Source organism: Silene latifolia, chromosome 8 (assembly GCF_048544455.1).
Source record: "Silene latifolia isolate original U9 population chromosome 8, ASM4854445v1, whole genome shotgun sequence".
Lineage (NCBI taxonomy): Eukaryota > Viridiplantae > Streptophyta > Magnoliopsida > Caryophyllales > Caryophyllaceae > Silene > Silene latifolia.
Window position 1 is genome coordinate 21365169 of NC_133533.1, and position 72089 is coordinate 21437257.

Here is a 72089-nt window from a genome sequence, read left to right on the forward strand (position 1 = left end):
ATTCAAAAGGTTGAAATCCCCAAAGAACTCATTGTAGATAGGATTCTACACTCCTTATCCAAAGTCAATGCATATGTTCAATTCCGGGTGAATTTTAACATGCAAGACAAGGACGTGTCTCTTGAAGAATTGCACAAGTTACTTGTGCAAGCCGAAAGAGACATGGGGTTAAATGTCAACCCACCTAAGGATGTGCTTAACATTAGCACCAAAAGCAAGGGGAAGTTCAAGAAGAATGGGAAGAAGGGTAAGAAGCAAGCTCCCACTTTCACCAAAGCTAAGACTTATGAAGCTAGCACCTCCAAGATCAAGAAGGGTCCTCTTGATAAATGCCATTATTGTAATGGTGTTGGACATTGGAAAATAAATTGTTCCAAATATCTTGGTGACATTAAGGCTGGAAAGATCACTCCAGTAGGTAAATGACTATCCTTTCTTTTATGTTTCTAATTCAACTATTGTATTGTGATACAAAGTTGTGATAATGCATCCCCTTTTAATTGTAAATAGGGCCTCCACCAAGCAAGGACAAGGGAAAAGAAAAGCAAGCTTGAGAAATCATCAAGAAGCTAGGAATAGCTTCCATGAAGCTTGTCTTTTTATTGTCTTATTTAATTTATGTTTCGGATTTTAGAACCTTTTGATTTCCGTGTTCGACATGGAAATGTATTTTGGATATTGGTTGTATTTTGGATAATGGCGGCATGGTTTGCAACCCAAGTCACCCGTTTTATCGTATTTTATCCTTGTTCTAAAATTCGTCTTTACATGCTTGCTCTTAGAAATATATGATCATTCACTTAAAGTGATCTAATAGACAAATATAATGATGCGATTCATTATATGTCCACAAGCTTAAGGCTTGTATATGATCAATAATAAAGTGATATTGAGTTGATGAACTCTCTTAAAGGAATGTCAATCACCAAGTACACTTATCAAATTTAAAACAATTAGTCAACCTATGAGATAGTCCTCCTTATACTTCAAAATCATTATTTGTGTCTCATAAGCTATCTTTGAATCTCTAGTGTATTCATTCTAAAGATAGAGTGGGAGAAAAATGAAGACACAAAGAACACCAAGATAAATTTGTGTACTTGTGTAAATGAGATCTACAAGTAAGAATGATTTGAATAAAGGTATATCTATAGTATACACGAATAGATGAGATCTATGGTCTCGAATAGATCTACATGACAATAGAGACCAAGTGGAGTAATCAAGTGAAGTTCTCAAGATAACTACACGAGGAGACCAAAAGAAAGTTTTGGAAGAAGAATGACTAATGTAAAGTCTTAATTGACTAGTTTATGATATATTTGACCAATAGTTTAAATATTGATATTTACTTAAGAACCTAAATGAATCAAAGTTACATCCTAGAATATAAATGAGATTTATGACTAGAAGTTGCAAGGATTGATATACCGATATCCACAATAGCTAAGTTAAGTATTACCCACGCAAATGTCATTACTTAACCTCATTATGAAAATGAAATGGTTAAACCTCCTTCCGAAAAGGGTATTCTGAAGGACGTGTATTAGATATTATTCATATTTAAATAATGACATTGCTTTGCATCATTATAAAATGAATGAGTTAGAGATTAAAATCTCTTTCCATAAGGTTAAGATGAGACCTCTTCAAAATAGGTATTTTGAAAGGATATGATGTGAACATATATGGTTTTATCTTAATAACTTGGCAAAGCAAAATATATTTCAATTCTTGAAAATGTTTCGATTGAGTAGTCAATTTCGAAACGTGTGAAATTAAGTGGGAGTTTAGAAATTATCATGTGAAGACATGGAATTTAGTGGGAGCAATCATCTTATAAAATTTATAACTCACTAACTCATTGAGAATGACGAGCTAATACTTTCTTTCACAAAGAAGTATTTGAGTTTTCAATTCTGGATGAAAATGGACTATGATGAATCCAATTACATCATGAGATGTTGGATAAGTATTGAGATATACACATCGAATCAACGAGAAACATAGGTTATTCATGTCAATGAAAATTGAATTGCCATTAGCAGTCATGGTCGTTCATTGAACCTAAGAATGGTTGATCTCATGATTATTAGTCACTAATGTTTCCGCCATTAGAATAATCATGCACATGTCCAATAATGAATCATATGCATAAGAGCATGATGGATCATTGGCAAGCCATAGAAGAATCGTCATGTATTCTCGAGGAGAACTGATGAGCGATTTCAGTGTTGGACAAGAGACTCTGTTATGTGTCAAGAGGTTGCACATAATAAAGTTCGAACACATGTAAGGATTTATGATAATCCTAAGCCTTTCAAGCTAAAAGGAGAAATAAAAAGGATTTGGAAATGTACTTGGTTGAAGTAAGAAGTTACTCAAAACTAATATTTCCAAATATGCTAGGACTTGTGAGGAGTGCTGGGCTAATCATCTTGACAATTGTTGCAAGACTCTGCAAAACATTTACCTAGTGCATTATAAGTGGGTGGAGTACTTGATCAGTGCAAGTTATGTCATTCACCGCAAATTCATTGGTTATGTGATAATCGACAGGGAAGTTCTTTCAAGATAAAGAACCCAAACCAAGGTTGGGAACCTATATGTGTACTTGGTAAGGTTCATGCTATAATAGATAACATAAACGTAAAGGAAACTGCGATTATAAGAAGTTTGAACACATGGACACATGGTATGTTAAACTTATATTGCAATCAACAAGTGTTTACACACTTACGATATGCATCACAAGGTTGTAATATGGTATTGACTACCCGAATGTGATGTCGAAATTTGTCGTTTGAGTTATTATTAACTCACCTTATACTTTGTTACATCCAACGGGTTGTAAGACAATTGAACCCCGTTTAAGTGGACACGGATTAGCATTGTATTCGCCCATAGTTACTTACATGAGGTGACGTCTCGAAGTGACTAGAATGTGATGCGATTGATGGCAAGTTCAAGTGCAATGGAGTCATATGAGAATGACTAGTCGATCACATAGGCAGACCGTTAGGAACATTTTATTGGGCCTTATGACCGCTTATAGAGTTCTGGCAAATTTATATAGCCTGGTCGTGGCGAGAGCTACTATAGTATTCTAATGAGTCGATTCTTTTGACTAAAGACTATTCACCTAAGATGGCACAGTTTCAGATTAACTTTGATTTGTGTTACTACGACCTTCGTAAATAGGGTCAAATGGGCATATTTTGGGTTATGATGGCTGTGGCTAGTCAAAGGGAATGAGTGCGATAGGAATTGTCCACCCCTAGTCAGGGTTATAACAATATCTCAGGGCCACTCGAGGAGTAATGAACTGGAAATGCGTGGCCACGCTCGGAAGATATCTATGATAGATAAAATCCGGTCAATCAGTTATTCTCCAGATCGAGGAAACCACTCTCGATATGATCACTTGCAAGTACGACCTGAAAGACACCTTGCATTGAGTGGAAGATAGTAATAGGACAAGAGAATTGGTGACGCACACTTGTCGAGGACAAGTGGGAGATTGTTGGAATATGTGTCCTCCGACAATAATGCGATCACAATCGTCGATCATGATGATCACATGTTTAAATCTCATTTTAAGAATACAATTGGGAAGTAATATTTTCGTCAATGGTCCACACATATCGGTAATGATTGGCTGACTAGAGTTTGACATTACTGTCGTGAGACGGTGGTGACCAGTTGATCCCCTTAGGTCATACCTAAAGGGTAACACTCTTAATTGATCATTTAATTGATCGTATGACGATACGGGTCAATTAAATTACTTAAACTTGACGGACGATTTTGGAAGTAATATTTACGTGTCTCATTGTAATTTGATTAAATGAGATACGGTCTAAGTTATCGAATTGTTTTAATTACTTAGATGAAATTATTGTGTAAAGAAACAATTGCATTTGAATGAATAAATTATTATAAATACAAGATGTTGTGATTTATAATTGGTAAAATATTTTGGTACAAGTAATTATGAATTACTAAGTCGATTTTTGTATATGACGTATTTTTATAAATGCATTGATTTTTAATATGTTAAAAATACATAACAATTTTATGTGACATGTGACATATGTCAAATTGACAAATTGACAAAGATAAAATGGAGTCCATTTTATCTCTATTGACCAAAATTAAGGGGAGTATTAGGAATATGTTGTGTTGATTATGTTAGTGGTAAACATAATCATTTCCTCCTAAACCTAGTCATGCAACCCTACTTGCTCTTGTGAAGACCACCTTGTGCATGCATTGGTCCCTTTCTTTCCCCCTTACCCGGTTTTTCAAAGAGCAAGGCCAAGGGTCTTTTGCTCTATAATTTATCTTATACACTACATCAAAATATTAGTGTATTATCATTCATTCATTATCTAAAATAAGAGTTTTAGAGAGATAAAAAAAAATCTTCCATCTTTTCCCTTCCTCTTAACCGAAATTATTGAGAGATCAAATAATTTTTGGGTCAATTTTTATACAAAAATTAATATTGTTCTAGTAATAATAATATTAATTTTTTTAAGTTGTTACTTTGGGTATAAAACCTTGGGAGGGATTCTCTACTTGAATCCTTGTTCATCCACTAAAGGAAGCTCAAGAACAAGTGAGTAGGAGAACTCACTTGTGCCCATATAATCTGAAATCCTCAATGTATGATGATGATTTCTTCTTTAAATCTTTTATTGTTTGCATGCATAAGATCATCTTTTAATTTTATGACTAAATTAAATTATCACACATATGAATATGTTGAGTAAAGAGATATAGATTTCTAACAACTTGTCGAGGACAAGTGGGAGATTGTTGGAATATGTGTCCTCCGACAATAATGCGATCACAACTGTCGATCATGATGGTCACATGTTTAAATCTCATTTTAAGAATACATGTGGGATGTAATATTTTACAGTCAACTGGTCCACACATATCGGTAATGACTGGCTGACTAGAGTTTGACATTACTGTCGTGCGACGGTGGTGATCAGTTGATCCCCTTAGGTCATGCCTATAGGGAAATACTCTTCATTGATTATTTAATTAATCGTATGCCGATACGAGTTAATTAAATTACTTAAAATTGACGGATGATTTGTGAGTAAGATTAACGTGTCTTATTATAATTCGATTAAATTGGATACGGTCTAAGTAATCGAATTGTTTTATTACTTGGATAAAATTATTGTTTACGGAACAATTGAAATTGAAATTGAATGAATAATTTATTATAAATACAAGACGTTGTAATTTATAATTTGATAAACCGTTTTGGTACAAGTAATTACGAATTACTAGTCGATTTTGTAAATGACATATTTTATGAGTATGTTGATTTTTAATATGTTAAAAATACATTACAATTTCATAAGTCAAGTAACATGTCACATATGTTACAATTGACAAATGACAATAAAATGGACCTTCCATTTTATGTCATATGTGCCGAAAATTGTAGGGAGTATAAGGTTTAAATTGTGTTAATTATTTTTAAGTGGAAAACAAAATGATTACCTACCTAATTGTAGCCATGCAAGTCTATTTTCTTGGGAAGAAAATGAGCACCATGCATTGGCTCACCTCACCCTCCCCACCGGTTTTCTAAAGAGAAATTTAGAGGGTTTTTCCTCTAATTTTTCATTCATTTCTTCACATTATATTTCTAGTGTAAGAAATACTAATTCTCTCTACAAGTGTTAACACTTAGAGAAATAAAAATCTCTCAAATTCCTTCCTCTCTTGGCCGAAAATTACAAGAGAACAAAATTAATATTTTGTGTCATTTTTAAGTAAAACTTATATTTTTACTAGTTCATAATTATATAAGTTATTAAGAGATTTCTTTGGGTATATGCTTTTGGGAGAGGTTCTAATTTGAATCTTGTTCATCCAATATAAGGAAAGCTCAAGAACTAACAAGTAGGAGATCTTGTTGGTGCCCTATTATCCGAAATCCCATTGTAAGATTGATGATTTCTTCTCTTATCTTGTTTTAGTTTGCATGCATAAGATATTGCTTTTATTTTATGACTAAATAAGTTATTTCATATATGAATATGTAAATTAATGAGATTAATGAATCTAACAAGATTGACCTTCGACAGGCGGCTGCTTGTAAGAAAAAAGTGATTGCTATGATTGTGTCAGGATTGTTGTACCATGTATGGCATTGTAGAAATAGGTGTCGAGTTGATGGATATGTTGTCAGGCCTACAGTGGTCTTAGAAAATGTTAAATGTGATGTGAAAATGCGTCTAGGCCAATGTGATATTAGAAGTAAGAATGCTCTAGTCTTGAAGTGGGTAGAGTATCTTAGGGCTTAGATGAGTCAAAATTAGTTGATGGGAGCTTGGCGCCAATAGTTTGTTTGTATGGGACACTATTGATTTTAATGAAACTTACATTTTCCCAAAAAAAAAACTTATTAAAAATCATTATATTAACAAAATAAATCACATACAAAAATTAACTAGTAATTCTTGAATACATGTACTTAAAATGGGTCATAGAATTATAAATTACAACAACTTGTATTTACAATAAACCATTCATTCTTATTTCAATTGTTTCATAAACAATAAATAAACCTAAGTAATATAACATTAATTACTTAGTACGAATCTTATTTAATCGAGTTACAATAAGATACGTATTCTTACTCACAAAATCATTTGTTCAATTTTAAGGAATTAATTAACTTGTATCAACATACAATTAATTAATTAATAAATTAAGAGTGTTACCTTAGAGGTATGACCTTAAGGGATCAACTTATCACCACCGTCATACGACAGTTGACAGGCTAGTCGTGTACCTACCAAAAATAACCAACTGGCACTAACAAATATAGCTAGGGAAGTCGGGTCGATCTCCACAGGGAGATGGGAAAATGTCAGCTTAATTAAGTCTGTCAAGGTAACAGTTCTGAGGGGTTTCAAATGTTTGTTCTAATCTAATGAGATTAAGAAAGAGAGAAAAAAAATAAGAGAATAAGGATTAAGAAAATAGAGAGAAAATAGCTAAGACAGTCGGTTCACTATGATTATTCAGTCAAGCAATCTAGGTCTCAGGTCAATGCAAGTATGGTCTATGGGGTAGTGAATATCTCCTTCCGGTCTCAATTCGCCCTAAAGCACAAATAGCTTAGCTTCCACCCTCACTACGTGCCCTAATGTTCGCTACAAGTCTCACCCTTTCCAATCTTCCGATCTAGGTCAAGGTTTACCGCGATTAAATGACTAATTGCGTCGACTCAATTAGACAGAAAAAATTAAATGTAGCGATTAACAACATAAACTACACAAGCATTAAACCTAATAATTCGATTTACAATTCCTTCATAATCATGGATTCCCTAGTCTTAGCAAGATAATTTAGCTATGCATTATTATTGTGATAGCAACAATCATACACAAGCAAGAAGAATTAAACATCATAGCAATGCAACGAAGAGATTGAATAAGAGCAATTGTAAATAAAGAAAGAGAAGAAATAAAGAGCAATAAAGGTATTAAGATTAAGAAATAAAAGAGAGTAATGATACCGATTACAAGATTCGATCCAAGCAATAGTTCCAAAAGTAAGAGTAAGAGTATAAGAGATTAGAGAGGAGAAGAGAGTAACGTAGTCTGAGGAATCATCCAGTAGGAGTCCTAACACGTAGTACTTAACCTAATATAAATCCTAATTACAAAGCCCAACACGGAATAAGGCAAAAACACGATTACAGGATGAAACCTCTCGATCGAGTGGAATTAAACCACTCGATCGAGGATATAATCAGCAATTTCTCTCGATCGAACAGAAAAACTGTTCGATCGAGGACTTCTTATATCAGCCATCTCTATCGAGTATGAAAACAACTCGATCGAGTGAATCTTCAGAGGATAAAGCATTCGATCGACTGAAAAATGGTCGATCGAGCTATATTAGCACGTAAGACACCTTGACACCTTCCGAAACCATCTCACGCGTCTTCAAAGGGTTAGATTCCAAGCTCCAATTCCTTATTCTCCACAAATGCATGCAAATGAGACAAATTTAGGCTCGATTTATCTTCTTTCTGGTCCATACCTGAAATTTACACAAGACAAACCAAAGTAGACTAATCGGGGGTATTTGTAGCTTGATGCTACATAAATAATAGAGAAATGCGTGTAAAAATGAGGTAAAAACCTTATATAAAATACACGTATCAAATCTCCCCAAACCAAACCTTTGCTTGTCCCCAAGCAAACTATGAATGCAACTAAGAACAAACAGTGGAACGGGACCAACTCATCAGCTACAAATCATCCACCCAAACCAGTTTAATGCAACAACTAACAAGGTGGCAAGTGATAAGTGCAAACGAATTAAATCAATGTCTCAAACTTACTGAACCATCGACCTTACAAGACTCATAGATATCGGACTCTCACGGGTCGCTCATCACTCAAATTAAGCACAGGGTGAGTATATAAGTGAAAGATAGAAAGAAGTAAGGACACTCACCTAACTCGACCTATAAGAACATGCATGTAGTATAACATGAATAGAATCTCTACGACCGTACATATGCATTCCCACCAACTAATGACCAAGACACATGCTGAGGACTTACGTTTGGGTAAGTGAGGTAATGGGTAAGAAGGGGCTAAAATGAATTTGGAAATTGGAGTTAATAGCCAGGCTAGCAACAATGGATCCAAATTTTAAAACTACATCCCAACTTCATACTCAATGTATATCAATACTAAACAGTGCAAATTGGATGCACTCAACTCACAATACACTATAAACTCGTCAACTCCCCATAAGATACAAATAAGACATGGGAGTAAAATCACAACGAATTAAACTTCAGCTCATGATTTTTTCATAATTTTCTCTTTTTTTGTTTTTTTTTCTTTTTCAATTCTTTTTCTAATTTTTTTCTTTCATTTCCTTTCTTTTCACCGCATTTTCTTTTCATTCTCTTCCACTGACTTCTGAAATCAGTTATGTAACCAAACTGCAATAAAACTTCCCAACAGCTACTCATTACTAGCTTGGCTAGGGTAGGCAAAATTATAGATTGTAGCTAATAGGACAAAAAGGCAATTTGGCGATGTGGGGCTCATGGGTAGAATGAAATAAAGGGAACTGTCTCTCCTAACATGTGTCACCATCCACAGACCAAATGCATACAGGTATTAAGAAGACTATATTCATGCTTATGCAAATTGATGTTACATGCCTTATAGAGAGTATTACTCACATCCTACATGAAACCGGTCATGAATGTCACCAGTTTATAAAGCTCTAACCTCAGAATGAAATGTAGTTTGCCAATAAATGAGTCAAGTCTATTCGTTCAGATAAGAGAGAAACAAAAACTCGTAGATTATGCACATTACCATGCCAACGAAATGTCAAGAATATGCAGGGCAAGGATACAGACTCAATGTAGCGTCAAGGTTCAAACGTTCCGACTCAAAATAAACGTGAAATTTTTTTAATTTTTATGTGATTTTTGAATGAAAAACAACGATGCATGCGAAAATGAATAAACGTGCAAACGGAAATGCAATAAAACATGCAGACACAGATATGGATGCATACCTCCACAAACCAAACCGTATAATGCCCTCATTGTACCAAAAATAGGGAAATAAATGCACACTAAGGAGAAAAGGATAGCGGGAGTCGGAAAACTTACAAGACAGCGTAAGGAGGGACCTCCCCAAACCGACCATGAACATCGGAGGTCATAGGTAGCCACACAGCAGCTCAACAGACGAAAAGCAGCGGCTGGACAATGATTCTGCTCGATCGAACGGAGTAGAATAGATCGATCGAGAAGATTTGGTGTCAAAAGTACTCGATCGAGAGAATGGGATTTGCAACATTTCGATCGAGCACAGCAGATGCTCGATCGAGTGAAATTCTTAGCAAAAGTGCTCGATCGAGGAGAAAACCCACTCGATCGAGCTACCTCACCTGTAAAACGCATATAAAAAGTATAGGAAATACGAGAGACGCATAGTTCGGCGTTCAAAATTCAACACAAAGCTAAAAGAAAGGAAATAAGTTTAACTAAAGTACAACAAAACAGTCCGGGTTGCCTCCCGGAAAGCGCAGGTTTAAGAGGTCCCGCACGACCTTTCTGGCTTCAATTAACTGGCGCATCAAGCTCGTCGAAGTACAAAACTTCAACACGATTGTCTGCATCATTTGCTTCGTGGTAATGCTTCACGTATTGTCCATTCACTTTGAACCTATTTCCCTCGGAACCTTCTAGCTCAACAGACCCAAATTTAGTGACAGTTGTCACTGTATAAGGGCCACTCCACCTGGACTTCAGCTTGCCAGGAAATAATCGCAGTCGGGCATTAAACAGCAACACCTTCTGTCCGGCATGAAATTCCCAAGGTAAGATCCTTTTGTCATGCCATCTCTTCGTCATCTCCTTGTAGATGCGTGAGCTATCATGGGCGTTGAGCCTAAACTCCTCTAGTTCATCTAGCTGCAAAAGACGATTCTGACCACACAACTTAGGATCAAAGTTAAGTTCACGAATTGCCCACCAAGCTTTACATTCCAACTCAACAGGTAAATGACATGATTTCCCATAAACTAACCGATAAGGTGATGCACCAATTGGTGTCTTAAAGGAAGTTCTTTAAGCCCATTATGTGTCTTCTAGTTTAAGACTCCAGTCCTTCCGTGATTTAGAAACTACTTTAGATAAGATCTCTTTAATCTTGCGATTAGAGACCTTGACTTGACCACTAGTTTGGGGATGATACCCCAAACCACGCCGGTGTTGAACACCAACCTTAGACAGAATGGAAGTTAGTTTCTTTTCTTTAAAGTTGCATTCCCCCATCACTAATGACGACCCTAGGGACACCAAATCGGGGAAATATAATCTTTTTAAACATCTTAATCACGGTATTGGCATCACAATGGGGTGAAGTAATTGCCTCCACCCACTTAGACACATAGTCAACAGCTACTAAAATATACCTGTTACCTTTACTAGATGGGAACGGTCCTTGGAAATCGATGCCCCAGACATCGAAAACCTCAACCTCTAAGATACCATTTTGTGGCATCTCATGTCTCTTAGAAATATTCCCTAATCGTTGGCAAGCGTTACAAGCTGAAACAAAAGCCTTAGCATTAGCAAACAAAGTAGGCCAGTAAAAACCAGACTGAAGTACCTTAGCCACAGTGCGCGATGGACCGTGGTGACCACCATAAGAGGATGAGTGACAGCCTTCCAAGATCACTTTGGTCTCCCACTGTGGAATACACTGTCTGTAGAGACCGTCTGAATATTCCTTAAACAAATAAGGATCATCCCAAAAGTACTGCTTAGCGTTATACAGAAAACGCTTCCTCTGCTGATGAGAAAGGTCGGGCGGCGGCGTGCTGCGACAACGTAATTAGCTAGATCTGCATACCAAGGATCTTGGTTAACAATAGAAGACAAAACAGCAAACAAAGAATCATCAGGAAAAGAATCATCAATAGGTAAAGAATCTTCTCCCTCTTTTGTGTGAGTCTTGATAGATGATCGCCTACAACATTCTCAGCACCCTTCTTATCTTTTATCTGCAAATCAAACTCCTGAAGAAGGAGTATCCATCACAATAGCCGTGGTTTAGCTTCTTTCTTAGCAAGAAGGTGTCTCAGCGCTGCATGGTCAGTAAAGACAGTAACTTCTGACCCTATCAAATAAGAACGAAATTTTTCTAAAGCATAAACCATAGCTAGCCACTCTTTCTCAGTAGTGGTGTACTTCACTTGAGCATCATTCAGAGTTCGGCTCGCATAGTAGATTGCATTTAAATCTTTGTCTTTCCTTTGGCCCAACACTGCTCCTAGTGCGTAGTCACTAGCATCACACATAATCTCGAATGGTAAATCCCAGTCGGGAGGTTGTATGATCGGTGCAGATATCAAAGCCTGCTTCAACCTGTTAAAAGCAGAAAGACACTCATCAGTAAATACAAAAGGGGCGTCTTTAAGTAGCAGTTGTGTGAGTGGTTTAGCAATTTTTGAAAAATCCTTGATAAACCGGCGATAAAAGCCAGCATGACCAAGGAAGCTCCTCACTCCTTTAACATTAACAGAAGGAGGTAATTGCTGAATCACTTCCACTTTGCTTTGTCAACTTCTATACCCCTGTCAGAAACTAAGTGCCCTAAGACAACTCTCTCGTTGACCATGAAATGGCACTTCTCCCAGTTAAGCACAAGATTAACCTCAATGCAGCGCTGCAACACTTTATCAAGGTTAGACAGACAATTCGAAAAATCACTTCTATAGACACTGAAGTCGTCCATAAAAACTTCCATAATAGACTCAATGTACTCTGAAATATCCCCATCGTGCACCTTTGAAAGGTAGCGGGGGCATTACACAAGCCAAAAGGCATCCTGCGATAAGCAAACACGCCCTGAGGACAAGTAAAAGTAGTCTTAGCTTGATCATCATGATGAATAGGGATCTGAAAGAACCCTGAGTACCCATCCAGATAGCAGAAAAACTTATGAAAAGCTAACCTTTCTACCATCTGATCAATGAAAGGAAGGAGAAAGTGATCTTTCTTGGTGGCGGCATTGTTTGTCTCGTAGTCTATACACATCCGCGACCGATTACTACTCTAGTAGGTATTAACTCATTTTTGTCATTCTTGACCACAGTAGTCCCTCCTTTCTTAGGAACTACCTGAACTGGACTCACCCATTTAGAATGACCAACGGAATAGATAATACCTGCGTCAAGCAGCTTCATTACCTCAACCATCACAACATCTTGCATCTTTTGGTTCAGTCGGCGCTGACCCTGTCTACAAGGCTTGTGATCTTCCTCCAGCTCAATCATATGCATACAAATATCGGGACTAATCCCCTTCATATCATCCAAAGAATAACCCATAGCTTTCCTGTTTTTCTTAAGCACAGCTAACAAAGCAGTCAGCTGATCATCCTCAAGTTTAGCACTAACAATGACTGGATATTGCTCGGTACCATCTAATAAAGCATATTTTAGATGATAAGGAAGAGGCTTACGCTCAGGTACCTTTACCTCTATGGCACAAAGAGTTCCGATCATCTGTTCCACTTTCTCTCCCTCAGCGTCGATGAGTTCACGCTCATCTAAAGCAGCTTCAAGCAAATCCAACACAGCGTCATTGTTATCTGGGTTATCTGCACACTCATCCAAAAGCATTAGAGCTTCTAGTGGGTCATTTATAAAAGAACCCGACCAGAAGTCATAGACAGACTCGTCAATAATATCAACAGAATAACAAGTATCCTCTATCATTGGCCGAGCCAAAGTACTAGGCAAACTGAAAGTAATTGCGTCATCCCCCACTGCAAGAGTCAAACGCCCTTGTTTGACATCAATAATGGCCCCAGCTGTACATAAGAACGGTCTTCCTAGTATAATTGGGGTTCGGGTATCCTCAGCTATGTCTAAAACAATAAAGTCCACTGGTATAAAGAACTTGCCTACTTTTACAGGCACGTCCTCTAAGATACACAAGGGTCGTCTTACATATCTATCAGCTATCTGTAAGGTAATGTTAGTCATTTTAAGGTGACCCATATTTAATTTCTTGCAGACAGACAGAGGCATGACACTAATACTGGCTCCTAAATCACAAAGAACCTTATTTATTACTTCATTGCCTATAATACATGTAATAGAGAAACTACCCGGGTCTTTCATTTTAGGTGTAGCCTTATTTAAAAGTAAATTACTACTCTTCCATAAAAGCAACAGTCTCAAATTCAATTAGCTCTCTCTTACTCGTCACAATATCTTTCATAAATTTAGCGTAAGTAGGTAACTGGGTAATAAGTTCGGTAGAAGGGACAGTTACCTGGAGGTTCTTGACAACGTCCACAAACTTACCGTACTGTCGCTCAACCTTTGCGTCCTTCAGACGTCCTGGATAGGGTACTCTGGTAGCAATGAGTGGACCCGCGACTTTCTCTTTACCTTTATCAGAACGTGACGTCTTCACAGCAGGGGAAGATGACACGGTAGCGGAATTAGATGTTAAAATTGAAGCTCCGCTGGTTCTGGCACTCGATCGAGCAGTTTCTTCACTCGATCGAGTGGTTTTATCTTGAGAATTACTCGATCGAGGTATTTGAACCTCTCGGTCGAGTTCTTGAATTTCAGGTTCTCTTGATCGAGTCCCAGAATCACTCGATCGAGTAACTTTTTCTGCCAAAGTATTCAATCGAGAAGAATAAGCTGCTCGATCGAAATCTGTTATTTGGGCATCTCTCGATCGAGTAGAATTTATACTCGATCGAGTAAATGGAGGGGATATTTCACTCGATCGAGTAGCAGGACAGTATTCAGCAGGGATCTCGTTCGTAAGCTCTTTCAACTCGTCATCCGGGGCATCATCAGATGTCACTACCCCGTCTTCCGGCATTTTAGGCCCTTCATAAGCAAGGCCACTTCGGAGATTGATGGCATTGACTGGGTCGCACGAGGATGGATGATTAAATTGGTGTTGTGCGAGTGTTAATTGCGCAACTTGCTCTCTTAACTCCACAATAGCGGTATTATCCTTGTTGCATTTCTCCCCAAGCTATTGCGTTAAGTTCAAGACCAAGGATTTCAGTTCGGCTAACTCCCCATTTGTAGAGGAATCCGGTTGTGGCATCGGTGTAGAAGGAGTAGAAGCACTCATTGAGGTCAAGTCTTCATATAACTTAGAAAAAGGAACGCCTTGCTTGAATTTTTGATAAGCAAGGACACACTCTACACTTTCCATACAACCAATAGGGTCATGCCCCTTCATACCGCATCTACCACATATCATTTCATGCTTAGTAATGGCACACACTTGTGCGTGCTCACCCATAGTTTCCATAATCTCCGGACTGCCTAGACTTCCTCTAGGACTCTCCACCTCAGCTACTACCAATTAATTTACATGTCTACCTCCTCGGGGATTTCCATACTCAGCAACATGGATAGCCATATCCTCAATAAGATACCACCCTTTACTATCATCAACGTTCTTCTGAAATCTCCCTTTGGCTGCATTATCAACAACAGCCCTCTGGTCCGGATACAACCCATTGTAAAATTGGGTACATAAAAACCAGCGCTTGAAACCGTGATGAGGCACAGAACGGACAAGCTTCTTGAACCTAGTCCAAGCCCCGTTCAAGTCTTCAGTAGGTAGTTGCTCAAATGCAGTAATTTGAGCTCTCAACGCGTTAGTGCGCTGCGGTGAAAAATATCTCTTGTAAAAGGCCAAGGCAAGGGAATTCCAATCGGTTACACCGGCAGCTTCCCTGTCTAAATCCCTCAACCATTCCCGGGCATCATCAGGCAAAGAAAAGGGAAAAAGGACTCCTTTTACTCTGTCTTGTGTCACCCAGCAACAAGAGGATTGGTAGAACAGTATTCTGTAAATAACTCTATGTGCTTACACGGATCTTCTCCAGGTACCGCCTGAAGAGATTTCTCTCGACCAGCTGTATGTAAGATGGGTGGATTCCAAAGGTTCCCGAGTCAGTAATGGGTAATAGGAAACCTTTTGGAAGGGAATCCATCGTCGGCTCTGAATGACTGGCTATATTCGGCATCCTAACAGATATAATTTACAATGAAGCAGGTATGACAACATTCTCTTCTAGAACAGAAATCCTGCAAAACTAATCAAGAACTTGCAAAAAATGAGATAAGTCTCAAGGAATAAATTCCTTGAGACGAGAGACAAACTTAAATAAAGCAACAAAATTGCGCCACCTCCTCGGCAACGGCGCCAAAATTTGGCAGGCTAGTCGTGTACCTACCAAAAATAACCAACTTGCACTAACTAATATAGCTAGGAAAGTCGGGTCGATCTCCACAGAAAGATGGCAAAACGTCAGCTTAATTAAGTCCGTCAAGGTAACAGTTCTGGGGGGTTTTAAATGTTTGTTCTAATCTAATGAGATTAAGAAAGAGAGAAAAAAAAATAAGAGAATAAGGATTAAGCAAATAGAGAGAAAATAGCTAAGACAGTCGGTTCACCATGATTATTCAGACAAGCAATCTAGGTCTCAGGTCAATGCAAGTATGGTCTATGGGGCAGTGTATATCTCCTTCCGGTCTCAGTTCGCCCTAAAGCACAAATAGCTTAGCTTCCGCCCTCACTACGTGCCCTAATGTTCGCTACAAGTCTCACCATTTCCAATCTTCCGATCTAGGTCAAGGTTTACCGCGATTAAATGACTAATTGCGTCGACTCAATTAGACAGAAATAATTAAATGTAGCGATTAACAACATAAACTACACAAGCATTAAACCTAATAATTCGATTTACAATTCCTTCATAATCATGGATTCCCTAGTCTTAGCAAGAGAATTTAGCTATGCATTATTATTGTGATAGCAACAATCATACACAAGCAAGAAGAATTAAACATCATAGCAATGCAACGAAGAGATTGAATAAGAGCAATTGTAAATAAAGAAAGAGAAGAAATAAAGAGAAATAAAGGTATTAAGATTAAGAAATAAAAGAGAGTAATGATACTGATTGCAAGATTCGATCCAAGCAATATTTCCAAAAGTAAGAGTAAGAGTAGAAGAGAGTAGAGAGGAGAAGAGAGTAACGTAGTCTGAGGAATCATCCAGTAGGAGTCCTAACACGCAGTACTTAACCTAATATAAATCCTAATTACAAAGCCCAACACGTAATAAGGCAAAAACACGATTACAGGATGAAACCTCTCGATCGAGTGAAATTAAACCACTCGATCGAGGACATAATCAGCAATTTCTCTCGATCGAACAGAAAAATTGTTCGATCGAGGACTTCTTATATCAGCCATCTCGATCGAGTATGAAAACAACTCGATGAGTGAATCTTCAGAGGATAAAGCATTCGATCGACTGAAAAATGGTCGATCGAGCTATATTAGCACGTAAGACACCTTGACACCTTCTGAAACCATCTCACGCGTCTTCAAAGGGATAGATTCCAAGCTCCAATTCCTTATTCTCCACAAATGCATGCAAATGAGACAAGTTTACGCTCGATTTATCTTCTTTCCGGTCCATACCTGCAATTTACACAAAACAAACCAAAGTAGACTAATCGGGGGTATTTGTAGCTTGATGCTACATAAAAAATACAGAAATGCGTGTAAAAATGAGGTAAAAACCTTATATAAAATACACGCATCAACAGTAATGTCAAACACTAGTCAGCCAATCATTACTGATTAATGTGGATCAGTTGACAATAAAAATTACTTTCCCTCGTGCATTCTTAATATGAGATTTAAACATGTGATCGCATTATTGTCGAGGACACATACTCCGACATGATATTGTTAAAAGGTCATGGTCGTGCTTGTAGTAGTTCGATGTTACAGAATGGGAGAATAATTCGATAGTGTTGACAGTTGGATGATGATGTTTATGAGTTCGATAATGTTGACAGTTGGATGATGATGTTTATGAGTGTGAGTAAACTTCGAATACGAAGTTCCTTTTAAGGGTGGTAGAATGTAACATTCCGTTTGATGTTTATGTGTGTCTTAATGTTGGATTTTCTAGTGGATTATATGTAGTTTATACGATATCGTGAGCCGATGTAGAAGTAGGCATAATTAGTGGAGTTAGCGTGAGATGTACCTGTTTTGTGCGTTGTGGTTGGGGTTTTCTTGTGATTTTTGTTGCGTTGTTGTGTCGTAGATAAGTTAATATGTTTGTTTTTATGTATGGATTGAACTTCGAGGACTAAGTTCCTTTTAAGGAGCGAAGGCTGTAATACTACGGTTTTCCATATCTGTGGGTACTCTATCGAGTGGGACTTACTTTGTCGAGTAAGTATCTTTTTATGCAAAACAGTGGCTGACCTGATGGTTACTCGATCGAGTACGTGTGTTACTCGATCGAGTAAGTGTGTCTTACTGGTTGTTTTAGCCGGATTTTGGTAATAACGCGAGATTAATATAAAAGGCTTCCGTCATTATTCTTAAACACTTTTACCTTCTAAAACCTTTCAAAAAAAGAAAAGGAGTTACGTAGTTCGCATTCGTCGCATTGTCAGCAAATCCCAAGGCTAGGATCGTCAGATCGTCTTGTTCTTTATATCGTTGTGATCGTCGTGTCAAGGGTAAGCTTCTTGTACAATTTCTTATAACTTTTCGTTGAGTTTGGTTAAAACCCTAATTGGGTAGTTTTGGGGGTTTTGGGTGTATTGTGTGGATTTGGTAGTAATTGTATGTATATGTGTTATAGGAGGAGGATTCGTAGAGGAACGTTTTTATTAGCTGATGTGACGGTCGTGTGATTGTTATTCCAGGTAAATTTCCCTAATCGGTATTGATTACATGGTTTTGTTGGTGATTAGTTGTTGTTGTTGTTGTTGTATATCGTATTGATATTGATTTTTCAGTTGGTGGTTGTTGATGGTATAATGTGAATATTGTATAATTGTCTGTGGTTTGCGCGGTGCTTCCTCGGCTGAGTGGAGTCACCTGTGTTGGAATATGTGTCCTCCGACAATAATGCGATCACAACTGTCGATCATGATGATCACATGTTTAAGTCTCATTTTAAGAATACAATTGGGCAGTAATATTTTACTGTCAACTGGTCCACACATATCGGTAATGATTGGCTGACTAGAGTTTGACATTACTGTCGTGCGGCGGTGGTGATCAGTTGATCCCCTTAGGTCATACCTAAAGGGTAACACTCTTAATTGATTATTTAATTGATCGTATGACGATACGAGTTAATTAAATTACTTAAAATTGACGGACGATTTTGGAAGTAATATTTACGTATCTCATTATAATTTGAATAAATAAGATACGGTCTAAGTGATCGAATTGTTTTATTGCTTAGATGAAATTATTGTTTACGAAAACAATTGAACTGAATGAATAATAATTATAAATACAAGATGTTGTGATTTATAATTGGTAAATTATTTTGGTACAAGTAATTATGAATTACTAAGTCGATTTTGTATATGACGTATTTTTATTAATGCGTTAATTTTTAATATGTTAAAAATACATAAAAATTCTACATGACATGTAACATGTGACAAATTGACAAATTGATAAAGATAAAATGGAGTCCATTTTATCTCATATGGACCGAATAAGTGGGAGTATTAGGATAAATATTATGTTGATTAATTAAGTGGAAAACATAATCATTCTTCCTAAACCTAGCCATGCAAACCTACTTGCTCTTGTGAATAACACCTTGCTCATGCATTGGCCCTCATCACCCCTCCCTCTACCCGGTTTTGTCCAAGAGAAAACCATGGGTTTTTTTTTCTCTATAATTTTTACCATATACACTACTTGAATACTAGTGTAATATTCATTCATTCACATCATCAAAAATAGAGTTTTTAGAGAGATAAAAATTCTTCTTCCTTCCCCTTCTCTTAACCGAAATTAAGAGACCTAAATAATTATTTTTGGGTCAATTTTATTCAAATTAATATTGTTATAGTATTAATAATATTAATTTTATTAAGAGATTACCTTGGGTATTATTCCTTGGGAGGGATTCTACACTTGAATCCTTTGTTCTTCTATTTAAGGAGTGCTCAAGAACAAGTAAGAAGGAGATCTTACTTGTGCCCAATAATCCGAAATATCAATGTAAGAATGATGATTTCTCCTTAATATTTACTTATGTTTGCATGCATAAGATCTAATTAATTTTATGACTAAATTAATTTTGAAACATATATGAATATGTTGTAATAATGAGATATAGATTTCTAACAAGCGGTATCATGAGCCTTAGGTTGTTTGCATGCAAATCAGTTATAGTTTTTCCGAGTTATACGATTAACATATAAAACTTATAAATTTGTGTTTATTATGATATATCATGAAATCAATTATGCATGTTAAAGTTTCTGATCCTAAAATGTATTTAGGATATTTTGGTTTATTTATGAATTTTTATTGTTCATTTTATTTTATAATGGCATTAAAATGTGGTTTTATGATAAAAATGTCATTTTCGGACTAAAATTAGCTAAACTTCGAATTTTATAGTGGTTTTTGGATATGTTTTTAAATATAGTATTTTTAGATAACCTGTAAATTTTTGTAATTTTTGGAGTTCTTATGCTCGAAATTTGGATTTTTCATGATAAAAATCGAATTTAAATGAAAAATGGGTTAATATGAGATAAATTTCGAATCTGATCATAGAAATTGATTATGTTGTCACATGCAATTTTACAAGATGTGTGTAAAATAATAGGCTATAATGAAGTTTTTTTTTGCATGATTTATGAATTTTTGATGAAAAATAGCATAAATAGTGACTTTAATTAGTGAATAATTGCTAAAACATACTTCATGACTTAGGAAAAATGTCACATGTTGCATTTTATTACCTATTTTAGATCTAAAATTGAAAAGTTGATAAATATAATTTTTCTCATATTTTTATGATTATATTTGTTAAATCCGATAAACCGCAACATTGTTTTTTCCCGATAAATTTTCGAAATTTTAACCTAAGTTTTTTGAAAATTATGAGTGTCATGGTATTTTTCCAGAATGTTCATGAGTTTAAATTTCAAATTTTGAATTTATTTGAAATTTTTATGATTTATTTGGAGTTTATGGCATTTTATTGTAATTTTGAGTCCATTAATGAACAAATTTTAAGAAATAAAAGTTAATTATTGTCAATATATTAGTGGAGACTAATTTTGAGTCCTAAGTTGGTTAGGTTAATTAACTTGTGCATAAATATGATTTTATGTAATTTATTGTGATTTTAAAAGGTTGAATCACGCAAATCCGTAAAAACCGATTAATATACGATATTGGCTCCTTAAAGGCGATTTAGCATAAAATTGGGCATGTTCATACATATTATAATGCTGCATCTTATTTATGATTGTCATAATTTTATTTTATGTAATTTTTGAATTATGTAATTTTACTTAGTATGGCCTTAGTTTTTAATTGGTATTACCCGAAATGTATGGGAATATCGATTCGGTTGAAATTTATTGTGATCTCGTATCACCGTTTTGTAATTTAATAGATTTATTTTATTTTAATTACAAATGTATAATAAGAAATTATGTAACTTGTTATGTAATTTATTTATTTCGGAGTTCCTTGAAGACGGTGTCACTCAAGGAGGACGATACATAAAGACGGTGTTACCTCGAGATGCGTGTCAAAACCGAAGTTCAAGGGACCAATGGAGTTGGTTTCCGAATATGTAATAGTTAATTAGATTTTCTATTTTAGGAAGGCCATACTAGGATTTAATTTATGCTATGCATTTTATTTATATGTTGCATGCATCGCTAAATCGCCATAACTAAAACATGCATTGTCATTTTAATCGAGTTTATCGACCGTGTCAATTAGAATTATCGTAGTTCACCGCTTTAGTTCACTTAAAACGTGATAGATAATAAATTGACATGACATCTCGCTAATATAATCAATTGAGACATAGCCTTACCAAATAGTAGAAACCATGAAAACCTATTTCGTGAGGGAGTGCACTCGGCCACACCGGGGTACAAACCTTGTTACGTAGGGGAAGTGGGTGATAAATGTCTACCCACCGAATTCATGTTGATGTGGGATGAATCGGCTACACCGTGCCCAAGTTAATATGGATTTGGATCATGGACACATTTATTCGAAATTTGGGTTGAACTCAACAAAAGTATTAATAAGGGATGAATCGGCTACACCGTGCCCTTGTCGGATGTGTTTTGGGCTAAAGATAAATGTTAATGTAATTTTATCGACCAAGAGTTCTAAAAGTAGAATCGATTAAAGTGTTAATCCACCGAGTTATATTGATAAGAGATGAATCGGCCACACCGTGCCCAAGTTAATATGAATTTGGATCTTGGAATCATTTATCAAGTTGGGTAGAGGTCACTAGATAAATGCAATAAAACTTGTTTAAATTAAATTTTTACGAGTATTATTATTTTGAAAACGACGTATGTTTTATGCCTTCTATATTTTTGTTTTGTAGACCGCTTTTATTTCTCATAACAAATGGCCACTCCAAACACCAACGCCACACCTCTCACTAATACTTCATGGCTCTGATCCTTCATGGATCGTTGTAAACTTGAAAAGAATGGGTCAAATTTGTCCGATTGGGATGCCAACTCAAATTAGCCGCCCAAGGTGACGACAAACTTCGTTACCTCACCGAGGCCTCTCCACCCGAACCTAATGCTAGGTCGAGTGCCGCTACTAGGGAAGCATATGAGGCTTACCACAAGGAGTCCGCCGCAATGAAAAATGTGTTAATCTTTGCGATGGAGGCGGATCTCCAAAGGAGAGCCTTTAAAATGGGCACCGCTAATGAAATCTATTCCAAGCTTGTGACAATGTTCTCACAAACTCCGCGGATCGTCCAATATGAGGCGGCCGCGGCATTCTTTGATCTCGACTTTAAATAGGGCTAAAAGGTTAGCCCTCACGTGCTTAAATTGATGGAGCTAGTCGAGACCTTGAAGATTCAAAAGGTTTAAATCCCCAAAGAACTCATTGTAAATAGGATTCTACACTCCTTATCCAAAGTCAAAGCGTATGTTCAATTCCGGGTGAATTTTAACATGCAAGACAAGGACGTGTCTCTTGAAGAGTTGCACAAGTTACTTGTGCAAGCCGAAAGAGACATGGGGTTAAATGTTAACCCACCTAAGGATGTGCTTAACATAAGCACCAAAAGCAAGGGGAAGTTCAAGAAGAATGGGAAGAAGGGTAAGAAGCAAGCTCCCAATTTCACCAAAGCTAAGACTTATGAAGCTAGCACTTCCAAGATCAAGAAGGGTCCTCTTGATAAATGCCATTATTGTAATGGTGTTGGACATTGGAAAAGAAATTGTTCCAAATATCAAGAAGGGTCCTCTTGATAAATGCCATTATTGTAATGGTGTTGGACATTGGAAAAGAAATTGTTCCAAATATCTTGGTGACATTAAAGCTGGAAAGATCACTCCAGTAGGTAAATGACTATCCTTTCTTTTATGTTTCTAATTCAACTATGGTATTGTGATACAAAGTTTTGATAATGTATCCCCTTTTTATTGTAAATAGGGCCTCCACCAAGCAAGGACAAGGGAAAAGAAAAGCAAGCTTGAGAAACCATCAAGAAGCTAGGAGTAGCTTCCATGAAGCTTGGCTTTTTATTGTCTTATTTTAATTTATGTTTCGGATTTTAGAACCTTTTGATTTCCGTGTTCGACATAGAAATGTTTGATCCTTTCTAAAACAATTGTTGTATTTTGGATTATGGTGGCTTGGTTTGCAACCCAAGTCACCCGTTTTATCGTCTTTTATCCTTGTTCTAAAAATTCGTCTTTATATGCTTGCTCATAGAAACATATGATCATTCACTTAAAGTGATCTAATGGACAAACTATAATGATGGGATTCATTATATGTCCACAAGCTTAAGGCTTGTGTATGATCAATTATAAAGTGATATTGAGTTAATGAACTCTCTTAAAGGAATGTCAATCACCAAGTACACTTATCAAATCTAAAACAATTAGTCACCCTATGAGATAGTCCTCCTTATACTTCAAAAAATCATTATTTGTGTCTCATAAGCTATCTTTGAATCTCTAGTGTATTTATTCTAAAGATAGAGTGAGAGAAAAATGAAGACACAAGAACACAAAGCAAATTTGTGTACTTGTCTAAATGAGATCTACACAAGAAAGAATGATTTGTATACCTATACAGATAGTATACTCGAATAGATGAGATCTATGGTCTCGAATAGATGAAATCTACATGACAAAAGAGACCAAGTGAAGTAATCAAAAGAATATGTTCTTAAGATAACTACACGAGAAGACCAAAAGAAAGTTTTGGAAGAAGAATGACTAATGTAAAGTCTTATCAAGAGATTTGGCTAGTATATGAACGACATTTGACCAATAGTTTCAATATTGATATTTACTTAAGAGCCTAAATGAATCAAAGTTGCATCCTCGAAAATAAATGAGATTTATGACTAAAAGTTGAAAAGAATGATATGCCGATATCCACAAGAGCTAAGTTAAGTATTAACCACGCTAATGTCATTACTTAACCTCATTATGAAAATGAAATGGTTAAACCTCCTTCCGAAAAGGGTATTTTGAGAAGGACGTGTATTTGATATAATTCACATTTAAATAATGACATTGCTACGCATCATTATAAAATGAATGAGTTAGAGATTAAAATCTCTTTCCATAAGGTTAAGATTGAAACCTTCTCAAAATAGGTATTTTGAAATGATATGATGGGAACATATATGGTTTTATCTTAATAACTTAGCAAAGCAATTTCAATTCTTAAAATGTTTCGATTGAGTAGTCAATTGCGAAACATGTGGAATTAAGTGGGAGTTGGAAATTATCATGTGAAGATATGGAATTTAGTGGGAGCAATCATCTTGTAAAAGTTTATAACTCATTACTCATTGAGAATGACGAGCTAATACTTTCTTTCACAAAGAAGTATTTGAGTTTTCAATTCTGGATGAAAATGGACTATGATGAATCCAATCACATCATGAGATGTTGGATAGGTATTGAGATATACACATCGAATCAACGAGAAACGTAGGTTATTCATGTCAATGAAAATGGAATTGCCATTAGCAGTCATGGTCATTCATTGAACCTAAGAATGGTTGATCAGATGATTGTTAGTTTCTAATGTTTCCGCCATTAGAATAATCATGCACATGTCCAAAAATGAATCATATGCATAAGAGCATGATGAATCATTGGCAAGCCATAGAAGAATCGTCATGAATTCTCGAGGAGAACCAATGAGCGATTTCAGTGTTGGACAGAACACTTTGTTATGTGTCAAGAGGTTGCACATATTAAAGTTCGAACACGCGTAAGGATTTATGAAAATCCTAAGCTTTTCAAGCTAAAAGGAGAAATAAGAAGTTTGGAAAGATACTTAGTTGAAGTAAGAAGTTACTCAAAACTAATATTTTCTAAAATGCTAGGACCTGTAAGAAGTGCTAGGCTAATCATCTTGACAATTGTTGCAATACTCTACAAAACATATACCTAGTGCATTGTGAGTGGGTAGAGTACTTGACCAGTGCAAGTCATATCATCCACCACAAATTCGTTGGTTGTGTGATAAACAACCAGAAAGTTCTTTCAAGATAAAGAACCCAAACCGAGGTTGGGAATCTATATGTGTACTTGGTAAGGTTCATGCTATGAGAGATAACATGAATATAAGGGATAATGCAATATAAGAAGTTTGAACACATGGACACATGGTATGTTAAACTTCTATTGCAATCGACTAGTGTTTACACACTTACGATATGCATCACAAGGGTGTAATATGGTATTGACTACCTGAATATGATGTCGACATTTGTCGTTTGAGTTATTATTAACTCACCTTATACTTTGTTACATCCAAACGGGTTGTAGAGATAATTGAACCCCGTTAAAGTGAACACGGATTAGCATTGTATTCGCCCATAGTTACTTACATGAGGTGACGTCTCGAAGTGACTATAATGTGATGCGATTGATGGCAAGTTCAAGTGCCATGGAGTCATGTGTGATGACTAGTCAATCACATAAAGCGCATTTATTAGGAACACCTTGTCGGGCCTTATGACCGCTTATAGAGTTCTGGCAAATTTATATTGCCTGGTCGTGGTGAGAGCTACTATTGTATTCTAATGAGTCGATTCTTTTGACTAAAGACTGTTCGCCTAAGATGGCACAGTTTCAGATTAACTTTGATTTGTGTTACTACGACCTTCGTAAATGGGGTCAAATGGGCATATTTTGGGTTATGATGGCTGTGGCTAACCGAAGGGAATGAGTGTGATAGGAATTGTCCACCCCTAGTCAGGGTTATAACAATATCTCAGGGCCACTCGAGGAGTAATGAACTGGAAATGCGTGGCCATGCTCGGAAGACATCTATGGTAGATAAATCCGGTCAATCAGTTATTCTCCAGATCGAGGAAACCACTCTCGATATGATCACTTGCAAGTACGACCTGAAAGACACCTTGCTTTGAGTGGGAGATAGTAATAGGACAAGAGAATTGGTGACGCACACTTGTCGAGGACAAGTGGGAGATTGTTGGAATATGTGTCCTCCGACAATAATGCGATCACACCTGTCGATCATGATGATCACATGTTTAAGTCTCATTTTAAGAATACAATTGGGAAGTAATATTTTACTGTCACCTGGTCCACATATATCGGTAATGATTGGCTGACAAGAGTTTGACATTACTGTCGTGCGACGGTGGTGATCAGTTGATCCCCTTAGGTCATACCTAAAGGGTAACACTCTTAATTGATTATTTAATAGATCGTATGACGATACGGGTTAATTAAATTACTTAAAATTGGCGGACGATTTTGGAAGTAATATTTACGTATCTCATTATAATTTGATTAAATAAGATACGGTCTAAGTAATCGAATTGTTTTATTGCTTAGAAGAAATTATTGTTTACGAAAACAATTGAACTGAATGAATAATTATTATAAATATAAGATGTTGTGATTTATAATTGGTAAATTATTTTGGTACAAGTGATTATGAATTACTAAGTCGATTTTGTATATGACGTATTTTTATTAATGCGTTGATTTTTAATATGTTAAAAATACATAACAATTCTACATGACATGTAACATGTGACAAATTGACAAAGATAAAATGGGGTCCATTTTATCTCATATGGACCGAATAAGTGGGAGTATTAGGATAAATATTATGTTGATTAATTAAGTGGAAAACATAATCATTCTTCCTAAACCTAGCCATGCAAACCTACTTGCTCTTGTGAATAACACCTTGCTCATGCATTGGCCCTCATCACCCCTCCCTCTACCCGGTTTTGTCCAAGAGAAAACCATGGGTTTTTTTTTCTCTATAATTTTTACCATATACACTACTTGAATACTAGTGTAATATTCATTCATTCACATCATCAAAAATAGAGTTTTTAGAGAGATAAAAATTCTTCTTCCTTCTCCCTCTCTTAACCGAAATTAAGAGACCTAAATAATTATTTTTGGGTCAATTTTATTCAAATTAATATTGTTATAGTATTAATAATATTAATTTTATTAAGAGATTACCTTGGGTATTATTCCTTGGGAGGGATTCTATACTTGAATCCTTTGTTCTTCTATTTAAGGAGTGCTCAAGAACAAGTAAGAAGGAGATCTTACTTGTGCCCAATAATCCGAAATATCAATGTAAGAATGATGATTTCTCCTTAATATTTACTTATGTTTGCATGCATAAGATCTAATTAATTTTATGACTAAATTAATTTTGAAACATATATGAATATGTTGTAATAATGAGATATAGATTTCTAACAACCTGGGTGTGGCTTCACGCCCTTGATTCGCCTTCTATGGAACTAGGGATTTCAATTTCACCCGCATCCATCAAAACCCGATCCACCCGATCCTAAAAGATGGATGAAAACCCGATTTAAATGGATGATGGATGGATGACGGATGAAACAGATGATGGATGACGGATGGGTTGGATGAAGAAATTCCACCCGCCATCCATCCATCACCCGATTTTATTATTTTTTATTTAATTTTTTTATATATAACACATTATTAAGATATAAAATATTTAAATTTTCATATTTTTCTACTCTCAATATAAATATTTTGTGAACCTACCCACTAGAAAGTTAAACTAAAATAATTATCTAACTTTATTTTTGTAAAGAAAAAAAAATCATCATTTTTTTAACTTGAAATATATAGATACACAACACCCGTTTATCGCCCGATCCACCCGTTTCATTCATGGATGATGGATGGATGGATGACGGATGATATGTTTCACGGATGACGGACGGGTTGGATGAGATTTTAAAAGGACGGATGGATGACGGATGAGGCTTCACTCGACCCGAATCCGATCCATTGACATCCCTATATGGAACCCGCCACAGAAGGGATGTGCATATTTAGAAACTTAGGTTTATCGCTCGAATGAGATGAGCGGGGCTTAGGTGGGAACGGCTGCGGTCCCCCATTGGCGGTGTGGAATACTTGTTGCGATTAGTATTCTCGCAGGACTACACCCTTTAGTGTGTAGTCAGGTGTTTGGTGATATGATGGAGATTGGTTTGGTTGGATTGGATTGTTTTATTGCTTTTGTTGTATCGTTTGTGTAATCAGTACGTACCCCGTTTAAATGTTTTAAAAACTATGGTGATCCATTCGGGGGTGGTGAGCAGTTGTCTAGCAGGTATGCTATGGATGCGCACGGGATTAGCTGGGGATGGAGTTGCCACGAGTCTGATAGTAGTCTTCCGATGTGTTGTCTTTATACTTTTGTTACTTTAGTTGTAGTTTGGTTTTAGATCAGTTGTACTTTACTTTACAGTTGGTTTTGTTATGTAATCACTTAAACTTATTTATTAAAGTACGTTCTTTTATGGTCTATTTGATATAAATTGCCCCGGGTAACCTAGATGGTAGCACTTCCATGCTTTAAGTGGTCCTGGTAAGGCAATTGGAGTATTGGGGTGTTACAAAGAGTCTTTCAAAGGTGATCGTATAAGGCATGCCTAAATTGGAGAATGACCTTGGAGGTGGAGTTCCCCTTTCTGGTGAAGGTTCTATAACCTTTACGTCGGTAATGTGGATTATTTGATTGTTGGGTGTAGATGTGGACGGTGAACCTCCTTGGATGATTTCATCAATACGAACAATCTCTGCTGATAAGTTTTCGACGGTCTTGATGCCACATTTCAAACGAGAGGTGTAAACTGGGTGCAAACAGTCAATAACGTCTTCAACCAATATTGCCTCCTTTGAATGGTCGGGTATTTGTGAGTTTGTTTTCCTTCTTTTAACCAAATGATTGGTGGGTCTTTCATCTTCTTGATCATCCGTGTGATTGAACTCCCTATAAGGTCGCTTAGTTTCAGTATTCGAACTAGTTAGGAGCGAGACAGAAACCCTACCATCCTCAATCCCATCTTGTATGACATGCTTGAGTTTATAGCAAACTTCGGTATCATGCCCTTACCCCTATGGTATTGACAATACGAATTGCCATCCCAAAATTTAGATTTATTTTCTGGGTCTGGACTAGGCCATATTGGTTGAAGAAGACCTAGAGAGGATAATTTGTTCTAGGCTAGGGCATAAGGTATGCCTAGACTTGTGAATGACCTGAGAACGTTGTTAGATTTCTTTGACGAAGGCTCCATGAGGTTGCTTTTGTTGATTTTGTTTCCTGGATGAGACAAACTAGAGATAAGTTGCTCATTTGTTGCATTCTTATTAGGACTGTGAGGTTGAGGGTTTGTCTGGAAACTTTTCATCTTGAGAGGTTGGGTCTCAAGCTTCTTACCCATTTCAGCAAACCGGTTCTCCATGTTGGAAAGTCAAGAGTTTAGGTTATCAATGGCTCCTTCTGACTTGGAAAATTTATTATTGAAGGCCATGGAAAGCATGAGAATTCTATTTTGGGTATCGTCGTCGAGGACATTTATCTTTTTGCCATTACGAGGATCGAGGAGATGAGAACGGTCTAGGGATGATTCTTCATCATGTTTAGTGATGCTAGACCCAAGAGGGTTGATCCTCTCGAATTGCTCGACAGAAGGTGGCACTGGAAGCTTGCCATCTTTGATCATATCTTGGATGGTGTGTTTCAAGAGAAAACACTCTTCGATGTCCTGGCCTCTACCTTGGTGATATAGGCAGTTTTTGGTTCCCTTCCAGAGATTCACCTGCTTCTCTAAAAGTGGATCCGGAGTCGGACCTATTGGATGTAGCTTTCCTTGGGCAGAGAGTCTCTTTAAAGCATCGGCATAAGACATGCCTAAATCAGAAAGCACCCTTTAATGCCTCCCAGGTTTCCTTTCGGCTGTTTTCGGCTTTCTAGGACGACGGTTATTGCAAGAGGTAGGCGTTGGATGACCTAGACTAGTGGTTTCCCCGAGATGACGTGTTCTTTTCCATCATGCCATTTTCAAGGGCGAGGACGCGACTGCTCAAATTTTCCACTGTAGCTTGAAATCGTAGGACCATGGCATAAACGTCTGGGAGAGACACGGTGATTGTGGCTTGAACTGATTCGAGATTTTACTGACTGGTGGGATTTGCTAAATTCCTACTTGATAGAAATGACGCGCATTACAACTCGATTCGACATGGGATCACGCATACTAAGGCAATAAGCAACGAACACGGGAAGGGACAAGTAATCACGAGGATAAGACGACAGATCTATACTTGACTTGTGAATTCGTGAAATGTCGTCAGCGAATTCTCGTGTTTGAATTCACGGTGCTTGACTTTATTTTTAGACTCGAGTGTTGACTTTGATGGAGTGACCCTTATATGGTTGACCTTATTGACGAGATTGAAGTTGGCGTGATGTGTGTAAGACAGATCAAGGTTTGGGTATGTGTGTACCCAAACGTGTCATTAGGAGAATTCAGGAGACGAATTTTGGAATGACTCGACGTGTTAGCCTCGAGTGTGAGCCGAGGTGTGGAAATGTCTAGATCCTAATAGACTAGGGATATGGGGTCCAAAATGATGGCGTGTGTAGATACCCAGTATCTGCACCTTCCAAAAACCACTCGATGATGATCGGACTATAACGTGTTTTTGATATGTGTGCGTGGATTGGCTATACATGACATGGTTTAATGCACTAGTCGGATATGAAAAAATGATTTCAAAAGTTTTCTAACTTCATTTGCATTAAAACAACACTATTTAGTTAAAACTGTCTTCGGACCCAAAACCGACTCAGAAACCCGCAACTCGAGTCAACCTGAGTCAACCCGAGTTAACCCAAATCTCAAATGTCAAAAATAATCCCATGAGTGTCTTTATCATGTCATTTCCATTTAAATGACCTTGATTAGAGTCAAAACCGACACCGGGCCAAAAATCGACTCCAAATTAAAATCCCGACTCACACGGGTCAAACCCAGTCAAGCACACAAAACACCTACCTCAAGTAACACCAAAAATCATCTTATTAGGTGCCCATATTGTTACTCGACATCCTATTTGATTACCACAAATCAAACCAACCAAATAATTGATAGGGGAAAGGCCACGTCCAAATTGAAAAGGACAGTACACCCCCTTCCATAGCAGGCGTGCTCGCGCCTCAATAGGGTGTCTGCTTAGCCTCTAAGCAAACTCAACCGACCTACCACCCCACATTTCTCTATAAATACCCACCATCACACACCATAATATTTACACGAGCGTCCATCCCCTCACCTCTCTCTTCAACTTCTAGACTCGATTTCCTAAGTCACAAAATCGACACGTGTTTTCGACCTACCGATCGAAAACACAAGCCTTACACAATTTGTTTGGTACCGTCGCCGTGCATTCGGCCGACCCATTCAACCAACTCAACATCAATAAATATGTTTTTCAACAACATGTGTTCAACATCTTTTCAAAACAAAATCCTTTTTAAGGCACGCTTTTAAACTTATTTGATCGTGAGTAGTCGCTACGAGAAAAATGTCTCTAAAGTCGTCTACGTCGCAAACATCAATACAGGTAATTTTGAGGGTGTAAACAACTCATTTATTTCATGTGTTTACTGTTTTTATGAGTTTATAAGCATGAACAATGCATAACACGATTCAAAAATAGGTTAGACGAGCCAAAACCGGATTTTGGCCTGAGACAGGGGCTACTTACGTAGCAAGGAAGCTCGCGCCTCAATGCCCTTTCAGGACTTAATCCAGCCGTGTTTGTTCGCGTCTTTCCTCTTGATTTCATTTCGTATTTGCAATCGGTTTTTACCATTTCAAATGTTTTAATTCATTTTTATGACAAACTTTTTAACCATAAATCATAATCACCCTTGGTTCCTTATACCATGACGGTTTAATCCGTGGCTCGATGTTATTAATTGGTTAATTATATTTTAAAGGAAATTATTTTCTTTTATTTACCATTTTTCTCATTTCTTTACATTTGTAACATATTAGTCATAATTCATAATCATCCTTGGTTCCCTATACCATGTCGGTTTAATCCGAGTACGATGAACAAATTGACTAATTAAAAATAAATGAACTTTACATATTAGTTCATATTAAACATTCTACATTTTTATTTGTAAACTATACCTTTCAAACTTGCAAATCCGACAACGAATATTACTAACATAATAGTAATTATTCCGAGTCATGCAAATCGTACTTGCAAACTATTTAATTACAAATACGGTTCTAAACAATCTTTTAAACAACCAGGAGACGCCCCTTGGGTCGGTCATGGCTCGCGCCCCAAGAGGCCATCTGTTTTTATATTGTAAAACCTGGACAGGCCTTATTCCCTTGCCAATAGGCTCGCGCCTTAATGAGGCTGCATGGGACTGTTCAGTCTCATTTCTGTACTTGTCTAGGACAATCCCAATTACGGTTAAACCGAATACATGACGGATCAGATTGAAAAGCTTACGTTTTTACACTTTGTCATTTGACACACTTTCTCAAATAAATGGATCGTGTTAAGCAGCATAATCCGAATTTGGTAAATGGATGTTAATTTCCGTATTCATATGCAAATCAATCTAAATCCATTTTTGACACCAATTTCTTGGTACATGGATAAACAAACCGACTTAGGAAATTCTCACGTGTTAGGTTAGAGTTTTGGATGCACATTCATGCATTTAAACCGTTTTATCAACTTTTGCACTTAAACAACCACGATCGATCAGAAGAGGCTGCTAACGCGGGTGAGATTGGGTGTCCAATTAAAGGGCTTCCCCATACGTACCCTCACCCCGTACTCAGAACCTTTGGATAGTGGATGGCCTTATCCAGGGCGTACGAGAGTCATTTTAGGCATAGAATGCTAAAAGGGGGACGAGTCCTTATCTTTAGCACCTATGTCAAACACCGCTTTTTGCCTTGATTGACCTAGGTATAAAGTGGATTTCGAACGGTTCAAGACATCCCATAATTGCTTGGTGGCGACTCCGAACATCTCTACATCGTTTCGTGGCCTTTCCCGAGACGAAACCGACCGGTCTGAAACAATCCGGTCGAAAGCATTTCAACGCCGGCGAGCGTGGCTTTCTAAAGACCGCTGCATGTCCACAGTTTGGCTTGGCGTGCAGGTGGCCCTTGACTGCAGACCGGTAGGCGGCACTCGCCCGCAGACCGGCTTGTGGCCCATGTCCACAACATGACGCCTTAGGACTTGACTTGAATTTGAAAAGCCCCAAAATGTAAAGGGAGGCGGGTTTATGACTCGACATAGTTCCGACTAGGTCATAATCGGTTTGAATTTTGACTCTAACTTAACCCAATTGAATTTATATATTTACATGGTTTGAAAATATTTTAGTTTAAAACGTTTATTGGTTTTTTTTGGACTTTTTACGTATTTTTTTTATTTTGTTTTGAGAATTTATAAAGGATTTTTTTTATGGAAAATTTAATGATTGACTTGAACTTTGAAAATGGAATTTCAGAAAAGGGTTTTGTTTTTGGAAAATTGCAAAATGGATTTTACATCTACAGAAAATTGGACATTATTTAATTTACAAAATGGATTTTTGAAAAGGTTTTTTTTTTGTTGGAAAATTGAAATTTGAAAATCGGAAAATTCAGCATTATTTGGTTTACAAATGGGACCTTTGAAAGTTTGAAAATGAATTTTATTTACACAATAATTTTGACATTATGAGGAATTTGGACACGTGATTGATTTGAAAAACAACCACATACAAACATGCATTATAACAGTATGTTGAGTGCATTTAAAAGGTTTTGGCTTAAAAGGTGGGTTGTCATACCAAGATATCACACCATGGTCTGTGGAGAGCTCCATACCAAACATGAGTCGGGTCGGTTCCTAGTCCATTCGCACGAGTAGTGAAAGCTCTCGATACAAACATGAGTATGTACCGCAGTATGGTTGACGTCAACGCTATCCATCTTTAGGCCCAGATAGAAATTTGGATCGTCCGGACAGGACAATTGGTAGAATTGGTTGGTTTATGGCCTAGGAAGACCAAATGAAACGACCTAAGAAGGTCGAGTAATGAAAATCGACAACTGTCTCATATAAACTATTCGCTAACCTTTCTTAAGTTTCACCCTAGGTAACACCAGACTTAGTCTAAGTGTATCTTCCCACCGGAGTCGCCAAACTGTGGACACAGCCACCCGCGCCGCACGGACCCGCGTGTTGATTTCGAGGCGGCGGCACTTCTCCCAAGGAACTCCGGCGCGAGACCGAGGCAAGTCATGGGTCGTTACCAATTTGAAAGGCATTAAAACCGGTGAAAGGTTTGACAAGCCTACATTTGTGGAATCGCCACCAATTTTTCTGGAAAATTGGAACCGTTCGAATACTTCACATCATGTCAAGACACAAAGTAGCGACATGAACACTAAGAAATTCGTTACCCTTAGCATTATATGTCTAGAATGACTCTCGTGATGCCAATGAACACGGATGTTCACAGAGATCTTGAGTAAAGGGTGAGGGTATGTATTAGGAAGCTCGTTTATTTGAACACCTAATCCTACCCGCCTCAATAGTGGCCTCTACTTATGATCAGGGAAATGGTTTATACTCTCGATATGTTGCCAATTTGTATGCATGCAATGCAACATCCAGTAGGTTAATCCTAGCATGTGAGAAATAGAATAAGTCGGTGAACAAACAATTTAGCACTCAATTGGGTCGAAGTTGGAAGTTAGATTAATTACATGTGAATGTCAAGTAAATAAATCATACAAGATAATAAGTAAAGAACAAACAAATAAAAAAATAAGTTACAATTAATAAACTTGAATTTATATCATAAACCTGCTCAAAATAATTTGAAAAGAAAAGAAAATAAAAGAGATAAAAGAAAATAGAAGAAATAAGAAAATTAAAAGAAATAGGAAAAAAAATAAATTAGGAAAAAAAAATAAAGAAAAAAAAATAGAAAATATGAAATATGAAAAATATGAATTATATTGAAAATAGTCGAATTATGGAAAATATGTCAAATTATGGTGATAATAGAAATAATAGTTGATTATAATCCTAATTAGAAAAGCTATGTCAAAACGAGAAGAGTTCAGAGGCGGAAGCCATCCCAGAACAGGTGCAGCAACAATTGCGTCCTTTGGAAGAGGCGCGTCACTTGTTGCGACTGTTCTTGAGTTGAGTTCTGACTGTGAAAGTCGGACTCGTGGGTTAGTTATTGTTCGTTGGTTGATTTACGTCGATCATTAGCATGCGACTCAAGTAGAAGTGTTTTAACATGTTTATGTATACTAATATCACAAGTCGATTAGAAAACAAGTTTAAATAAATTATCACGGCGATTTACAAAATTATAATTATACGATGTCGGGTTTATAAGGGTCGAAACTTTTAACTTGTAAACGGAATTAAATTTGATAAACTGAAATCACATAAAGAAAATTATGTACAAAAGTCGAATTCTAAAGACTCGATATGGGAAAATCGAACCTCTAAAATCCGGGTTTGAATAGATGATGAAAACCCGCAAATATTGAATTATGAGGGATTTAAGTCGAAAATTATTGAATAGGATTTTATGAAATAAATAGAAACTGAAAACAGCAAAGGTTTGAATAAAGAAGAAAAAACGAAAGATGAAAACAAACAGTGGCACGAGGAAGAAGAAGAAGAAGAGCAGCAACGGATAAGCAGCCCCTGGAAGAGGCGCAGTAGATGCTGCGACCATTCCAGAAGGCGCATCAGTTGATGTGTTTCTTCTCAACGTCATATCGCGACTGTTTTTATTAAATGGTTTGAAACTTGGCTTTTGAAAACAGTTGGAGCATATTTATGATATAAAATCTTACATTAATTATAATACAGAAATAAAATAAAGAAAATTGGGATTTTACACCCTCATACGTACATGTTAGCGTCGCGAAATTTAACTAAATCGATTTTTTAGTGGTAACTCGACACGATCTATGCAAATATGAAAGTGCCCTTGAAAAAGGATTTAGAACAAATTGATTTAATTGATTGTGTAGTGGTCAAACTGGTCGATCATGCAAACGTGATTGGTACTCAGTATGATTTGAGCTTATGTTGTCGATTGATCAAGCACGTAGGCATCGAAAAGCAATAGCGCGGTCTTAGAATGCAAAGAGAGAAGAGATGACGGACACTCGCGTGAAAAATATGTGAGGCGAAGGCCTTTATTTATACTAATCACGAGGGGTAGGGTTTAGGAAAAGGATAGAAAAGGAAAGATCCGGAAACAACCGACTTAGGTTGAAACACGAAAACTTGGACAAAAATAAAGCCTTGAGAAAAGGCGCAGCAGGTGTTGCGACCCTTAGAAGAGGCTCACCACTTAGTGGCTTACCGCAGTCTCTCTCAGGTAGTTTGCTTTTGCGCAAGAAAGCGCGTTTGACAGCCTGTCGTATTTTAGGCATAACTTTCTCTACAAGACTCGTATTAAGGTGATTTTGGTGGCGTTGGAAAGCTAAGAGAAATGTCTAGAACTTTCTGTGAAATAGGCCAGACCCAAAAAGTCGTTAACACCTCGTAAAACGGGCCTAAATGTCGGGTTGTTATTTTAGCTAAATGAAATGCACATTTTGTAATGTAAACTTTACGTTTAGCCCAAAGAAGTGATACGGAACTAAAAGTGAGATATACTCATAACATTTATGACATCCTAACCTTAGGTAGACAAGCACATTGTTTTTTACTCAGGATTTGACGGTTTTAGGAAATGAAGACGGTTTTTGACCCGGACTCCAAATGTACTCTAATTACTGCCAAAAGGACTGTAATGACACCTAGATGATAACCAAGGGGTAGACATAAGTGTACGAGTTACCTTTTATTAACCGATTTACAAAACGTCGTAAAATCGCGACATATGCTAAACATGCTGCCCAATCATCACTGGGTGTTTGGCGGGAGATGCAAAAGCGAGGTGTCTACACAATTTGTGAAATAACAACTCTCCTATATGACCGTCCTATAGCATAGGACGGCCCCGTTAGAAGAGAATAGCTCAACAAACGAATTACAAACCCAAACGTTATAAAAGAAATTGAAACCCTTATCCCTCACCGGCCACGTCCTCCATTTGCAATTTATATCCTCAACACATCAGCATACCAGTCACTACCTTCTCCACCGTCTCATCAGCGCACGCCCACACCAGTCACCAGCCACCGCCTTCTATAACGCCCCTACTATTGGCGTTCTCATGACGACTTTTTGGCCCTTTATCTCCCTCCCCCAATCATTAAAACCTCAAAGGTAAGATCCCGATAAACATTGTGACGACTCCTAAATCGCCAACCACCAAGGCACCAACAATTGAATTTTGTAATTAATTTTCAAAATTCTAGCTTTTAATATTGAACACTCGTGCTTTTAAATGGAAAACTTCTAGTTTTAAGTTGAAAATAGCGAATTGCGATTTATGGTTAATTGAGCTTTTGTTTAAGTGCTAATATGCATATTTTTATTTCTCATTGGTTCAACTTCAAACTCACATTTTTAATTTGAAAACTTTGTATAATGAAAACTCAAGACTTTTAATTTTGCGTCTTTTCTAAAAAATGGAGTATTGATTTATTTAAGTAATAATAAAGTTTTAATTTAATGACTAAATTTAGTTTGAAAGTTTAATGTTATAGGTTAAATATGTATTGGTGAGTTAACTAGTTGAGTGAAGGTGTATGCTAGATTGCACGTCGTTGCCATCCGCGGCTGGAGTGGTCGTGACATCAGTGATGACCCCTCGCGATCTGGCTTTCTATTTTGGAAGATAAGTGTTAACAAGTTAGTATTGACACTAGTTTAGCTCCCGTGCAATGTATGCACAGTATATATAGAGTTTTACTTTTTTTTAGTATATTATACTTATGAAATATAAATTAGCTATTTATTTATTTATTTTTTACGTTTCTTATCGTTATATTTTGATTTGAAAAATCGAAGTCTAAATCGAATTAATCATGGAATGAGTATTTCAATGAAAGTTTTTCCTATTACCGAGAGATTAATGGTGTTATTTTATAAAATTTTACTGATAATATATTTTTAGCCACAACTTTCTTTCATCATAATCAATGAATTTTTTTCATATGATTCTTTAAACAAAAAATAATTCCTTTTTATATTATAAAAAGACTGGAGATAATTTTGTATAGAATGTAAAATATTAAATGACATAAATATATAAATCTGAAAGATTATGTGTATTATAGTGTGCCATACTTATAGAATATGCTAAAAATAACTAAACTTTATTTTAGGCAATATGTTTAGGCGGGAAAATTGGAGTTTCGCATATTCGTTTAGTAAATAGGGGATCATGACATGGGCTCGTATTTTATTTCCTTTTGAAATCTAATTGACTTTTTTGGGCTTTTAGTTAATGAACTCGTCTTATGCTAAGATACCGCCTTATAGAATAATCCTAAACCCCTTAAAAAGTTTATACTTGGCTGCACTGTAGCGATGAATAGTGCACAACCAAGTTCCTTCTCATCCGTTGGATTCTATTTTTTGATCTCCTCCCTCCATTTCCCCTTTAACTCACAGCCACATCCTAATCGACACATTCTCATCCAACTCTCCTGATACCATTCACTCATCAAACCCTAGCAGATCTCACCCAAATCGCAAAAATCAAAGATCCTCTTCAAAGTATTTCCTACGAATTTCATTTGATTTTGATTTAATTATCATTTCACTCCTTACTTCTCATCTCACTCCGCAAATGCTCTCGCAAAACCTAGCAACCCTGATCGTAATTCTCCTTAAAGGTATGTGCTGTGATTCTAAATTCCCTTTTTCTTTTTTTAAAATGTTTCGCATCTATTAATTTCTTGTTTTTTTACGATCTGCTATCATTCCTCCTCAAGTCTCTAATTCAATTTTTATTTGGGGGTTTCAATTTGATTAGGATGTTCTTAAGGTCCTTTTCAAGTGTTAATCCTATTAGTATTCTGGGGTTTTAAAAAACGATCTTTTCCCATTGTATTATGGGGTTTCAAAATGATTTATTCAGATTGTATTATGAGGTGTTTAAAACGATTTATTAACAGTGTATTATGTTTTTTTTAACAATCTATTCAGATTATTTTTGCTAGGGATTTTTATACGTTATGAACATGAAAATGTGTTGGAGCTTATATCTGTTTCTGCAGTTGTTGTGAACTGTAGAGATTAGAGTTGCAGGTTGACAACGAAACCTGATTTGTTAGTGCTGTCGTTGTGTTAGTGAGAAGCAGGGAAGAGGAATAGAAATTGTAGTAGGAGCTGACAACTCTAACACTACCTAGGTATTTAATTCTAATCTTAAATCCTTTTAGTGTTAACCTTTTCTTTTCACCGTCTTTCTTCTTTTCGCTGTTTTTTTTATGGTTTTTTTTTGTTTAGTAATTTGATTTTTATCTTCGTTTTCTAGGTTTTTTGTTCGTTTTCAAGGTTTATTTCCTCATATATTAGGTTGGTGCCCTGTTGAATTTTAGTAGTTTGTTTGATTTCAGTGTCTCACTTTTAGGCTTTCTTTATTTTTTTTTGTGTTTCGGTGGTGCCCTGTTAAATTTTAGGATATCCACCATTTTGAGTGGTTTTTTTTGTGTGTATGCCAATGCAAGTTTTGAACTTATTTTTTGTTCTAAAGTTGCAGCTTTCAGCTCCTTATTGTTTATTTTTTTTCTTTGGTTAGGGTTATACCGTAGTAATACTCTGTTTGTATGTTTCTTTGCGAGGTTATACGTTTATTTTTCGTTTTAGATTGCTTTAATTTAATAGGTAAAGACTTGTTGGTTTTTTCCGCTGCTTATAACTTAGTTTTTGGTGGGTGTTGTTGCAGTTGTTTCGGGAGTTGTTGCAGTTGTTTCTAAGGGCTACAAAAGTCGGCCTGGAGTTCAGGTTATAGATATGTACAACAATTGCTTTTACAACAAGATTTTTGGCATCAATTTCAATTAGCTCTTTCTGTTAACATAATTTAGTTGCTTTTATATATGTTGATTGCTTTTGTTGTGGGTGCAGGATTCTCGGGCTGCGGAGTGAGAGCTTGAGCTTAGCACAAGAAGTATTGATTCTAAACCTAATTAGTTTTGTTTTACGTATTTCCTTTTGCGTTTCTCCGTCTTATCGTTTACTATTTTGATCCTGGTTTTTTGGGTTGGTGACTTAAAGTTTAGACGTGTTCATATGCAGGACAATCTTCCATTTGTTTGGAATGTCTCCCTGTTATTTGTGACGACTCTGGATTCCCTAGGGTTTTAGGTTTACCACTTCCCCTACAATTAATAGGTGATCCATTCAGAACTCCTGACTTCCTTTTATTGATTTTATATATTTTAGATTGTCGATGTTGTGATTGCAGTTTTGCGGGCCATGGAGTGAACGCCACAACTCCAATCTGAGTTTCAAAATCAGATGAAACCCAGATTGGAATGTTTCTCAGTAATAAAGTTTGTATCTTTTTCACGGTTTTTATGTTGTTTTTGTTATTTTTTTTTGTTGTAGGTAGATGCGGCTCCTTCTACTGATATTGAATCTGCGAAAAAAGTAGCTTTGGATCATTCTTATTGTTTATAGTTATGTTCTTCTAATTGAATTTGTTGTTAATGGACTATAAAGGTGGTAATTGCAACAACAAGAGGCGCCTTTGGTGATACGAGTCGTATACATTGAAAAGGTGTTCTTATATTAGTAAGATCTGTTTATTATACCTTATGGTTTACTTATAACCAAACTTGTTCTCTTTTAATGTGTTAGATTTTTAACAATTGTTTATGTGGATGTTTCTTGGTTCCTCTAGGTCAAAACATGATGGTGACAGTTATAGATGGTTTGGCTCTCATTCCTGATAAGAGATCACTCATCTGCAACGTAAGTCTAAACATTCAATTTCTCAAATTATTGTGCTTACAATGGACTTACGCCATGCTTAAGTTCCTGGCTGTTTATTTTTTTTCTTTTTTTTTTGGGCTTTCCATCTTGCTGGATCACTCATTCCATCCACCCACGTACCACTTTCTACTCTCAGCTTATCTCCCTCCTCACATGGTAATTCATTTCTCCATTTTTATTAGTTTCAGTTTCGTTTAGTTTCAGTTTAAGTACGATTTCTTTCTTATCCCCTTTGTTGTCATATGGAGATCGATTTTCATATCGGCCAAATCATGTATGCGGTTCCTGGGAATGGAATTGTGGGTTCCTTGTGAATTCTTTATTTCCGGTTGAAAATTGAAATTATGTTCCCCCCTCCCCGGTTGTTCATTTGTCTACGTATTTTCATTATCTTTTATCCTCCTCCTTATTGTTTATTATTTTGTTCTTTGATTTATGAGTTTGTTATTTCCTAGGGTTGGAGTTATGGGCATTTCCTGGGAATGGAATTGTGGGTATAAGCCTGAAGGTTGAGTTGCTTTTAATTATCCTAAAAGGTGAGCCATTTTGCTTTTATTTCGTCTTATGTCGGTGTTGTAAGAGCTGAATTTAGTTAAGGTCGACGTGTATTGTGATATGAACTTTTGTTATTTATTCAACTTGGTTAGGGATTAGCTACCCAAGTCACTTGTTGAACACGTTTCTTGGTGAGGGTTTTGGTTCCTTCTACGAGGTACATTTTTTAAATCTAATTTTGTCTTATTACTTCATAACTCTATTTATCGTGCTTATAAATGTCAATTTAGGGGAGGAGTCATCTCCGGAATGACGTATTAATCTCCCAATATATTGTTTGATGTGCTCTCAATATAGGTTTATCCAGTTGCCCTTCATTTAGTTGGAGTCATCAGTATGAGGTACATGCTAATAACTTTTTTGTTAAGCAACATTGAGCTAAGTTGCTCTATTACTGCTTCTCTGGTTAGGTAACTGACTTGTTATTTTTACAATCTATGGTGAAAGGTAGGGAGATCCTCGTGGCTTTGTTTTATTCAAATTGAGAGGTGGGAGGCCGGGTAGGATGAGGGAAGGAGAGAGTGTCTTTAGGAGATGAAAATAGAACTCGGGTGGAGTTTTGTAGGTTACAATAATTCCATGTTCAAAAAAGAAAGTGGATTTCAAAAGGGCCTCATTATTTATTATTACCCTAATGCTGCCGTCAAACCCCTCGTCTTCGTCCCTGGCCTTTGGTCGAGGTTTATAGTTATGGTTCATGGTGTTGGTGGGAAATGCCGCCGTCAACCCCCCGCCGTCAAACCTATTGATAGAAGGAATGAACTTTGGTTGAGCAAGCTAGGAGTATAATATGTGATGTTTATTATACTTTTAAGCTAATATTCTTTTGATGTAATTAGCCATTGTTTATAATGCTGATTTCCCCACCCTTAAATTCATAGCAATAAGGCAGTGGCAGAAATTTGACAATCAAATTTTTTTGTGTCATATAGCAACCTAAAATCAAGTGTGGTGAACACTATCTTTATTATATACCTTTCTTTAAGATTATAAAGTATCTAACCTTCATCTAATATTCGAATTTGTGGTTAATTATCTGATACACACTGAAAGTAGCATATTTTGGGTAATTGAATTGGTTGGGATTAATGCAAAAGCCAGCCTTCTAATTTCAATCACTTTTAATATTGGTTCCATACCAATTTTAATGCAGCATTATTGTCTTTTTTCTAAATTTTGCAAGTATTTACTCTATAAATCACCCATCATTGCCATTTTATTAGCTTTTCCCGAGTCCACCTAAAATAAAAGGTGGGGCAATATAAATGGGATAGAGAGAGTACCATTTTATCCTAATTTTCTAGGATCGGGTTTGAATTTAATTTCTCCTATTTATGTTGAACTGAAGCATGATCGAAATTTTCGGTAAATTATAATTTACTGCCTACAAATTTTCATAATATTGGGTGTAAACTAAACAGCATCCCTTTTGCCTCAACATGACGTATTTGATTTTATTTAATGCAGATATCTTTTTCCGGAATTCATCTTTATCATGTGATTTTCCAATTGTAGGTGTAGGTTTCAATTATCTCTGATGATCCCAAAGAGTTTGTTACTCTATTGTCTATCAAAAGAAATGCCAGCAAGTCTTCCTTAAGACGGTACTATCCGTTTTAAGTTTAAGACGGATCAAATACATACCAAATTATCCACTTGTTGCCTAGAAAATACCAAATTTTTTTGTCTTTATTAGCACCAAGTGGGGTGATTTGGTATGTATTTGGTCCGTCTTAAGCTTAAGACGGATAATGACGGTCTTAAATAAGAATTTGTGAAGAAATGCTGATTAAGCTACGTACGACTACTAATTGTTTTCAAGAGATATTAAATTATTACCCTTTAAGATGTTGTAGAATGTAGAATACTGAAGCTCAATCTTCGATGCTTATCACAAAATTGATTGATCGGGATAGGGCAGAATGGAAGGACGGATTGGTACGCGACCTATTCATACAAGAGGATGCAAAAGCTATACTGAGCCTACCTTTAAGCAAGGAGCCAACTAGGGACCAATTGTTCTGTTGGCCGAATAGAAATGGAATATATGCTGTTAGATCAGGCTATTGGTTAATAAAGATGACCACCTCACTTGTGGAGGATCTGAATGCATTGGATGGGGTTGGTCCATGGTGGAGGCAGTTGGGGAGGTGGTGAATTCCACCAAAACTATCCCATTTCTTGTGGATGGCGAGTACAAATATTCTGGGGTCAGGAGGAATTCAGCACATAGACATTGTGCTCCGAACCATGTGTGTGATCTGTGTAATGCGGATATCGAGAAAATTATCCATGCCCTATTTGAATTTGGATGGGCACTGAAGTTTTGGGACTCGAGTGAATTTGGGGAGCTTAATAGGAAGGCGCTTTGCACGGGTCTGGCAGAAGGTAGATATTGGAGCTAGGTCACGGTATCTTGCTATGACATGGGCCATGTGGTACATTTGAAATGCACGTATTTTTGAGAATGAGGACCCAAACCCGATGGTGGAGGAGTATAAACTGTATCAGGATGAGGTGAGGGGACAACACATAGGGGAAGGGCATCCTACTAAGAGTAATTGTGAGTGTCTTGGACAAGGGGGTTGAAAATCAAACTGATGTGGCGCTATTTGGAACCAGAGAGGTAGGTTTAAGGGCACTGGCAAGGGAGGAGATTGGAAGTATCGTCATGGTGGGGTGCAAAAGAGTGAGGGCGGAATAAGAGCCGTCTATAGCAGAAGCAGCAAAGGCGATGGCGTTTGGCTTGGAGCTAGCTGAGAGGATGGGCCTGTCAAATATCACCATGAAGAGTAATTCACAAGGGGTCGTTATAGCAGTGAAGAATAGAAGATTAATTACCATTTCGGTTTATGTATTAGTGATATTTGTTCTTATATTAGCTCATTTGCTTCTTGTGTGTGGTCTCATGTGAAGCGAGGGGAAATACGGTAGCATACCACGTAGCTAGGTTGCGCTCGGATATGGAAGTACAAAGTATTCATTTATTATGGAGTATTGACCTTTTACAAGTGTTTGCTATCAAGTCCTCATAAGCTATTACATATCTAAAGTGGTGTTGTGTAGTTTGTTTGTACTAAACACTTCTTATTTACATTTTAATCTCTTAAACGTAGACATATAGTCATTGGGTAAGCCTAATACTCTCACTGATATCAATCCATAATTTCATCTTTTATGGCTGAATGGCTGATGATAAATGCTTTTAATTTTGCAGATTGAGCACTAATTGGATGAAATCAGTAGAGTCGTATAGATTATATTTCTTTAGAGCTCATACTCATTGTTGTCAGAATCGCGATTCGATCCAACGATTTTACGATTTAAAAATGATTGACCGATCCTGAATCCTACGATTCTATCATAGTTGTAGAATCTTACGATCCTATTAATTTGAAAAATTCTAGAGATGGGATCATAATACGATCCTACGATTTTACGATCCTACGATCCGATTCCATAATAAAAAAATTAATATATATTTTTATATAATGACACCGTAAAACCCAAATTTCGTGTAAGTTGTTCATACAATGATACCAAAATAATTAATTACCAATATTTTATGAATAAATATTAATAAATAAGTGTTTTGATTTTCAATTATATGTTTTTACCAAATAAAAAATTATATTTAGTGAGTTTGTAGAATCTTACGATTCTACGATCTGATTCTACCGATTCAATCCTACCCTCCCCATCGATACAAAGTAGAATCCCGAACCTGGCAACATTGCTCATACTGCCCAATAATATACTCCGTAAAAAAATTGATATATTTTATTATGCACTCAATTACATATACTCCAGGTAACTAAAATCGTTTATATAAAATGTTGCACAGTCGCTTAAAAAAATTTAGAACTTATTTATATATTTTATCTATATATGCCCATGCAATTTTGCACGGGTTCTAAACTAGTTTGTATTTGTAAAGTTATTTAAATTTCTCCTATTTAATAAATGTGAGGTGAGCTGGGCCAAATTTCATGCCCCAAGCATGGCCGAAAACCAAATGGACATGCCAGTGCTACAGATTCAACCCAGTTTTGGACTAAACCAAATTGGACTTAACGAAAACCGAATCCGGTATAAACCGACATGTCTAACCCTATCCAAGTGACTCGATCACCAACCCTAAAGTGATCACATCCTATCAATCAACTAATATAAACCCAAAAAAATGAGGATAAGGCCCAACCCACCAATTCCGAAAAAGTTAAGATGCTGGCAGACCACCGTCTCACATATTATGCATATAAATACTGAGATTGTGCATAATTTAACCTAAAACTTGACTCGCCTCTTTCTTTTTCTTCCTGCGGAATCTCTCTACAACATTCTAGAAGAATACTTGAATCATCTGGTAAATTTCTGTTGTTAATTAATTATATTATAAGATTTGAGATTTGAAGTTCAATATTTAGTTTTGTTGTTGATCTTGTATCTATTTATTTACTCTTTAATCTTTCAATCATCTACCTTTAGATAACAATTCGGTGGTGTGTTTTCGTTCATGTTTCGTTATTAATTGATCGATTTAGTAGATTGCTTTTGATTTAGTTGATTATTTCTGCTTGTTATGTTTATTTACTCAAGTTTGGTGCTTTATTATCGTTTCGTTCGTGTTTTGTTTTGTTTTGTTTTGTTTTGGTGTTTACTGTCATGATCTTTTGATTTGAATCAAAGCGATTACTCCCTCCTTTTTGTTTAATTTTGATTTCCTTCTTGTTGCTGTTTTTTAGAGGTATTTTAATCAAGTCTGATTCCTTATGTGATATCAAGGTTTAAATTCCCAAGACTTATACAAGGGTGTAGGATGGTTCACATATCTAAATGTCATGCGTCCTCCGAAATAGGGGTTGATCATAATTTTGAAATAAATAGTCTGTTAAAGTGGAGTATTATAGTGGTTGAGCATAGTTTTGAATTCTTTGAATTCATCTAAACTTGTCATGAATTATTTTTGAAAAATTGATGTGATTAATCCCAGCTTTACCTCATCTTCCAAAAATAATTCCACCTTTCAATAATCCAAAAACAATCCATTCTTTAAACCCCATCTTCTTTAAATAGTCCTTCAATAAAAATGACTTATTTTTGTAGGTAATATCGTTATCTTCAAATTGTTGCTTTAATTACTTTACTCCATTACTAACCATTTTTTACTCTTTGAATCTTGTAAAACGAGACATGAAAAACAAATATTCCAAGTTAGCTTTCTAAATATTTTTCGGGTTTTTTTTCCTAAAGCTGCAATCTCTGGTTAAAAGGTTGCTGTTTTTTTTCCTAAAGCCGAAAAATTGTTTTTTTCGGTTTTTTTACAACTGGTAAAATAGGGTATTGCTTCTGCCATTTGAGTTTGCGGAATTCACCCGGAGTCGTTTTATATTGAAAGAGAGACAAAGAGATTGAGTGAGGTCTTCAATGGCAAGGTGCCAATTTGTACAACTTGTTAACAATGGTAGAGTATGATGAATTAATTGATTGTGGCCTGTGTAATGCTTTTTGATTGGAACTTTTTTATTATTTTGATTTTGGCCTATGAAATGGGGTCTTCAATGGTGTATTTCTTTCTCGTTTGATCATTCTGGAAGTTTGTCTAGGGATAAAGAGAGCAAGAGATGAAGAGATCAAATAAAAAAATAAAAAAAAATTAGAAAGGATTAAAAATAATACAAATGAAAACCTTCAATCAGGTAAGAGGTAAGAGAGATTGTTTAAAGAAGACGGGGTTAAAAGATGAGATTATTTTTGGAAGATGAGGTTTCTTTCCCTACTGTTATCGCATGATTATTTCTCTTTTAGGAGATGCTTGTTTTTGTTGATTGTTTATGTCTCAACAATTTGGGCTGTTTTCATTCATGTTTGTTTATGCAGCTTAGCATGTCGTCTACTCAGCCTCCGCTACCTTGGTGGTCTCCTCCGCGGCTATTCATGGCTTCAGTTGGATTTGCACTTGCGTTCGGCATTATGTGAGAATCATGCTTTTTTCTTTTATACATTTTCACTTCATCAATGATTTGTAATTTGTTGCCTTATTAATTGAATGGATTTAAAAAAAGGATTTTTTTTTGTGAAACACAACCTTTTAAAAAAACTCTTTGCAAAATACTACCTTTAAAAACAAAACTAGATTTCATGCCCGGCTGTTGGCCGGCTAATATCAAGAAATAATTTATGAATATTTGTCTTGATCAAGATTGTTGTTCTGAAAGCATTTTAATTATAATGAATATATTCCTATATTTGGTCAAACTGTGGGAGAACTCTTACCCTCCAAAGATCTAAACAAAGTACAAATACATTTATATGACATGCATAAACAATAAGGAATGGACTGTTTTGATGCAAATGGATTACTTCTTTGGACTTTTGATGACAAAACTTTTGATTACTTCTTTGGACTTTTGGACGTCACACATTCACACCAGAATGATAAGAGTAATTGATTTTTTTGTGCACTTATAGCGTAATTAACGGTGACTCATCATCGTATTTTTTTTAATTTGGTCAAACTCCGGCCTAAAAGTAGTGTTTTGCAACTTTTTTTTTTGTTTTTAAAGGGGCGTGTTTAATAAACTTTTTTTTAAAGGTAGTGGTTCGCATCTTTCTTTTTAAAGGTTCTGTTTCACAAAAAAATCTTTCCAAGGTAAAATAAAAACATACACATTTTGTTTTTTTGGTTTTTTTTGATGACAAGGGGGTTGAATCCCCCGACCCATGCATTCCCGCACCACCACATGGACCATGTAAGCCACTCCCTTCGGGGGTTGCAGTGGCCAAGTGATAATCAGGACTTTCCTTACTCCTGCATTTCTGCAAGTTTTAAGGTTTAACCCGGTTATCATTGGACTAACATTATTTGGTTTACCCCTTAATTTCACATGCTAATGCTTTGCTTAATTTTCTATTGATTTTACAGAAAATGGGGTGAGCGTTCTATTTTAAGTCGTGGTGAGCGTTTTAAAAAGGATTTGCAGAAGAACGACGAAGGTGCCTGAAGTTGTGGCTGAGTAGTATTATCAGTTAGTATTGTATTAAATGGGTGTTTCATCTTTTTACCAGTTTGTAATCTCAGTTACGGAGTAGTAGTATTTATGGCGGAGTAATAATCTCAGTTAGTATTTATGGTGTTTACTCTTGGATTGTATTTAAACGGTTGTTTCATCTTTTGTTACCAGTTTCTATTTATTATTAAGGGTGTTATGAAATATTATAGTACTAGTATAATATGATATGGATGTCTTTATCTTAGAATTTTATAGAATGTATTATTAATAATATTGCTAATAATAATTTATTTATTATAATAATAATTATTAGGTTTATTTCATAACAATAATCCAAACTAAGTCCGTTTCTCATATTAATCCAAGCTAATGTTTAACTGAGAAAAATCTGTACTTTGACATCGTTTAACTTGTACTAAACTCATGGAAGGGAAACCTGTAGTACCTGTTTTCTGGACTATAACTCTTAATTAGCCTGTGAACTCTTCATTTTATTCACAAACAAAAACAACACACGATGTGTGGAATCTCGTCGGCTCTCGATTCCTCCATGCCGGATGTCATCGTACAACGCTCACCATCGTTGTCGCCTTTTTTCAGCCTGTGAATCAAATTGAAAAATGGTTTTTTTTGTCTCTGTGTCTTGATTGGCCAAAAGTAGACATGTGATCTCTACAGGGCCAAAAGTGGTTGCTCGGGACATTATTGTTGCGATTAAAAGAAGAATGCATGGGGAAATTGAGAAGATGTGAATGATTGGCATGGATTGATGATGCTGATCCTTCGACCAAAAGGATTGAAGAACATTGTGTTTTTTTTTACACTGGAATTTGATGAGGATAAAAGGGGAAAAAGGAAAACCGAATATTCTTGGTGCGTCCTATCTAAGTTTTGTTTCTGTTAATATTCCGAGATACATGAATTTTCATGAATTTTCTGGGTATTTGGATTTGGGGTTTTATAGTTATACCTTGATTATTGGGATCGTTTTCGCTTTTGGTTCTAATTTAGGACAATTTGTTATATAGATTAATCACAAGTTTGATCCGTATTTTATTATTATACAGTTTATTCTGATACATGAAATTAATGGTGACTTTGTACTATTGAAAAGAAATGAAGAAATTGGACAGAGACTATTGAAGAAATGAAGAAGGAAGAAGAAGAAGAAGACAAGAAGGAAATGGAAAAAATAGAAAAAAAAAATGGACTCATATTGCCACCTGTTGGAAAACCTGTGTATCAGGTAAATTATGCGATCGGTTTAGTACAAGTTAAATGATGTTGAAGTACGGATTTTTCTCAGTTAAATACTAGGTTGGATTAATATGAGAATAGAGAGCTTAGATTAGATTATTGTCATAAAATATCCCTAATTGTTATTATTATTATTATGAATATTAGTTTTAAAATGAATAATAGTGATATTATTATTATTATTATTATTATTATTATTATTATTATTATTATTGAAATTAATAACATTTATTATTAATATTATTGATGGGGCACGCCCAACCAACTTGACCCACTAAGCTAATACGGGGTCATACAAGTCAACACACTTTTCTATAAGCGAATCACGAATCGGTAAAGCATATTCATAGCGAATTTGGTAACCATGCTTGCAAAGCCATCATTTGAGGTACATATAGAAACTTATAAATACCTTATTATTCACCAATTAATGGTAGAATACTTCTCACCAACAACTTCCTCTCTCTAAAAGTAACACTACTCGAGCTACTATGAGAAGGCACGAAGACCTTAGCTTCAAGCAAGGTCCCGACTATCCACCAGTACCGTAAGGTATCAGAGAAGGACCTCTTGCGAACCCTCCGAGGCCCTGTTTGTTACGCGTGCAAGATCCATCCGAAGAGAGCAAACATAGGCTCCAGGTGCCATCTAAGAAGAGCGCGTTGACCCGACTCGGATTCGAGCAACGCTTACTTGAGTGTTTTTATTCGAAACAACTATTTTTACTAATATCATTATTTTTTTGGGTTTTTTTGTCAAAAACTACCTTATATTTAGGTGTATTTGTAAAAATACTACCTTATATTATTTTTTTTGTTTTCAACTACCTTTGTTTTCTTTAGTTTTGGTCAATAACTACCTAAGCTAAGAATCTAGACATATTTGGTCTATTTTCTGGCTATAACAAATCTCACATGACTCTTTTATGTTTTAATCTTACTAAGGCCCGATTTTTGGAAGTCATAAAGTACTTACGCTAAACTTTAGTAGATGTTTGTAGTTATTATTGAAATGTGAAATTCAATAATTTTTCTTATCTGAAGTCAAATTTTGGTTTGGACGCACTTGATCATTGTTGTTTGATGTTAAGAAAGTCGTGTCAGATAGGTTAATGTCACTAAATCGACCTAATCTCGCCATATTTTCAGCGTAAGTAGTTTTTGACCAAAAAATGAGAAAACAAAGGTAGTCTAAAACAAGAAAAATAATATAAGGTAGTTTTTTTTACAAATACCCCTAAATATAAGGTAGTTTTTGACAAAAAACCCTTATTTTTTTGCAAAAAATTATCATTCTTAAAGCAAAGAAAGGAAATTACATTTGCAAAACTAACCAATAAAGAGCTCTTCCAACTATCAAAAGAAAAGTAGACTGAACAAGATGCAAGCTAGCTAGGAAAGACATCAAGTCTCATGAGCATACAGACAGCAATGTAACGCCCCGTAATTTCGAACCATTATTATTTTGCGGAAGTAATTTATTAATCAAGTAAAATTTGATATTAATGTATTTGAAGTAATAATAATTCAAAGAAATATAATTTTATTATATTTTGAAGAAAAGTATTTATTTTGATAGTTTTGTGATGTTTAAAAATAGTTTTAACCGTGTAAAAATCTTTTAATTCGAAATAAGGGCATATCGGGGAAAAATTACAACTCTTTTGAAAATTGGGTAAACGATTTTGGAAATGGGTCGTATGAGTATTCAATTTTCTTGTAATCTCGTGTTTAAGAACTTTGGTCTTGTCGGAATTTGCATTTGACGTTTGTGCGGTTAATTATTATCGAAACGAGCCCAAAACCGACTCGTAAAATCCCGACTTAAACCCGCTCCTTCCTTTCCTTTCCCGCGGACACCTCCCTTCCCCTTCCTTTTTTCTGGTTTTTCTTTTCCTCTTACATTCTCTATCATTCCTAAACCAAAAACCACCATTTTCATACAAATCCAAGCTATTTTCGCCATAACTTCCTCATTTCTTGTCGGATTTTCACAAAATTTATATTTCCGGAATCCTCTCGTCGAGATCTACAACCTAGTATGTTTTAATCTCAGTTCTCTTGATTCTGTTTTAAGACGAATTTGGCACAATTTCGGTTTTTATGCTTATTTTTGTGTTTTATTGTTTTATTTAGGTGAAGATTTGGAGGACGAGTTTGGGGACTCGTATATTGTCGAAGATAGTGGCTAGTTGCTTGTTAGGGTTTGGTTTTCAAGGTGCTAATTGCTCATTTTCTAGCTTAAGGTAACATATTTCGAGTTACTCGACGAATAATCGTCACATTCTTTCCTTTTTGTATGTTTTTGTGATTTTTGTTTGAGTAGTAAATTTTCACATGATAAAATGGGTTGCATGCATGTCTAATGCTTGTCTTTTGTTAGTTTAAGTTAACCATTTGTATATTATTATCTAGAACAAATTTGGATGAGTAATTATTTGATGGGACAAATCCGCGGGTTGGCTGGAACGTGTCAGTACCGGACCGAGACATTTTCCAATGTTTCCAAAAATATGACAGATTGAACGGCGTCGAAAAATTAGGTGGTTTAGCCACTTGAATCACTCAATTCGGAGTCCGTATGAGTATTTGGCGTCGTTTTACCGAAAAATTTATAGAAAAGTTACTGTTCACAGACCCGCGGTACTGTTCACAGCAGTGAAACAGGCCCGTGACGGGCCGCGGCAGGCCCGTGCTTGGCCCGGGTTGGTCCGTCGCTTGTTTCGCGGTTTTTCATGCTTTGTTCATCGTTTTAGGTTCATTAATGTTATAGTTAGAATAAGTAACATATGGCTAAATTTTTTGAGATGAAAAATGTTAGTAGTAAAGATAATGAGGTTGGAAAAATTATTCTTATATTGGTAGTTAGCACATGTTAGGATAGATTATAAAATGAAATTGTAATGAATAGGCTCAAAGTGAATTTTATAGCAATAATTGCAATGTTTTGATGATTGTGCCGAAAACTGAGCCTTAGTCCCTTTGACTGATTCGATGTCAGTCAATTGAGTGATTGGTCAGCCGCAATTTAACCCGTACCTGTCGCAGGGCTGGGGTTGCGGGTAAAAATTCGGTTGGATGAAATTTTATATGAATTGGATAATCGGCCTTTTTCTTGTTTTAGGCCATTTATTATATCTTTATTTCACATGTGTAGTTAGTTGATTTGAGTAGCTTCTTATATTGTAGAAACGGCCCTAGTTTCCCTGAAACCTTTAATATTGTTAAAATTGCTAGAATTGGAATGGGTATTGAATACTTTTTGCAGGTTGTTGTGTTTGTCATAGATAGGTCTTTATAGTCTTTGACGAGTGTATGTTCACTGCTTAATAGCCTTTGTGTTCCTGACTAGTGGGTTTATATCCAAGTTGGGGCATGACCTCGTTACTTATTTTGATAGTAAGTGGTCAGCTTAAGTACTAGCCAACCCTTTGGTGGACTCCTTAGGGTACTCACTTTGTTTTAGAAAAATTGTGGGTCTTGGGTGCGGTGGTGTCTATCCGCATGTCTAGGTCTGCGCAGATTTTAGGCTAGGGTTGTGTTGTGTCTTGGCCATGTTTTATTAATATTAACCGCTGAGCCAAGATACCGGTTCGATTACCTTCCCTACCTCGTGGTATAGACTCGAGTTACAGAGTGACTATTGACGGTACTAAGAACTTATGCCTGTCTTTGATATATTGCCCTTTCTTGTATGGTGATTTTATGAATTGTAATAGGTGAGATGTAAGCCGGTTACAATTGATAAAGTTTGGATTACTATTTGTTATATGTTTCACATGATAGTTTAATTTGGTCAGTTTAGGGGTCATATGTTAGAATACTTGATAATTAAATGATTTATCATGCTATTTACATGTTTCACTACATGTTACATTAAATATGACGTTTCGTGGCTGGGAGGACTCGAAGTTACTCCCCACTGAATTGTGGCTTTCGTGTTTGTATAAAATGCGATTGACAGGTGCTTGATGCTTAGTTGGGGTTCACGGACAAGCTAGTGAGCAAGAGAACCTTGGACCTAGTTTGGCTATTTTTGTAGTAAACCTTTTAATTTTTGGTTATGTATATATTTTGAAGGGACATATGTCTCCCTATTTGATTTTGGTTTGTATCATTATATTTCTTGTTTTTAGCCTAGTTATGTAAATTAGTTTATTAGCTTTTGCAGGTTTTTGGCACTCTTAAGTTGGAGATGTTTGTGAATGGTTTAGGAAAATTTTAAAAATTACAGGTTTTGTCTAGTTGAACCAATTACAAACATATCCTGTCAGTTTTTCTGTAGATTTGACGTGTTTATTTATCGCTAAATTTAAGGGTGTCACAGTTGATATCAGAGCATATTTGCTCCCGACGCACGTTTGTGCACCCCACCTAAAATCACTTGACCTTTAAATAATAAACTTGAGAGATGGGTAGGATGGGTAGAGTTAGGATATTTATGTGGTAGTCTGTTTGTGATTGCTATTTGTTAGGTTCTAACCAATGTTCTATTTTGCAAGATGGCTCTCCAAGAAACGTTGATAATGCAATTAGTTATTAATTTTTGTGCCGTTGAAGCTATGACCGTGATCTTACTCGTTGGTGACCAAGACTGAGTGGCCGTTGCCGAATGTTGAAGATTGGTTATGCCAAATGAAGAATGCTTCCACTTTCTTGATACTTCTTTTCGTATTCAGTGTATCTTACCTTAATCTTCCAATCTCGTTGTTTATTCGTCTTTTTAATTCCTCTTCTCTCGCCTTGGTAACTACTCTTCTACTCTTTCTCCCGATTCATCCTTGGTTCGTTTTCTTCTTATAATAAGAGTCCTTGTGGACACCTTCCTTTTATTCCGCAGGATAGTTCCCTTGTTCAAGAGAACCCAGTTTTGAGAGAATGTATCATTGAAGGGCGTGAACATGTTGAGAAATTGGTTGTTTAGGGTTTGAGTTGTATAGGAGAATATAACTTGGGATCCTTTGGTTAGTCTTGTTAGTTGTGCTTAATATGAGAACTTAGTGAAATGAGAAACACCTTGGGATTTATGTCTATTGAGAGCTTGTTTGTTATAGATGTTTGAGCATGGGTACTACCTTAGCACATAAGATGGAATGAACCTAAGCTACTTCATTTGAGAGTCTCGATGTTTCCTGTGGAGAATTAAAGAAATGATAGTTAGCACTAATCCTTGTAGGCCTTGAAAGGAATACAATAGGACATTGATGTTGCTTAATGGATTGGTATTGTACTTTGGAATTAGTTAGTTTGTTAAACCTTTTGAGTTGACCAAATCTAGTATAGAGTAGCCCTTGTTGACCTTTCGAAATTTGAGAACACGTGGTTGACCTTATTAATCATATCTGGATTTGGGAATTTTAGTGGAATGTTGTTCGATGTAGTTCGTGAGTTCAAGGATGCGATTCTAATTTATGGTATCAGAGACTAGAAGTATTAAGTGGTGAGATGATGGAGTAGACAAGCTATGGTACTTGGGGATGACATAGTAAGTGAAGTTCAATGACGAGAATTGTAAAGGAGATACTTTAGGACATGGGTGGTAACAAATGAATTTGTGTGGTGAATTGATTTTGGCTCTTAGAACCAATTGAGTTGAGGAATACCTACCATTGTGGAGTCCTTGTTAGTCTTATAATTTGGTAGACTTTTGGGGCTTTGTTGAGCACCTTAGTGATGTAACTTTATCATGTCGATCATAAGCTTTGATGAGTGTTTGGTAAGCGGTAACCCTTTCATTATGCCACTTCTGTTCTCCTTTCTTTCTCTTTAACGTTCGTTTAACCCTGTTATTATGCCAAAGTTTACGTATCTTCTTCTTGTCCGAGATATCTTCTTAACTCGAATACCTCTTATTTTTGTCAACCGTTATCTTTACGGTCCGACTCCTTATTTCCTAACATGTCATTTGTTCCTTGCTTATCCTTCCTTAACGCCTTTTTATAATACTATTTCTCTTGAGAAATGTTGACCTTGGTTGGGAAATTATGACCTTTGACGGGATTGTTTGTGTTTGACCCTTTCCTGGTTTTGGGAGGATTTGATGTTGAAAAGACTTAGGTAGTGTGATGAGACATACTTGATGGTTCTTATACCTATAGATCCTTGATAAAGTGAGTACTTTGGATTGGTGGATTTTGTGTGTCAAGTGTGAGTTGCATTGGTTACTAAGGTTATGGAACATGGCATTGTTGTTTATGTTTAGGATACTAGTGTTTAGTACTTAACTTAAAATGGATGAAACTGAATGGTGGATTTGAGGATGTAAGATTGACTAAGTAAGTCGAGTGGTGATTGGCTTCCATAATCACTTTGGACATGAGAGTTTGATAATGTGTATGACCATATGAGAAAAGCTAATGGTGGGATTATTAGTTGGTTTTAGTGAGTGATATTGATTACTACTTGAGGTATGGTATGAGAGTAAGAGTAAGCTACAATGTTGGAAGTCTTAGCACTTGTTTTGGTAACTAGAAAGGGTAATGGTATGGTTAACACAAATCGTTAGGTTAAAGAACATAGTTTCAATTTATGGTTTTAGGAACTCTGAGGCGATAAGGTGTTGTTACAATTAAGACCTTGTTTCTTGGGAATTTGGTGGTAAGTACGTTTTAGGATGTCAAATTTGAAAAAAAAAAAAAAAAAAAAAAAAACTCCTTGGGATGTTGATGACCATAATGAATTGGTGATGTGATTTAGTATTAGTTGACTCTTGAGAGTTCTTGAGTTGAGAGAGACTTAGTGTTGAGAAGAATTTGTTAACCCTATAGATTTATAGACCTTGAGGTCGCATTGAGTACTTGTGATGATAGGATGATGTTGTAGCTGAGTGTAGTTCCGCTTTTGGGAATCCTTAATGAGTAAAAGGATAGAGAAACTTGAGATCCTATTGATTTTTCAGATTTTGGGGTTGGTATGTTACTACCTTGTTTTGAAATAAGAACCTTGTGGAATATTTGAGGAACTTTCTCTTGGAGTTTATAGCTTGGTATTGGGATTCTTGATTGAAGGTTTACTTTTTGAGGAAACCATAGTTGACACTAGTTGGATACGAATATAGCTTTGTTGGAAGCCTTGACCTTAGGTTTGTGGAAGTTGTTTCTGGATGTTTGAGAATTTGGAACGATGAGATCCCACTTATAGTGGAATACCTTGTTTCAGGGAATAGATTAGGATGAGGTAACATAAGCAATTGAGGAAACCCTTGGGAGTGATGTGGTTATGAGTTTTGTTGTTAGGAAGTTTTTGGAACCGTTTTGGGTGTTGTAGTTTGTGATAAAAGTGTCTGGCATTTCCTTGTTGTCTGATTTTCCTTCTTCCTTGATCATGAGCGTTACCGCTCATACCTCTTTTCCTTACTTCATCATACTCCTCTCATAAGTTTGATGTTGGTAACCTATGAAACTCCATCTTTGACACCCATTTAGGTTCGACTTCAATTCTTACCTCATGAAATTCATACAGCTCTTTTGATTATTATTCTTATTATAGAACTTTAAACTAAAATTTTGAAAATGCTTTTATGATTTTTAATGGTTTTAACATTAATGAGTGTTAAATCTCGTTGTTGGAGACGTCCCAATAATGGGTTTTCTCATTTATTGGTGTAGAGATATTTTTATATCTTGATATGAATGTGGATGTTCTTGTCTGATCAATAAGAGTATCACCGTTTCATTGAAAAGATACCTATATTTTTCTTATGATTATATTATTAAGATGTTGTATATTATAATTTCTCCTTCTAAGTTTCGAGGACGAAACTTTTTAAAAGGAGGGGTGATTGTAACGCCCCGTAATTTCGAACCATTATTATTTTGCGGAAGTAATTTATTAATCAAGTAAAATTTGATATTAATGTATTTGAAGTAATAATAATTCAAAGAAATATAATTTTATTATATTTTGAAGAAAAGTATTTATTTTGATAGTTTTGTGATGTTTAAAAATAGTTTTAACCGTGTAAAAATCTTTTAATTCGAAATAAGGGCATATCGGGGAAAAATTACAACTCTTTTGAAAATTGGGTAAACGATTTTGGAAATGGGTCGTATGAGTATTCAATTTTCTTGTAATCTCGTGTTTAAGAACTTTGGTCTTGTCGGAATTTGCATTTGACAAGCGGTTCTAATTATTATCGAAACGAGCCAAAACCGACTCGTAAAATCCCGACTTAAACCCGCTCCTTCCTTTCCTTTCCCGCGGACACCTCCCTTCCCCTTCCTTTTTTCTGGTTTTTCTTTTCCTCTTACATTCTCTATCATTCCTAAACCAAAAACCACCATTTTCATACAAATCCAAGCTATTTTCGCCATAACTTCCTCATTTCTTGTCGGATTTTCACAAAATTTATATTTCCGGAATCCTCTCGTCGAGATCTACAACCTAGTATGTTTTAATCTCAGTTCTCTTGATTCTGTTTTAAGACGAATTTGGCACAATTTCGGTTTTTATGCTTATTTTTGTGTTTTATTGTTTTATTTAGGTGAAGATTTGGAGGACGAGTTTGGGGACTCGTATATTGTCGAAGATAGTGGCTAGTTGCTTGTTAGGGTTTGGTTTTCAAGGTGCTAATTGCTCATTTTCTAGCTTAAGGTAACATATTTCGAGTTACTCGACGAATAATCGTCACATTCTTTCCTTTTTGTATGTTTTTGTGATTTTTGTTTGAGTAGTAAATTTTCACATGATAAAATGGGTTGCATGCATGTCTAATGCTTGTCTTTTGTTAGTTTAAGTTAACCATTTGTATATTATTATCTAGAACAAATTTGGATGAGTAATTATTTGATGGGACAAATCCGCGGGTTGGCTGGAACGTGTCAGTATCGGACCGAGACATTTTCCAATGTTTCCAAAAATATGACAGATTGAACGGCGTCGAAAAATTAGGTGGTTTAGCCACTTGAATCACTCAATTCGGAGTCCGTATGAGTATTTGGCGTCGTTTTACCGAAAAATTTATAGAAAAGTTACTGTTCACAGACCCGCGGTACTGTTCACAGCAGTGGAACAGGCCCGTGACGGGCCGCGGCAGGCCCGTGCTTGGCCCGGGTTGGTCCGTCGCTTGTTTCGCGGTTTTTCATGCTTTGTTCATCGTTTTAGGTTCATTAATGTTATAGTTAGAATAAGTAACATATGGCTAAATTTTTTGAGATGAAAAATGTTAGTAGTAAAGATAATGAGGTTGGAAAAATTATTCTTATATTGGTAGTTAGCACATGTTAGGATAGATTATAAAATGAAATTGTAATGAATAGGCTCAAAATGAATTTTATAGCAATAATTGCAATGTTTTGATGATTGTGCCGAAAACTGAGCCTTAGTCCCTTTGACTGATTCGATGTCAGTCAATTGAGTGATTGGTCACCGCAATTTAACCCGCACCTGTCGCAGGTGGGGTTGCGGGTAAAAATTCGGTTGGATGAAATTTTATATGAATTGGATAATCGGCCTTTTTCTTGTTTTAGGCCATTTATTATATCTTTATTTCACATGTGTAGTTAGTTGATTTGAGTAGCTTCTTATATTGTAGAAACGCCCTAGTTTCCCGAAACCTTTAATATTGTTAAAATTGCTAGAATTGGAATGGGTATTGAATACTTTTTGCAGGTTGTTGTGTTTGTCATAGATAGGTCTTTATAGTCTTTGACGAGTGTATGTTCACTGCTTAATAGCCTTTGTGTTCCTGACTAGTGGGTTTATATCCAAGTTGGGGCATGACCTCGTTACTTATTTTGATAGTAAGTGGTCAGCTTAAGTACTAGCCAACCCTTTGGTGGACTCCTTAGGGTACTCACTTTGTTTTAGAAAAATTGTGGGTCTTGGGTGCGGTGGTGTGTATCCGCATGTCTAGGTCTGCGCAGATTTTAGGCTAGGGTTGTGTTGTGTCTTGGCCATGTTTTATTAATATTAACCGCTGAGCCAAGATACCGGTTCGATTACCTTCCCTACCTCGTGGTATAGACTCGAGTTCTGAGTGACTATTGACGGTACTAAGAACTTATGCCTGTCTTTGATATATTGCCCTTTCTTGTATGGTGATTTTATGAATTGTAATAGGTGAGATGTAAGCCGGTTACAATTGATAAAGTTTGGATTACTATTTGTTATATGTTTCACATGATAGTTTAATTTGGTCGCTTTTAGGGGTCATATGTTAGAATACTTGATAATTAAATGATTTATCATGCTATTTACATGTTTCACTACATGTTACATTAAATATGACGTTTCGTGGTCGGGAGGACTCAAGTTACTCCCCACTGAATTGTGGCTTTCGTGTTTGTATAAAATGCGATTGACAGGTGCTTGATGCTTAGTTGGGGTTCACGGACGAGCTAGTGAGCAAGAGAACCTTGGACCTAGTTTGGCTATTTTTGTAGTAAACCTTTTAATTTTTGGTTATGTATATATTTTGAAGGGACATATGTCTCCCTCTTTGATTTTGGTTTGTATCATTATATTTCTTGTTTTTAGCCTAGTTATGTAAATTAGTTTATTAGCTTTTGCAGGTTTTTGGCACTCTTAAGTTGGAGATGTTTGTGAATGGTTTAGGAAAATTTTAAAAATTACAGGTTTTGTCTAGTTGAACCAATTACAAACATATCCTGTCAGTTTTTCTGTAGATTTTACGTGTTTATTTATCGCTAAATTTAAGGGTGTCACAGCAATCTGGAACTTGATGCTACCAATCAAGACAGACAAGGATTGCCGAGTTTGGGAAAAAATCCTGAGATTTCTTTCCGTCCAAAGAAAGTGTACAACTGCATCAACAGACACTTTAAAACGATGCTTCCTCCATTTAACCATCTGAGTAGCAGCCAGGTGAGAGAGCTCTTGCTGTAGACTAGAATCAGGCCTATCATTGTGCATCCAGTTTAGAATAGAGGACCAAACTTGATGATAAAAAGTACAGGAAAAAAACAGATGCTCATGTGTCTCCTCTTGAGTCTCACACAGACAACATCTGTTTCCTAGAGAGAACCCTTTTCTCTGAAGATTATCCATTCTTGCCTTGAACTGCCATAGAGGAAATAATCCTATGACTAGGCAGTATACCAGAGTAAGCAAGGCCGGTAACCCAACCCCCAACAAGAGTAGGCTGCCTCAAGAACAAATAGAGCAGCTGAATAGAAATATGAGGTCCTGCACACCACTAGTAGAAAAACCCCCTATCGTGTCGCCGCTATCGTGGCGATTGTAATAGGAAACAACATAAAAGGAAAAAAAAAGGCAGGAACGAAATTTTTATGCTATAGTAAGTCTATTGTGGCGGTTTTAATAAAGAGCCGTCACGATAAAATAAATTATTTGTGTCGGTTTTAAGTCAAAACCGCCACCATAGATCATTTGTGGCGGTTATTCATACAACCGACATTATTAATGACACTAAAGATAGTGATAAATAACAACACTTCTTTATCAAAAACGGCCACCAAAAAGTTTTGTAGCGGTTTTAACTACTAGACATATTAATCGACATAAAAAAAGACTGCGCTATCAAGTAAACAACTGATTATACTCCGTATTATTCTGTGCGCGCCTCTTCCTTCTTCACAATTCACATACCCTAATCTCTAAACACCCCACGATCCCCTCCTAATCAGTTCCGATCCCCTGAATTCAACAACCGCCAAACTTGCAATTGCATTTCGCCGCCTGAGTTTCCCCCGCCTTTGTTCCCTCCTCTTTTCACACGACGAGTCTGCCATCCATTTCTCTACTCTCGACGCATCGAGTCAGCGCTACAACATCAAAGGTTCGTCTTACTACTTGTTGACTATAACATCTATAAGTTTTGTTTGTTGCTTTTATATACTATCAATGTAATACTACGGTTTTATGTGTCATGGGGTAGTCTATCGAGTGGGGCTTACTCTGTCGAGTAAGTTTGATTTTATATAAAACAGTAGTCTGCCAGTAGGGTACTCGATCGAGTAAGCTTGGCACTCGATCGAGTAAGGGTCACTCGATCGAGTAAGTGACTTACTCGATCGAGTAAGTTGGTTTACGGGTGATTTGCGACGGGTTTGTTAATAATGCGGATTTTTATATATACTTCCGTCATCTTTTCGTAAAACACTTTTACAAAACCTAAATCACAGTCAAGAGAAGTTTACAAGTTACGCTGAATCATTCCTTCGCATTATTAGCAAATCCCGGAGCTAGAGGTGTCGGTTTTCATTGTTCATTATACCGTTGTGATCCTTGCGTCATGGGTAAGTTTTACATATCATTTTTATATCATTTGGTTAATGTTGGTTAAACCCTAATTTGGGGATTTGGGGGTTTATGAGATTATATGGTTACGGTAGTGATAATATGTATGTATGTATAGGAGGAGGCTTTTTGAGGAGAGATTCTGAGTAGTTGCTTAGATCGTCTGATTTCATGTTGCTTTCTAGGTAGGGTTTCCCTAGACAGTATTAGTTACATGTGTGGTAATGGTTGTTGTGGTTATTGTTTAATTATATTGTTGGTTGATCTTGACGGTTGTTGGTTTCATATTGTTGTTTGGCTTGTAATTGTCTGTGATCTTCGGGGCACATCCCTAGCTGAGTGGAGTCACTTGCGGGAGTGGCTTCACGCCCTTGGTTCGCTCTCTGTGGAACCCGCCACATGAGGGGATGTGCACATTAAGGAAACTTGGGTTTATCGCTCAGTGGTTGATGAGCGGGGATTTGGTGGGTACGGCTGCGGTCGCCCACTGGCGGCGTGGAGTACTTGTTGCGATGGGGAGCAGACTTTCTGGTGGCCTGGGATGAAGAAAGACTTTCTGGTGGCCTGGGATGAAGAAAGAAACAGCCGAGTTCGTGGCTCGTTGTTTGACATGTTAGAGAGTGAAAGGGAAGCCGCGACGACCACAAGGTAAGATTAATTCTCTTGAGGTACCTGAGTGGAAGTGGGAGTCCATTTCTATGGATTTTATCGTGGGTTTACCGAAGAGTCAGCAAGGTAACAACATGATATGGGTTATAATGGATCGACTGACCAAGTCAGCTCATTTTGTGCCAATGAAAGATACATGGACTAAGACACAGTTAGCTATGGCTTATAGGAAAAACGTGGTTAGACTGCATGGGGTGCCTAAGGACATAGTGTCTGATAGAGATTCGAGGTTCATCTCACGATTTTGGAAAGAGTTGCAGAAGTCTTTGGGAACTACCTTAAAGATGAGTACAACATTTCATCCTGCGACAGATGGCCAGACGGAGAGGACCATCAAGACTCTAGAGGATATGTTGCCAGCTTGTGTTATGGATTTTGGTGGTAGCTGGGAACAGAGGTTAGATCTGATTGAGTTTTCTTACAACAACAGCTATCACACCAGTATTGGCATGACGCCATTTGAGGCTTTATATGGGAGGAGATGTAGGAGTCCGATTTGTTAGGATGATAGTGCTGAGGCAATAGTTTTAGGACCAAAGATGGTACATGAGATGGTGGAATAGATTAAGCTGATCAGATAGAGGATGAGAGCGGCCCAGGATCGATAAAAGAGTTGTGCAGATCTACATTGCCGGGATATAGAGTTTCAGGTTGGGGACAAGGTTCTTTTGAAAGTATCTCCTATGCGTGGGGTCATGAGATTTGGTAAGAAAGGGAAGCCGAGCCAGAAGTTCATAGGACCGTATGAGATCTTAGATCGTGTGGGTGAGGTTGCTTATCGGCTAGCTTTACTAGCTGCTCTGGATAGAGTGCATAATGTGTTTCATGTATCTCAGCTGCGAAAGTATGTTAATGATCCGTCACATCTGTTAGATGTAGAGAACATAGAGCTGGATGAGTCCTTGTCTTATCTTGAGGTGCCTAAGCAGATTCTTGATCGAAAGGTTAGGAAAACTAGACATAGTGAGACAGTGTTTATTAAGGTTCTTTGGTCTAACCATGAAGTTGAGGAGGCTACATTGGAGGCGGAAGAGGCCATGAGGGAGCGGTACCCGTCTCTTTTTGATCAGGTATGTATGGTTACGGGGACGTAACCTTGTGTCTTTTAGGGGGGTAGGAGATAGTCGCAAAGAGTTTTTACATGTTTATGTTGGTTTTGATATAGTTAGTAGTTGTTTGAGTCGGGTTGAGTGTGGTTTGGGAAGTATGTTTTGGAGTGTTATGTCGAGTTTTGTTTTTGTTGTTGTGTCGGGAGGATGTTAGGGTGCTTTTGTTTTGGTTGTGGTTTGAACTTCGGGGACGAAGTTCTTTTAAAGGAGGGAAGACGGTAAACCTACGATTTTATGTGTCTTGGGGTACTCTATCGAGTGGGGCTTATTCTTTCGCGTAAGTTTGATTTTATACAAAATAGTAGTCTGCCCGTAGGGTACTCGATCGAGTAAGCTTGGCACTCGATCGAGTAAGGGTCACTCGATCGAGTAAGTGACTTACTCGACCGAGTAACTTGGTTTACGGGTGATTTGCGATGGGTTTGTTAATAATGCGGATTAATATATATACTTTCGTCATCTTTTCATAAAACACTTTTACAAAACCTAAATCACAGTCAAGAGAAGTTTACAAGTTACGTTGAATCATTGCTTCGCATTATTAGCAAATTCCGGAGCTAAAGGTGTCGGTTTTCATTGTTCTTTATACCGTTGTGATCCTTGCGTCGTGGGTAATTTTTACATATCATTTTTATATCATTTGGTTAATGTTGGTTAAAACCTAATTTGGGGATTTGGGGGTTTTTGTGATTATATGGTTACGGTAGTGATAATATGTATGTATGTATAGGAGGAGGCTTTGTTGAGGAGAGATTCTGAGTAGTTGCTTAGATCGTCTGATTTCATGTTGCTTTCCAGGTAGGGTTTCCTTACTCAGTATTAGTTACATGTGTGGTAATGGTTGTTGTGGTTATTGTTTAATTATATTGTTGGTTGATCTTGACGGTTGTTGGTTTCATATTGTTGTTTGGCTTGTAATTGTCTGTGATCTTCGGGGCACGTCCCTAGCTGAGTGGAGTCACTTGCGGGAGTGGCTTCACGCCCTTGGTTCGCTCTCTGTGGAACCCGCCACATGAGGGGATGTGCACATTAAGGAAACTTGGGTTTATCGCTCAGTGGTTGATGAGCGGGGATTTGGTGGGTACGGCTGCGGTCGCCCACTGGCGGCGTGGAGTACTTGTTGCGATGGGGAGCAGACTTTCTGGTGGCCTGGGATGAAGAAAGACTTTCTGGTGGCCTGGGATGAAGAAAGAAACAGCCGAGTTCGTGGCTCGTTGTTTGACATGTTAGAGAGTGAAAGGGAAGCCGCGACGACCACAAGGTAAGATTAATTCTCTTGAGGTACCTGAGTGGAAGTGGGAGTCCATTTCTATGGATTTTATCGTGGGTTTACCGAAGAGTCAGCAAGGTAACAACATGATATGGGTTATAATGGATCGACTGACCAAGTCAGCTCATTTTGTGCCAATGAAAGATACATGGACTAAGACACAGTTAGCTATGGCTTATAGGAAAAACGTGGTTAGACTGCATGGGGTGCCTAAGGACATAGTGTCTGATAGAGATTCGAGGTTCATCTCACGATTTTGGAAAGAGTTGCAGAAGTCTTTGGGAACTACCTTAAAGATGAGTACAACATTTCATCCCTGCGAGATGGATGGCGGACGGAGAGGACCATCAAGACTCTAGAGGATATGTTGCCAGCTTGTGTTATGGATTTTGGTGGTAGCTAGGAACAGAGGTTAGATCTGATTGAGTTTTCTTACAACAACAGCTATCACACCAGTATTGGCATGACGCCATTTGAGGCTTTATATGGGAGGAGATGTAGGAGTCCGATTTGTTAGGATGATAGTCTTTGAGGCAATAGTTTTAGGACCAAAGATGGTACATGAGATGGTGGAATAGATTAAGCTGATCAGATAGAGGATGAGAGCGGCCCAGGATCGATAAAAGAGTTATGCAGATCTACATTGCCGGGATATAGAGTTTCAGGTTGGGGACAAGGTTCTTTTGAAAGTATCTCCTATGCGTGGGGTCATGAGATTTGGTAAGAAAGGGAAGCTGAGCCGGAAGTTTATAGGACCGTATGAGATCTTAGATCGTGTGGGTGAGGTTGCTTATCGGCTAGCTTTACTAGCTGCTCTGGATAGAGTGCATAATGTGTTTCATGTATCTCATTTGCGAAAGTATGTTAATGATCCGTCACATCGTTAGATGTAGAGAACATAGAGTTGGATGAGTCCTTGTCTTATCTTGAGGTGCCTAAGCAGATTCTTGATCGAAAGGTTAGGAAAACTAGACATAGTGAGACAGTGTTTATTAAGGTTCTTTGGTCTAACCATGAAGTTGAGGAGGCTACATTGGAGGCGGAAGAGGCCATGAGGGAGCGGTACCCGTCTCTTTTTGATCAGGTATGTATGGTTACGGGGACGTAACCTTGTGTCTTTAGGGGGTAGGAGATAGTCGCAAAGAGTTTTTACATGTTTATGTTGGTTTTGATATAGTTAGTAGTTGTTTGAGTCGGGTTGAGTGTGGTTTGGGAAGTATGTTTTGGAGTGTTATGTCGAGTTTTGTTTTTGTTGTTGTGTCGGGAGGATGTTAGGGTGCTTTTGTTTTGGTTGTGGTTTGAACTTCGGGGACGAAGTTCTTTTAAAGGAGGGAAGACGGTAAACCTACGATTTTATGTGTCTTGGGGTACTCTATCGAGTGGGGCTTATTCTTTCGCGTAAGTTTGATTTTATACAAAATAGTAGTCTGCCCGTAGGGTACTCGATCGAGTAAGCTTGGCACTCGATCGAGTAAGGGTCACTCGATCGAGTAAGTGACTTACTCGACCGAGTAAGTTGGTTTACGGGTGATTTGCGATGGGTTTGTTAATAATGCGGATTAATATATATACTTTCGTCATCTTTTCATAAAACACTTTTACAAAACCTAAATCACAGTCAAGAGAAGTTTACAAGTTACGTTGAATCATTGCTTCGCATTATTAGCAAATTCCGGAGCTAAAGGTGTCGGTTTTCATTGTTCTTTATACCGTTGTGATCCTTGCGTCGTGGGTAATTTTTACATATCATTTTTATATCATTTGGTTAATGTTGGTTAAAACCTAATTTGGGGATTTGGGGGTTTTTGTGATTATATGGTTACGGTAGTGATAATATGTATGTATGTATAGGAGGAGGCTTTGTTGAGGAGAGATTCTGAGTAGTTGCTTAGATCGTCTGATTTCATGTTGCTTTCCAGGTAGGGTTTCCTTACTCAGTATTAGTTACATGTGTGGTAATGGTTGTTGTGGTTATTGTTTAATTATATTGTTGGTTGATCTTGACGGTTGTTGGTTTCATATTGTTGTTTGGCTTGTAATTGTCTGTGATCTTCGGGGCACGTCCCTAGCTGAGTGGAGTCACTTGCGGGAGTGGCTTCACGCCCTTGGTTCGCTCTCTGTGGAACCCGCCACATGAGTGGATGTGCACATTAAGGAAACTTGGGTTTATCGCTCAGTGGTTGATGAGCGGGGATTTGGTGGGTACGGCTGCGGTCGCCCACTGGCGGCGTGAAGTACTTGTTGCGATGGGTACTCTGGCAGGACTACACACTTTAGTGTGTAGTCAGTTGTGTGGAGATTGATTATAGAGACTGGAGTTTGTTGTGTTGACTGAGCTGTTTGGCAATTGTTTCATTGTGGTTTTATATTGTGTAATTAGTACTGACCCCGTTGTTTGTTTTGAAAAACTGTGGTGATCCATTCGGGGATGGTAAGCAGTTAATGAGCAGGTATGCTATGATGCATATGGGATAGCTGAGATGAGTCATCACGTGGCAGTTAAAAGCGTCTTCCGCTGTGTCAGACGATGTCTTATAGTTGTGACAGTTTTACTAGCAGACATATTTGGGAATTTTGTATTTCAGTTAACAGTTTTGGGTTTTGAACATGTAATCACTTAAACCGTATTTTACCTTTAAATTATGTTTCTTCATTGTCTTAAGATTATCATTGCCTCGGGTAACCGAGATGGTGACGTTTCTATACCTAAGTGGTCCTGGTAAGGCACTTGGAGTATGGGGTGTCACAATCAATTTCAGTGATATGTAGTCCGTTTAGATATTCATCTCATACCGATTTCCCTAATTTTAAGATACTGCAGTACAATAATTGAATTTTTTTGAACCAATTTGTTGCTATTTGACTAGTTACGCCGATTTTGGTGAACCCTTTTGTTTCCTAACATCATCAATCGAGTTTGGTGACTGTCAAATTACCTGCTATTTGGTCCGGGTTTTGAAAGCGCACGACAAATTTTGTGTCCTTGTAAAGCCTGAATATTGAAATTATTAAACTGAAAATGTAAACTTTGCAGGTTGCCTGGCGATTTTGAATGTGTCTCTTGTGTGCCCCTGCCTTAATCAATGAAGTATGACAAGCATTTCATAAAGGTAATGTTACCCTTGTCCGTATCATTATCTACCCCTGCTGTGTTGAGCTTCTGAGTGAGTCTCCAACAAATTATGCTCAAGTCAACCTTTAGATCATATCTTATGTGCATTCACGACAGAAATTATGCCAGCTACTAATTTTGTTGGACATTTTCAATTTATCTAAATTTATCAGGCTAAAAAGTCACCCTTTAGATTGAGTATGCTTGGTTTGGTCATTATTAAGTCACGTCAATTGTGTGTTGTGTTGTGTTGTGTTGTGTTGGGTTGTGTCATGTGCATTTGTGACAGAAATTATCCCAGCTAATATCATGTCAATCAAACTAGTATGTTTTAAATCGCGGACCAAATAGTTGTTTGTAATGCAGTATCCTAAAATTCGATAGATTTTTCCTAACAAATGATTTTTTCTTTCAGCCACCACAATCTCAATGATCAAAATATTGAGATTTAGGTTTGTTGTTTCTAGTTGAGATTAATCATTTGTTGGTAATGGTGTGGAGTCTGTGGACATATTTTGATCATTATTTTCTTGATTATGTGATACTGTGTGTGGTTAAAATACAATGGACATTTTCCTGTTTGCAGCATTGTTAAAGTCTCAAATAAGATTGTTAATCGGAAGCTATGTAATTATGATAGAATCCTACCAGCCCCAACATCAACTACCACCTTTCCATTAAAATATACATGATTCTCCATCAAAGCTATGTAATAGGTATCTGTAGAAAAAAGAAATACAGAGTTCAGTGATCATAGTTTCAGTTTGACAGAATTTTCCATAATTTTGCAATTGATAGTTTGATACAGAATGTGTTTACATCCATCTAGTAGGTTGTGGAATGACTGGTGACATTCATCTCAGTTATTAAAGTAAATAGTCAAAAATAATTTTTTCTACAGAAATTACTTTAAAAAAAACACATTTATAAACTTCCCCCTCCGTCTCAATCATTTTTTACTTTTTTATCCCTCGTGAGAAGTATTTTAATCAAAGGTAACAAATGAATGGGAGGGAGGGATGAGATACAATAACAATGCTATTAGTCAGAAAATAATGAGCAACATGAAAACTCGATATATCTGAAAACCGACGTATATATCTAAAAACTTGTTGGCGTAAAACATTCAGTAACTCGGCGCTTCATTTTTTCATTAAAAAAATTGATAATTGATAATCACTAATTGATTACATATTTTCCACCGCTTCATATTTACGAGTTTCCTCGCTCCATACTCACTGCTCCTTCCTCTTCACCGCTCCTCTATCGGGAACTCGCCGCTATCACTGCTCCTCTATTACCATGGCCATTATTTTCTAACTCTAGGTACCGTCTTTATCTTTCCGCTTTTCGTTTGGATTTTATAGGGAACTCGTCTTTATCTGGAACTCGTCATTATCCCTGCTTTTCGTTTGAATTTTGTCTTTCTGCTCCTCTAACTCTAGTGCAATTGATGGGTTTCAATTTTTCAGTTTGGGTTTCTTTATCTTATTCATGATTTTTCATGCTTTTTGTTTTGTTTAATTTGCCCCATATTGTGTATTTGTTTCAATTATTATTATTATTATTATTATTATTATTATTATTATTATTATTATTATTATTATTATTATTATTATTATTATTATTATTATTATTATTATTATTATTATTATTATTATTATTATTATTTATTTATTTATTTATTTTATTATTATTATTATTATTATTATTATTATTATTATTATTATAAAATAAAAATATAAGTTTACATGAAATTGGTGGGGAGCCGAGAGACAATCTGGGCTCCCACACCCTTAGCAATAGCAAAGCTAAGTCTAGTAAAAATGTAAGCGGCCACTCGAGCCCCCGCATCCTGAGATACCGAGAATTTCTGGATCCGCTTTAGCAAGGCAACAAAGATCCGAACCGCCTCCCAAGTGAAGAGAAAGAGAAGGGTAGGAAACTGCAACTCCGCTACCGCGCACAAATCCCCATACTTAGCACACTTTCGCTGAGCAGCATCAACGACAACCCGGTCCGGCACAAAATCTGCCAACCCAGTCTGAGTCAAAGGTGAAGAATCTGTTAGGTCGACGCACACATCACGCCCCCTGTCCCAAGAATAAAGCAATAAGTCCGCAGGACGAAGAGAGCCACCATGCCCATCAACCAAACCGATATTAACGTCCTTCCCCGCAGTAATACCAGATCTATAGCAGATGTCGAAAAGAGTGTCCCGGACAAGGTTATGCCGATGTTTAACGCCCACAAGACCGTGACAAGAAACAACGTGGTCCCCAAAAACATCCCAAAGAAAAACCCGAGAGCAAGCGGGACGGGGCCTAGATACCGTGAATAACGAAACACCAGACGATACCCCAAAGACACTACGGTAAGTCCTCCGTTCATAGTCCGCCCAACCCCGAGATAGGAACCGCGCGTAACCAATCGAGGAGTGAGAACCCGCACGAGATCGCCATAAAAAGCAGCCGTGGTGTCAAAGAGAAAAAGACTACGAGGCAAAAGAACAACCGTCGTGAAATAAATTATTATTATTATTATTATTATTATTATTATTATTATTTTTATTATTATAAGATGCGCGCAGCTTTCATTAAAATAAAAATAAAAGGTTTACATGAAATTGATGGGGAGCCGAGAGACAATCTGGGCTCCCACACCCTTAGCAATAGCAAAGCTAAGTCTAGTAAAAATGTAAGCGGCTACCCGAGCCCCCGCATCCTAAGATACCGAGAATTTCTGGATCCGCTTGAGCAAGGCAACAACATCCGAACCCAGCTCCCCAAGTGAAGAGAAAGAGAAAGGTAGGAAACATAACCCGCCTACGCGCACAAATCCCCATACTTAGCACACTTTCGCCGAGCAAAGATCAAGAACAACCCGGCCCGCACAAAATCGCCAACCCAGCCCGAGTCAAAGGTGAAGAACCTGTCAGGTCGACGCACACATCACGCCCCTTGTCCCAAGAATAAAGCAATAAATCCGCAGGACGAAGAGAGCCACCATGCCCATCAACCAAACCGATATCAACCTCCTTCCCCGCAGTAATACCAGATCTACAGCAGATGTCGAATAGAGTGTCCTGGACAAGGTTATGCCGATGTTTAACGCCCACAAGATCAAAGACAAGAAAAAAAGATGGTCCCCAAAAACATCATCAAGCAAAAACCCGAGAGCAAGCAGACAAGGCCCAAATACCGTGAATAACGGAACACCTGACGATACCCAAAGACACTACGGTAAGTCCTCCCGTTCATAGTCCGCCCCAACCCTGAGATAGGAACCGCACGTAACCAATCAGAGGAGTGAGAACCCTGCTGAGACTGCCATAAAGCAAGCTGGCGTGATGTCAAAGAGAAAACAGACTCTGAGGCAACAGCAACCGTCGTGAAATAAATGTCTGCCAATTTCTTCATAAGTTTGGGGGCAGCAATTTCACTAGGGTGACCTAATATATCGAACTCGTAGTCGCAGAAACACTGCGCAAAGATCATCAAAAGCAGGGCCAGGAGCCACAACACCATAAGGGCCGAGGAGCTTAGCCTGGAAACCAGCAGACTGCAAGCGGGACGCAATAAAAGCATAAAATAAAATATCTCCCGCCGGATAGACACCAAGTCCACCAAGATGAAAAGGGAATGTAACAAGGCGCCACTGCCAATCCCCAAAACCCGGCCCTGACGCGGTGACAATACGTTCCAAGCTAGAACGCAGAGCGGCATCAAAAGGAAGATGGACAGACCCAAAAACACTAGGGGAGCAAGTACGAAGGGAGAAGTAGAGCTTAGAAATACCAGTACAAGCTCGAAGAAGAAGCAACTCACATTGCGGGTCCTCAATCCTCGCAACCAAGTCCATTAGGTCAATGGTCTTAGTTACTCTCGTCGCCACGATCTCACTGCTAAAACCAGGACAAGATCGACATGTGTCCTCCCAA

General features: G+C 37.0%; 4 long non-coding RNA genes across 4 annotated transcripts; all 4 read left to right on the plus strand.

Annotated features, from left to right (window-relative positions):
- Positions 1-39296: 39296 nt before the first annotated feature.
- LOC141594197 (uncharacterized) lies at positions 39297-40163 on the plus strand. The gene is made up of 3 exons (XR_012522053.1): positions 39297-39358; positions 39895-39953; positions 40077-40163. It is a non-coding gene; the product is annotated as an uncharacterized LOC141594197 (long non-coding RNA).
- A 5613-nt stretch (positions 40164-45776) lies between these two features.
- On the plus strand, positions 45777-48698 carry LOC141596566 (uncharacterized). The gene is made up of 3 exons (XR_012522511.1): positions 45777-45867; positions 47382-47476; positions 48427-48698. It is a non-coding gene; the product is annotated as an uncharacterized LOC141596566 (long non-coding RNA).
- A 2937-nt stretch (positions 48699-51635) lies between these two features.
- On the plus strand, positions 51636-53795 carry LOC141594198 (uncharacterized). The gene is made up of 3 exons (XR_012522054.1): positions 51636-51809; positions 51907-52016; positions 53735-53795. It is a non-coding gene; the product is annotated as an uncharacterized LOC141594198 (long non-coding RNA).
- Positions 53796-57981: 4186 nt separating this feature from the next.
- On the plus strand, positions 57982-60180 carry LOC141594199 (uncharacterized). Its single transcript, XR_012522055.1, has 3 exons — positions 57982-58155; positions 58253-58362; positions 60075-60180. It is a non-coding gene; the product is annotated as an uncharacterized LOC141594199 (long non-coding RNA).
- Positions 60181-72089: the final 11909 nt, after the last annotated feature.